Source organism: Sphaeramia orbicularis, chromosome 7 (genome assembly GCF_902148855.1).
Source record: "Sphaeramia orbicularis chromosome 7, fSphaOr1.1, whole genome shotgun sequence".
Taxonomy (NCBI): Eukaryota; Metazoa; Chordata; class Actinopteri; order Kurtiformes; family Apogonidae; genus Sphaeramia; species Sphaeramia orbicularis.
This window is the reverse complement of record NC_043963.1, coordinates 35894277-35965864: the sequence shown is the minus strand read 5'-3', so window position 1 is coordinate 35965864 and position 71588 is coordinate 35894277. Positions and strand designations below refer to the sequence as shown.

The 71588-nt window shown below is 38.5% G+C and overlaps 4 protein-coding genes across 14 annotated transcripts; 3 read left to right on the top strand and 1 right to left on the bottom strand.

Annotated features, from left to right (window-relative positions):
- Positions 1-17261: 17261 nt before the first annotated feature.
- Positions 17262-20568, top strand: LOC115422931 (uncharacterized). Its single transcript, XM_030139564.1, has 4 exons — positions 17262-17618; positions 18784-18939; positions 19178-19270; positions 20168-20568. The coding sequence occupies exons 1-4, from the start codon at positions 17274-17276 to the stop codon at positions 20483-20485; spliced, it is 912 nt and encodes a 303-aa protein (XP_029995424.1). The 5' UTR covers positions 17262-17273; the 3' UTR covers positions 20486-20568.
- Positions 20569-28022: 7454 nt separating this feature from the next.
- Positions 28023-30279, top strand: tac3a (tachykinin precursor 3a). 4 transcript variants are annotated; one of them, XM_030139400.1, is made up of 7 exons: positions 28023-28262; positions 28659-28774; positions 28863-28959; positions 29155-29184; positions 29280-29333; positions 29469-29535; positions 29870-30279. In XM_030139400.1, exons 2-7 carry the CDS (start codon positions 28673-28675, stop codon positions 29886-29888), a joined length of 369 nt encoding a protein of 122 aa, XP_029995260.1. In that variant the 5' UTR covers positions 28023-28262; positions 28659-28672; the 3' UTR covers positions 29889-30279. The 4 variants fall into 4 exon arrangements, with proteins under 4 accessions (XP_029995260.1, XP_029995259.1, XP_029995258.1 ...); XM_030139399.1 differs by having other exon boundaries at positions 28030-28256; positions 28654-28774; positions 28860-28959; XM_030139398.1 differs by having other exon boundaries at positions 28030-28260; positions 28655-28774; positions 28860-28959.
- An 869-nt stretch (positions 30280-31148) lies between these two features.
- c1galt1la (core 1 synthase, glycoprotein-N-acetylgalactosamine 3-beta-galactosyltransferase 1, like a) lies at positions 31149-41000 on the bottom strand. Of its 5 annotated transcripts, none has more exons than XM_030139392.1 (4): positions 40759-41000; positions 39369-39629; positions 35073-35737; positions 31149-32135 (listed from the first exon to the last, which is right to left on the bottom strand). In XM_030139392.1, the coding sequence occupies exons 2-4, from the start codon at positions 39580-39582 to the stop codon at positions 31779-31781; spliced, it is 1236 nt and encodes a 411-aa protein (XP_029995252.1). In that variant the 5' UTR covers positions 39583-39629; positions 40759-41000; the 3' UTR covers positions 31149-31778. The 5 variants fall into 5 exon arrangements, with proteins under 5 accessions (XP_029995252.1, XP_029995253.1, XP_029995256.1 ...); XM_030139393.1 differs by having other exon boundaries at positions 39369-39626; XM_030139396.1 differs by having other exon boundaries at positions 39369-39618.
- A 15455-nt stretch (positions 41001-56455) lies between these two features.
- b4galnt1a (beta-1,4-N-acetyl-galactosaminyl transferase 1a) lies at positions 56456-69883 on the top strand. 4 transcript variants are annotated; one of them, XM_030137936.1, is made up of 12 exons: positions 56456-56574; positions 56658-56780; positions 60655-60866; positions 60968-61150; positions 62428-62534; positions 62663-62700; positions 62791-62971; positions 64379-64471; positions 64574-64761; positions 64832-64972; positions 67991-68228; positions 68347-69883. In XM_030137936.1, exons 3-12 carry the CDS (start codon positions 60655-60657, stop codon positions 68556-68558), a joined length of 1593 nt encoding a protein of 530 aa, XP_029993796.1. In that variant the 5' UTR covers positions 56456-56574; positions 56658-56780; the 3' UTR covers positions 68559-69883. The 4 variants fall into 4 exon arrangements, with proteins under 4 accessions (XP_029993796.1, XP_029993799.1, XP_029993798.1 ...); XM_030137939.1 differs by having other exon boundaries at positions 56469-56574; positions 56718-56780; XM_030137938.1 differs by having other exon boundaries at positions 56469-56574; positions 56708-56780.
- The last annotated feature ends 1705 nt before the right edge of the window (positions 69884-71588 follow it).

Genomic DNA, 71588 nt, shown 5'->3' with positions numbered 1-71588 from the left:
AAAGACCAAGACCACGGTCTGTGGAAAAGGTAGCTATTTGTCAAAAACGTTCAATCGCTTTTGAACTACTAATTGTGCCCATATTCTTTAAAAAGTGGAGTTTCTGAGATTTTCAGTGGTGCTCCATTGGTCTTCTTTTATTTAAAGGCTCCATAGTGACATTGTGCAGCACTGAGTCACCATAATGTCTTAACTCCAGTCAATAAATGGCTGTAACTTCAATAGGAAAGCTGAGAGGTGGATGAAAAATCATTTAGAAAACATGTAGATGTTGCCGCCAAACTAAATAAATCACAGTGCAAAGTCTTTTATTCCCTCTGCTGTTAGGCTCTTAAACACAGACCCATTTGAGATGAAATGGACAATTTTTAGGGGATTTGTTTATTGGATTTTGGTTAGGTGATTTTATTTAGTGAATTTGATTATTGATTATTATTGATTGATGATGTCATGGGCCCGTCTGTTTCTTGTTTCCTTTACTGATGGTTGCTGTATACATGTGAGAAAGCTGCAAATGAATTACCCATTTGGGATGAATAAAGTTGTCTGAACTGAAATGAATTCAACTTTCTAAATAACTAAACAACTTCCCTTCCCTTCCCTTTTTTAACAAATGAATACACTAGTACACCTCAGGTACCATGAGAAGGGTTAACTTTCAGAACAGATGAAACCAAACGTTGGTAAATGGACAAGATGGATGAAAAATAGACAGAACAGCAAAAGGAACCATTTCAACAAATAAATAATAAATTGTAGTCAATTTGATGGTAAAAATATTTAATGTTTTTACTCAGGAAATGAAGTAATTACATTTGTTCTGTGTAATTCTTTGTTATTCTTGTAACTCAGGTTGCCACAGAGGAAAACACGTCACCAACAAATTGTAGCAAATTTGGTGGAAAAACGTTGAATGTTCACTGGTTTTTCTCTTGAAATGAAATGATAACAGACAGACAGACATGCTGAGTGCTATATCCTTCTACATTATTTCATATGGTGACAAAAAATAAGGTAGTAAATAACCGGATTTTAAGCCCTAAAGTCTTTTGTGATGCAACTAACTGACATTAAAGTCGGCCCAAAAGCTTCCAACAGAGCAGGTAGGATGAAGGACAGAAACAGCCAGACAAAAAAAAAACAACAAAAAACCTCAACCTGAGGCAGTTTGACTAAAATGCAAAGTAAGACTGAAACACCTTTGCCAGACAGACAGGATGTCAGAGAATTAATGTCAAATGTGAACTAAAGACACTGATGGAACACATCTTTAACATTAGACTGGAAGCTGGGTAACAATGGAAAAAATGTAGAAAAGGTAAAAAAACAAAAAAAAAGAAGGGGCTAAACCTCTGATAAATTAAGCCTTTTGTTGTCTCATTATTTGATTTAATATCATTAAATGTTTACACTGAAAGACGGTTCATTCTCTTTGTAACAACAGTTAATAGATAAGACATTAGGAGGAAGTTGACTTTCTCACACTCTTGGCGTTGCCTCCCTACAGCTGATCTACTACGGTACTGTCTACTGTACAGCGCCTTGATGATGCGATTACCCAAAAGGCACAGTGAGTCACAGATGTCCTCCCAAGATTGTTCTATTTAAATCTCCTGCAATACATGCAATGTAAACCCTGGAGCATGTCAGGAAATGGTGGCGATGAAAACAATGGCGAGGCGTTCGAGGTGATGGGGGAAACTGTGACACATTTGTTTGATGGTCAGACACTGGATGCAAAGTGAAAGATAGGGTGCCACTTTTAATTAGATGATGGGCCACTGACGGAGGAAACAAATAATGTTGTCATTCAACAGGATCCTGTTGTGACAGCTACTCGCTAATTATCTTTCTGTCCTCTGACGCCTCGTTCTCTCCTAGTCCCAGGTTTTATCTCACTTTCACACTCCAGTGAAATCAAATATCAAATACCATGGTTTTAAAATGGAAGCCCAAAAAATGTACATATAAAGCTGAAAGATCAGCATAAAGCATGTATAAAAAAAGAGATGAAGGAGAGAAGCCCAGGGTTTTATTTGTTTTATTTGAGTCATTTCCTCACGTCATTTTCCTTATTGTAGTTTTAACAGGACTAGCAGTTTTATAATCAAATATAAACAGAGAGTCAAGTTTATTACAATTATAAAAAGATACAAAAGTCATTACTGTGCCTTTGTGGATGTCGTCATTATATTTGTCTCCTGTGCTTTCTTTCCATTTTGCTCTGCCCACACATGTTTTTCCAGTGGATCTGCTCAGACTGAAGCTTGACAGACCTTAATCAACAGACTTTTTTTTTTTTTTTAAGTACAATGTTGTCTTGAAGCTGCCATTATTTCTGATGCCTATTCCATTCATTGTTGGTGTCTTGAACTCCTGCATATATACTGGCTCTTGCAGGTTTAGGTTTGGCTGGTCTTAAATTAAATAAAATGGGCTTAAGAGTAAGTGTACAGCATGTACACACAGCATGCATTATTTCTTTATTTCTTTTGTTTATTTGATTAAAACCCAAAAAGTATGCTGCAAAAGTCACAGAATAGGGAAGATTATGGAAAAGTCTGTTGTCACAGAGAAGTGTTTTAGATTCCCACTCTGAACACGATGAGATGAAGATGATACAAGAACTGAATTTGCTTCCATCATTTGACTAAGATTTTTTTGTCGTTATATTTACTGGCATAAACAAATGATCCTGATTATGACCTTTCTTCTAAATAGCACTCTTGACTTATGTTCAGAATTGTACCTCCTGCATTTTTACTGTTATTTTATTTTATTTTATTTCACAAGAGGTCTGTGTTTCTTTTTTTTTGGAAGGTGTGGCATGTGGATACTGACTTTTTCATTTCCCACTCTTCGATTCATTATCCAACAGCTTTCAAACACTTTTCCACCAATTACCCAATGACAGCTTTGCATCATGTTTAGACTGATCATCACTATTTCCTTCATGACTCTGGTAAGTCAGTAATGTCACATGTTTATCTGTTTGCACAGTTAAAGGCAGTGAATCCATTACTGTGCTCCAACCTTCTTTTGTTCTATGAAAATAAAGTCCATTGAGATTTTGCACATCTGGTTAAAACACGTTCCTTATAGAAGATTATATGTTAATTTTTGTCAGTGGTAGCAGCTAATTACTGTAACAAATATTCCTTCAATAAAATGAATGTTTTAAGAATAATGTACCATTTATTCAGAGCAGTTCATCAAATTCACAATTGAAAGTCCAGCTGCCTTTGCCTTATATTTCTACATATTATCATAATAAAATCACTGGACATTCACACTACCATCATTACAGGCAGGACATGGCATTGTCTGATAAAAATCTCATTATACAGTCGTGCTTGATTTATAATGAATTATGATCCATGTAATTATCTGATAGCGAGCTTTAACGAGTTTATAATGTGCTCCACATGCTCACAATAGACTTTAAGTGTTCTCCTCTGTGGATCTTATCAGTTTTTGTCTTTTATCACGTTGCTGCTGACATCCTTGGGTTCAGGCAGTCACTGCTACAGTAAGTGAAGTGGAATAAAGGTAGAGCTCATCCATCTGCTGCGTCAATGACAACCCTCGGTTAGGACGAACCTAAAACACAATCCATAATTTTACATGGACTGAGCAATTTGCCTTCATGTCTAGAGTGACAGACATGGTGCCAGCTGTGTTTACCAGGACACTGTGTGTTATGAACGTAATCACTTTACCAGCCCCTGCCTGCCTGTTATGGATGGCACTTGTCATTTACAGAGTAGAGCCCAGGGCTATCAGTCATCTCTATGTGAGAGTGTGTATTTTTCTGTGTGTGAGTGCAGGGTTGGCGGGGCTTTTATCAGTCTATCTGTGTGTTTGTGGCTCCACGGAAGATAGAACAGGAAAATCTCCTCACACATAAGCACTGACCAGAAAAATTAAACAGACAAGCACATTTGAACTATGATTAGCTGACTTATATTCAAACCTAAAAAACGTCACTTTCACGCAGATTAAATCTCGGGATGGGAATGGGAATGCATGAGTCACAAATCATCACTTTTTGCTGCACAGAATTAAAACTACAGGGAACAAGCAACATAATGACAAAACTTAGTGAAAATTCATCTAACTGTCATTTGTTTGTGGAACCAAATCCAGCTGCAATAAGTTCAGTGGAAAAAACCATGACCACAAGGCACCGGAATTAGCATCTTTGTCATAAAGTCAAACCAATACATAACATATTATTATTATTATTATTATTATTATTATTATTATCATTATTATTATTTTATTTTATTTTATTTTATTTTTTTACTAGCTCGCTGCCCCGTGGGGAACCATGGGTAATATTAATACCGATATCTAGGAACTGAAGTTAGTAAATGCGTCATTCCTGTTTTTAACTTCCTTTCCTGTCATGCAGCGGGGTACTGCACTTCCAGTCAACTGAGCAACATGATTGTAAGGCTATTGTATTCCAAAATGACTAATATCTCCCAAAATATTGGTCCTATCAATTTGCTGAGGTATATAATGTGGAGATGAGACTATTCCTCAACTGTAGGTAAATTGGCCAGTTAAAAATGTCTACATTTCTCAGAACTGTGCAGATACACACATAGAGATGCTCTGAGATCTTTCAGGATAATGATATAGATTATTATTATACTTTGCTTGTTGGAAATATGGCACAAAAATAAAGTTGTATTTGTATGTGTGTACATTTGGTAAACTTCTGTATAGTCAACAGTACAGTTAGTGCCTAATTTTGTTTCTATTTTATGGATGCTACAGGGTTCTATATTGCTGCCATTATTATATATTAATGAGCAAAAACTGGGCCCAGGGGTGCTAACAGTATAAATGGTGGAAACACCTTTGGGGTCATACCAAACCAGTGTCACAACAGGGAGATTCAGCATTTTACATTTCATTTTGTTATTGTGTTACACTTAAGTTTGTATGGTTTAATTTCTTTTTTTGTGGAAAGACTAACGGTTCTATTATTTCATTGGCCGTTATTTAATGTGAGTGTAAATGCATGTATACTGTATATAATTAGTGGATGAATGAACCATAATGTCACACATTTGTTTGACTGTTTTGAAGCCAGTAGTTTGCAAATTGACGATCATCATTTTGGCTTTTTGGAGCCAGAAGGGACAACTGAAGATGAACTGATTTATACAACACAAAAGAATTTTATTTAGGGACTATATTAGAACAAAAATAGCTAGTTGACTGACTCAGATCTGTAAACTTTATGAAGCATTGCTTGACAAAGTAATTTTACAGTGATGTTAGTCAAGTCTATTACCCACAACTACAGTCGACCTGTCTGTCAAGAGAAAAACATGTAACAGATAAAAATATACTCGAAAGTCCAACTTGGAAGTCCAACATGCTAATTATAACCTGACATGCAGCCACCCAAGCCTTCTATTTGCCCTAAGATCTAATTAATGGAGAATTAATTTCAGTATGGAACACTGGATCACTTATGAAAGGTTCCAAATAAAACATATGAGACTGGAATGTGTCCTGGATTAATAATTATTGATTTTGTATTTTAGGGACAATTTCAGTGTAAGTGTATTGGAGTCAGTGTATTTTTGGAGCCAGCTCCAGTGGCCATCAGCAGTATTACAACTTAAAGACAATTCCATTTTTGGACAGGTGGTTCTTTTGCTTTCCCCTTTTGTGTTGGACTGGATTGACCATCCTGGTAGTTTCTTAAGTTACTTGTATCAGCCTCAGTTTAGTTCTGTTCCTTTGACCCTTATTATGAGTTCAGAACTTTTTTTTTTTTTTGCTTTTAAAAATCCCTTGAGTCCTCATGCTGTCCAGCTTGGTCCATTACATTTATTTGGAACCGTTTCAAAGCACTTGACCTTTCACAAAGTGCTTTAAAAGGTAAAAGCAACAAACAGGAACCCTGAGAATAATAATAATAAAAAAAAACCTATATATATATATATATATATATATATATATAATGCCAACAACACCATCAATAAAACAACACAGAGAATAAACTAGAATAGTAAAACTCAGTAATAAAACATGAGAATAAAAAATAAACCAATAAACTTAATGGCACAGGTAGAAGATCGCAGAAAGGCTGGTGATTTCAGAACAGACTTAAATGAAGTTACTTAGTCATCTTTGTCTGCTCAGTAAAGTTTTGGGATCCCCCAGCCAGAAACATAACTTGGAGGCCAAACCCTAAATCCTGGTAGCTGCATTTTGGATTAATTGTCAACAGATCAGAAAAGGGAACTGAGGTGAAAAAATAACAGCATAGTTGACGTGTACTTTAGTCGTTGGTGTATGCTGTTGCTTTTCCTCCAGGAGTAACCCAGTTCTTCTGATCTGTCAGAAATGATCAATAACTGACCCCTCATACCATGAAAGCAATAACAACTGTTTCTTCAAGGTAATGGCACCAGCAAATTAGGTGAGTGCTCCATGAATAATGTGTTTCATTGACTTGGTCTCTTGTGAAAAGAGACAAGTGGAGCACAGAAATGCCAGCGGTCATTCATAGCTAAGTTTTTTATTGTTTCTGAAATTACCCTTATGCAGGTGTCACCTTTGGTCCAGTTTTTGGCATCATGGCAATTTACAACAAAGTCAAAGAAATGTATATTTGGAAATACACAACGGGAATCAGCCCACTCTGGATAGTGTAACCTCAAAGCTCTTAAACCTTTTATATCAAACACAGGCAGATATTGACCATGTTAAAACAAAAAAAGGGGAGCTAATGTAAGCCCCTGAGGAAATGAATGAGGCGATTGCCTTGATTCTGGTCCAGAGTTTAGATCAATGTGTCCTATAGTATTTCTAGGACTGTCATGGGAAATTTAACATAAGATCCCCTGGGTCTTTGTCACATTCCAGCTGAATAAAACATGTACTTGTGTGGGGTTTGTGTGTTCAAAGTGTCAGCATGTTGCTATTATTGCATGTATAAAGGTATAGTATGCTCACCAGAGATACATATAAAAACAAAGGAGAGAAAGAAATCACACTATGTAAAGTGACAAATAATAAAATACCCAATATCAAATGATGGAGTTCAATTAGTTAGCCAATATTGCAACAGCAAATAGTAACATGACAATTTCTGTCTAGTTGCTGTGTTTCCCACTTCCATCTTTTGATTTCATAATTTCCCCTGACACAATTTTATGAGCCGGCCAAATTAAATAAGCTGCAAGATGAGGTCGAGTTGGGAGCAGACAGTCAGTCTAATATCCAGGTGTGATGGAAGCTCAATTGTAGTATTGCCCGTGCTCCTTCACATCACCTTAATGAGCAATAAACCTTCAGCTACACAGCGTTGTCATCCACCCTGTAGGGCCAGGTTTAACATGTTGTATTTGAGCACGTTGAACACCCCTGATTCAACAGAATTTTAATTATGGACAACGGTATGCTATCAGAAAGGCTGAAAATCTAAGTTTTATGTATTTTGATTGACATGCTTCGTAATAGGTCTCATGTTTGAGCATGAGCAGAAATATGATGGGTTTAAAAGGCTACAGCCAAAGCAAAACAGGGTGTTGGAGTTGGGCTCAGATATAATGAGATTTTCAAGCAGTTCAAACAGAAATTATTCTAATTTCCTCATGTGCTGCTTACTGATTATCCAGCCATCACAATAAGAAATGTTGGCGTTATTATTCTGTCAGCAAGTAAATGCATCCCTTTCCTTTTGCTGCTTTGAATGCTGTGTGATGTCTTTGTCCTCCTGTTTAAAGAATAAATGGCTCCAATGGTATACAGCAGTTTACAGGGAACACAAATATACAACCTGGAAATTAAAGCTAAAAAACATAATGATCATGTTTTTCTCTTACTGGTTAGTTTAAGCAAACATGATCAAACTAAAGAGGGAGGATTCCAAACATGATGATTCCAGGCCTCTGACAGCTTCACCTGTGCAGCTCTTGGAGTCCAACACAAATTTCCCTAAGGGGATAATAAAGTGTATCGTATCGTATCATATTTCTCCACAGTAAATGATGGGACACACTTGAGTTAATAGATGTTCATCTGATGGGAGAGTTTTACTTGGGGCGACAAGATGATGCAGTGGTTAGCACTGTTGGAGGGGAGAGTTCTGTGTGAAGTTCACCTGTTGGTAGCTGGGATCGACTTCAGCATCCCTGTGACCCTCTCGACGAATAAGCAGTTTGGTTATGAATGAATGAAGGAGAGTGGAGTCAGATGGAAGGTTCGGTTCCCTTGACAAACAGCTGTTTTGTGTAACTGGTTGGTTTCATAATAAGTAGATGACCTCCCTGATCTTTTGCATTCTATCCATAGACTTGCAGATAATGACATCACCTCATAACATCTAAAACCAATAACAAAAAAATGAGACAAATAACAACTTGGCAGGGTCCATTTAGCAAAACACACAGTTTTATGCATCTTTTCTTCAATTAAACCATTAAAACCAAAGTAAAAAAAAAAAAAAAGTAGACACAGTCACTGAGCAGATCAGGAGTCTTAATCCACGCAGCTGAACCACAAGACTCATAAATATTAGGAAAATGTTTGAGAACTGATACCTTTGGTTTACAGGGGTTTAAATTTGAGCTAATTACCCACACATTATAGCCATTACTTTGAAAGGTTGGAACTATACTCCAGTGTACAGGGTGGGGAAGCAAAATTTACAATATTTTGAGGCAGGGATTGAAAGACAGTGTATGACCAATTAGTTTATTGAAAGTCATGAGAATTTATTTGCCACAAGAAAATTTACAAAATAGAAAATGTTTTTATTCTATGTGTCCTCCTTCTTTCTCAATAACTGCCTTCACACGCTTCCTGAAACTTGCGCAAGTGTTCCTCAAATATTCAGGTGACAACTTCTCCCATTCTTCTTTAATAGTATCTTCCAGACTTTCTCGTAATAGTTTTGCTCATAGTCATTCTCTTCTTTTCATTATAAACAGTCTTTATGGACACTCCAACTATTTTTGAAATCTCCTTTGGTGTGACGAGTGCATTCAGCAAATCACACACTCTTTGACGTTTGCTTTCCTGATTACTCATATGGGCAAAAGTTTCTGAAAAGGTATGGATAATAGTGTTAGGTATGATTATGACATCAATATATGTTTGGTTTCAAAACAATTGACGTAGTGCCTGCTGAGAAAAAACAACTAAATGTTCATTGTAAATTTTGCTTCCCCACCCTGTAATTCTTAGTTTAACTAATTGTTTTCTTTGAAGCTTGTGTTTTTTTGCCACTATTTCAAAGACAAAAAGGACTTAAAACAATGTGGATGGTCTCACTGTTCATGAAAACACAAAGGCTAACCTGCGGCTAATTTGCTTAAGTGTCGTATCACTGCCAAATATACTTCCAATATTTACAACAGTGGGTCTTGTGGTACAGGGGGTTTCTTAGCCATAATGTGAGAGGTTAGTTAAATTTTTGGTGAGTTTGATTATTTATGGTTTTGACCGACATAAAAAATTAGTGTTTGGTTCATGTTTCAGATTGTAGAGCTGCAGTAAATGGACTATACCTGCATCAATACCTCAAACTGTAATTTGTCTCACAAGCTAAATAGTGTCTTTGTGTTTCACAAGGGCATAAGCACCATCAAATTTAAAATTCTGTATTCAGCTAAGTTATTTTCAATGTAAAGAAAACTTCCAGTCTATTACATTTTAGCTTTCCCAGAGTCATTTTGTCTGTCCATTCTGTCATGTCTGGGGTTTTACAGAGTGTCCATTAAACTGAATTAAATCTAGCTCCTGTAACATTTCCAAATGATCCTGAAGGCTGTGTGGAGACCAACTATTTTCCTCAGTGCTCCTGAAATGTTGTGCCAAATGAGTACACAAATGAAGATGCAATAAAATGTGGATAAAGGTTCCTCCACTTCCAGCGTTTATTGTCATTCATTTATCCATCTTGTAAAGGTTTCATGATGCCTAATAATGTCTGATGCTTAATAAATTTCCCACTCATGTCTCTTAAATGCTTTCCCAAGCTGGATAATATCCACGTCTGCTTCAATATTATAGCCAAGTTGTCTTTGCTAAGTGCTCTCACAGTTTCTACTTACATCACCAATTAGATTATTAGATTTCTGAGATAACACGTAAAACACTCATGTTACTACTAATGAAGTGCCACAAGTCAACATATACTTTTTAACTACCTTCTTTTCTGTAAATATTTTCCTACAAATTACTAATCGTGTGTTTGCCTTTCTGTGTCCAGTGTATCTTCCTTTTGCTGATTTTTACTTCAGGGTTAAACCAGTCAGGGGCACAAAGTTGTTTGTAAAGAGTATTTTCAACAACTTATGAATGTTATCAGAAGAAATGTTGGAATGGGGCACAACCGACTTTGACGTTAAGTTCTCTGATGGCCAAGACAACACATCAATTGGGTGTAAAGGTATGGATCTCCTCAATATTTACACAGTCAAAGTTCTTATCAAAATCACCTTCTATTGGAAAAATTTGCTTCTTCTAAAGAAAGGCTATACAGCCAGACATCAGCATTCCTGAACCTCCTGTGCTTCTAGGTGTGCACGTCTTACTCATTTTAATCCTTGGCCTTTTTACCTTCCTACATAGAGGCCTTTACCTCATCATCCTGGTGAAAACATTCTGCAGTAGAAATATTGGTGTATTAAACAACCCTGTTGAAATTCATGCTGAGTGTTTCTGTATGTGGGTGCTTCTATGAAACTGGGTTTATTTTAGTACCTGGTACTTTGCCAGCTTTTTAGACCCAATAATAAAAGACAAATTTAGACATATTTCCCCCCAGGATGTACTTAATGATGACCTCAGATAAATGCAAAAAAAGTATACTCTTCCAATGAGCCATTCCAAAATTAATGAATTTTTTAAAAAATATTGGGGCCAACAATAGGACCAACACTGCCACATGAAAAACTACCTAGGTGTCAGTGCATTTTATCTTGAAAACATTGCTTATAATGGTCTTATATTCCGCTACAAATTAAGAAACTGTGTTACATTTGACTATCCCATTGGCATTTCTAATCCAGACATGCAGGTTTTTTCATGAATTGGCAGTTTCATCCCAGGTTTCGTGTGTAACCCATTGTGTCCACTTGTGTTACATGTGGAACCTGCCCATTTAAACACATAAATCGTGAGCAATTTTGCAACAGCGGTCATTTTTGTGAAACACTCTGCTTTGCAAATTTACTTTGATTCCCAAAATGTACCTGTGAGAGAATAAAAAGATATTTAAAAAACATTGTAGCGTATAATTTTCGTGGCCTTTTTACCGTGTTGCATCTGGATTTTAGTATAAAAATTATATAAAAATGATATAAAAATATGTTTTATCTAAAAATATTTTCTTTTTTATCTCAGTAAATATTTTTTTTACACACCCATGTTTGAGATAAGATGCTAACCTTTTGAAAGGAAACAAAAATTTTAAAGCCAATTTCATTTTATGGCAGCTTTAAAAACAAATACCTAGGGTTGAAAACACAACTCAAGATTCTGATTATGTCTGATTTGTCAACAAGATGTGCACAGTGTAACAGACACTGAATGAGTCATTGGAATGATTTGGATGATAATGTCTCGTCGTATCACCAGCAAAAGAGTATTCTTATGTCATGATGAGTAACAATTGCCAATACTGTTACACGAAAGAGAAGATTCAAGAGCCTAAACAGCAACAGAGTGTCTTATTTTCTCCTGCAGGCTTCAGTGCCAAACACTGTCGAAGAGAGAAGATTAAAGGGGACAAAACCCTTCTGACAAGCAGAGAGCAGAAAAACACTGGCTGGAGCACTTTGGAAAACACTGAAATATATGAATGTGCCTTCGTTGCGCACCATTTCACATAAGCAACATGTTCTAATGCAAATGGACTTTCAAAGCGCATCAGCATCCATGCCAGTCTTTAGGAAACAGGCTTCAAATTAACATTTAGATGGAAGTGACATTTCAGGACCTTGCAAGTCAGGGATCAGGGAGGAGTGGGCGAAATAAAAAACTGAAGCCATCAAAGACATTTTGCATGCCCCGAGGAGAAGTATAAAGTGGACTCTCAGTTAAATTCTCCATTAGATTAAGCTCCATTAACTCAATTATTGACAGGTATGTCTCATGATTTACTGCGGAGGAGCTTGGAATCATCTAGATCTGATTATTTTAAGTCTGTGCGTTGCCACAAGCAACACTGAACAGCAGGGAGGGACACCGGGCGTGTGAAAGAAAGTGTTTTGCTGTTACTGTTCACACATAACATAATCCCCCATGGACTTACTGGTCACAGAGTCAAAGCTGCATAAAAATATAACCAAGAATGAGGACCCTGTGATTTTTACACACATCTTACTCTCGGACTTTCACTCTTTTTTTTTTCCCACTGTCACACATTGGAGTTTCTGTCTCCTTCTGGTTGTTCATTCTTTCATAACATCTCTCCTCTGTCTATAAGAGCTGTAGCGTCACTGTCCCCCACTCCACTCTGGGGGTGAACTTACTTTATCTTGTCCCTCTCAGGCCATGAAAGCCTGTGCACATGGTTGATTGGCAGCTCCATTAGAGGAAGACAAGAGGGATAACGCTGTGACTGTACTCCAGGCTCTGGCCACTTCTTTCCTCTTATGGATACAAAGCAAAAGAATAAATCCTTATTTTGGACCTCACCCCTCCAAAAAAAAAAAAAAAAAAACACTCTTTAAGGACTTGTGTGGTCAACTATGTATGTGAGTTTCTTCAGTCTCAGCCACGCAAGACACTCGAATAATTGAAGAGTGTCAGTTCGGCCGGCGGTGGTTTTCGGTTTTGATCGAGAGGCGTGAGACTGGAATGAAATTTCAAACACCAAAAGTGGTCTTTATTCATATCATGCAGAGACCCCGAAGGATACACCGACACCGGCTAATTAATAAGAGGAACCAGCAGTCATTTATACTGAAAACACTGAGTCTAAATGAGGCCATACTCATATGAAGCCATCAATATGCACATAACTCCATCACCCTTTCACAAATAACACAACAAGAATAAATATTTACACAAATGCAAGTTCTTATAAATACATAGATAACACAAACACTCCATATAATGAGGAAAATCAGTATTGTTTCTGGATATACTGTTGCCCCTGGTATCATGGATCATAGAGCTCTTAAATAGCTGATTTTTTGGGTTTCACCCTTTTGCATCCAAAATATCCAAGAAGAAGTGAGCTGAGTCTTTCGTTAATACTGAGAATCATTTATGGCAGTGGTTCCCAACCTTTTTTGGCTTGTGACCCCATTTTAACATCACAAATTTCTGGTGACCCCAGACATTTAAAACAGAGACTTTTTTTTTTTTTTTTGCTAAAATTAATTTGGTTTTGATCATGTAATAGTTTGCTATACTTTGTTGCAAATAAACGTTAATTTTAGATGACAATTAGTCTATATAATATATATTATTATGGACAGAGGCAGAAAAAACAGGTTGAGATTACTGCACAAAGTGAATTTTTTTTTAATACTGAACAAATAATAACTCTATGAATTATGAAAGACATGCAGCATCTTAAACCGACCACAATGAACATTTGAAAGCTAAACAGTACCACAGTGCTTCAGTTTCAGCTTCACAGTTTGTCATGTCTTTTATGGATTGTGATTGTCTCTCTCAACTCACCATACATTTTTTTTATTAGTAAGTTTTTGTTGTTTTTTTTTATTTTTATTTTTATCAATAACTACACTAAAAAAAAAAAAAAAAAAGAAATATGACTGTTGTTGGCTATAAAACATAGTATTATGTTATAATTACTCAAAAACCATGAGTTTTTTCTATATTAACTTGAGTTAGTTGTGTTGTTTGAAAGAAAAAATAATGCAATGCAATGCAATGTCAGGTTTGCTTGGTGGTGTTAGTTACTCCAACTCAATTCTGTCATGTAAAAATGACTTAAAACCGAAAGCGCTTCATTAACAGAGTAGTTTGTCCCTTTGAAGACACTGTACATCCCGCCATTATCCTGTCTGTGGTACATGGACATGTTGGCTACGTCATGGATAAATCTGCAACCACCCTCAAAGTAAAGGTAAGTAAGATTTTTGCTACTACTTCTTCTTAATGTAAATAGGGTTTAGTAGAGTTGTTCCGATACTGACAAAGAGTCCGGTATCGATATTTTCGAGCTGTTAGCTCCCTTAGCGCGGTTAGCTCCTTTTGCGCGGCTACAGTCTAAAGGGGCGGTTCGTTTATGAGCAGCACTACAAATAACCTGTGTACTATTCCCAGATAGGTGACAGACTTTTACAGGTATGTTGGAAATGGATGTAATATTACAGTTTTTGAGTGGAAGCAGTTCACACTTAATTAGGTTCAGGTGGAGTCCGGGTGCTCTGGAAAAGATTGAAATTCTTTCTTTTGCTGGATTCCTCCATGTTTTACGAAGAGTTTAACCTTAACCAGGCTTTACATCAATAATACTCACACTACTTTTATGCAGGTGTAGTACATACACTCTTCAGGTAATATTAAAAGAATCCATGGGTGTTTTAGGCAAAATGCAGTTTTTCTGACTAACCCAAACTTACACAAGAAGTTTAGATACCATTTTATATTATGAAGTATTATTTGTCTTAGTTTGTGATGACTTAGCCTAGATTGTAAAGATATCATGACACCTGTTGTGACCTGTAGTGTTGCCTGTTCTATTTTACACTAATATTCTCACTCTTTCAGAGTAAGAGTCGAATGTGATGATGCAATGTCTACACCAGCAAAGCTTCGGATTCTCCTAGGAGAAGATAACTGTGTGAAGCTAACTTTGCCTTCTGGAATACCGGACTCTGTGGACAGTCTTAAATCAGAGATTCAAAAACAGTGTGGAATTGAAGGAGAGTTCAGACTGCAGTACATGGACAATGACTTTGACCAGTTTATGAACCTGACTTCAACAGCAGATATCTAAGACAAAGGAACAGTAAAAGTGATTATACCAAGTAAACTGTCAACACAGGCACCCAGCCATACTCCAGATACACCTTTTCATGGGGTGGATGATTCCTCTGCAGACACTGATATACTTTCATCCTCTGAGTCAACCACCCCAACTTCAACCACATCCCCAACCTCGTCACTAAGATGTCAAGGCTGGCCATGCAGCTTCCCTGTTCCTCCATGCTCCTACGAAGTAGAGATGCAGCTGTCAAAGGCGAACCAGGAATTCCTTGCTGAAGGTAAGCGGCTGAACCCAAGTTTTAAAGTCAGGTCAGACATTTTGCAGGCCTTGGCTTCTGAAATAATGAAGTACACAACAGGATACCCTACCTCCTGTAATGATCGCCTTTCTCTGTAATGTCTCTTTAAGAGCTCTTGGTTTCTATTATGACGCTACGCTAACGTGAGTACGTAACCTGGACAGTTCGAGGCCAGACCAGAGTTTCTGTCGTTACCTTTTTTGCGGCTATTCATCAGTTTGGACTCTTAATACATTTATTTCATGTTTTTCTTCAACCAAACTGTGCTTGTGCGACATGTGAAGAATGTCTGAGCTTCCCTGCAAACATTAAATGTGCAGTATGACGGTGAAGAGCTGTTTCCAGTCTTATTTCTAACTTTTCTGACCCGTGGAAGCCTCCCTGGCCGCTACAAATGGCGCCCGAACCGTGTCTGTATTCCTGGCAACTCTGGATGAAAAAGTTTGTTCAGTGAGTTATCCTTCCTCTACCCTGTGTTGCTGCTTTTAGTTGGACTTTGGATGTTTCGCCGGACTTCTGAGAGAGGGACGGACCGTTTGCCAGCCCAGCTCCCCATCAGAGCACTGGAGAGTCCCCTGCTTTTCTTCTTTATGGCAGAGACCTCAACACTCCTTTGGATTTGTGGATTCAGCCGGATGCTGTTTGCGCTCCAGAGTCTATGGACAACTACAAGTCTGAGTTGACCTCTACATTAAAGGCTGCCTATGACCATGTGCGGGAAGCCATGGCCTCCAGTCATGACACTCAGAAAAAGCACTATGACAAGAAACGTCGCCATGCTACATTCAAGGTCGGTGACCTTGTGAGGCTAAAGTCTTATCCAAGATCTAGCGCAGCTGCTGGCTTTGCTGCTAAGCTGGCACCAGTGTTCAAGGGCCCGTATAGGGTTGTTCAAGTTTTTGTCGGATTTGGACTATCGACTGGTGGACGTCTTTTCAGAGGAAGATGTCGGTGTGCATCACGTCAGCAACTTGCTTCCGTTCAAAACGTGGGACAATGGTGCTGAAGCTCCACGCACTATTCCACACTGTGTGACGGATGTTGACCCAACCACCACTGAGCCGGGGGAGGCTGAAGACTTGAAGGAGTATGGGTTTGATTTCCTCTTCGGTGACCCTGATAATTCCCCTGGGGATTCAGTGACTTTGCCTTTTGAAAATTCACACCCAGTACCTCACTCTCACACCCCACACTACTTCCTTCACCCTAGACACAAGCCTTAAGTCGTTTAGGGTTGGTGGGTCTTTAGCTAGACCTACTCTTTTGTTGTCCAAGGCCTCAGGGTCTAGTTTTTCTATTTGTTCAGAGAAAAAAAAAAGTTGGTATATGATAACGTACCAGGGTGTTCTGATTCCTGAAGGTTATGTGTTCGCCTTATTGTTTAATCACAGTTTTTGTGATGTTCATTTGTTATTCATGTTATTCTCTGTGAGAAGAGAAAAAAAAGGGGATAGACTGTCTATGCATAGTAACCTGTAGGATGTGATGTATTTGGTGTACATGTCATTTTCTTGTTAATCTGATGCTTGTCTACAGTGTGACAGAGGAAATGGACATTTTCATTTTGTGGCCCGAGGACGTCCCATGTTTTAAGGGGGGGGGTATGTAATGATCGCCTTTCTCTGTAATGTCTCTTTAAGAGCTCTTGGTTTCTATTATGACGCTACGCTAACGTGAGTACGTAACCTGGACAGTTCGAGGCCAGACCAGAGTTTCTGTCGTTACCTTTTTTGCGGCTATTCATCAGTTTGGACTCTTAATACATTTATTTCATGTTTTTCTTCAACCAAACTGTGCTTGTGCGACATGTGAAGAATGTCTGAGCTTCCCTGCAAACATTAAATGTGCAGTATGACGGTGAAGAGCTGTTTCCAGTCTTATTTCTAACTTTTCTGACCCATGGAGGCCTCCCTGGCCGCTACACTCCGCACAATCAGATGATGTTACAGAAGCTTTGATCATAAAACATCTATGTTTAAAGGAACAGGGCTCAACTACGGTTGGAGAATCAGCTTGAAATATAAAATGGGCAACTACTGCACTAAGCTTAGGAGTTTGGGATGCCAAGAAATGAGCATTAACTCCATGAAAATCAGAAAGCCTGCTAACTCCTCAAGTCCTAATCAAGTGAAGAAACCCAGGAGAGCTGAAGTCAATTTCTGCCCCCATTACCCAGCTGGAGAAGACAAAGAAAGTCTTGAGAAGGAGCGAGTGAAACTGCTGTCTGAGGTCAAGAGAAGGAACAACCATCAGGTGATAAAAGAGAAAATGGAGAAAACCTTTGCTCATCAGCAGTATGAGGTGGTTCAAGACATGCCCTTCATCGCAGAATTTAAAAGTAGATGGCCAGCTCTTTTTATGGAACATGAGGCAAGTGAATTTACAGGTCATTTGTAAATTGTCTTTGCTTCATGTACTGAATAGACCTATGCGATATAGCTTAAAACTGACATCACAATTTTAGAACAAACTGCAATATTTGATATTCATCCAATTTGCTTTTCCTCCTAAACCCTTGAAAATATTAATTTCATATTATCGACATCATTATTTACTGAATCATCAGGCAAAAATCATTTGCTCTAAAGTAAGAAATTACATATTTGGTCTGTTAGGAAATGGCAGGTGTGTATTCAAGTAATGGATAAACTAAAATAAAATGAAACTATTAATAGTCCAATTACCTACAATAGTCTTAGTGTGCATGTAAATGTTATATAGGTCTCATGTCAAGTAAACTGTGGTAGGTAATTGTTGACGGGTCAAATTCTACAGCTTCCATTTTGTAACAAGATAGGTCTGTGTGTGGGTTTTCTTTTCAAATCCTTGTTCATTTGTCACTAATCAGGAGAGCATATGAGACCAAATGTCCTTACCGAAGCTTCAGAGGCAAAATATTTACACAGTTGTACATGTATACCTGGAAGCTGCCCAGACTGTGGTTTTACATACATACATACATACATATTTATTGATTGATTGATTGATTGATTGATTGATTGATTGATTGATTAATTTTTTGCACATTATAGATTACTTCTTCATCCCTAGAGCCCCTGCCTGAGGGGACAGGACCATCTAATGCAGAGGTGTCAAACTCAGATCCTCGAGGGCCGGTATCCTGCATGTTTTAGATGTTTCCCTCTTCCATCACTCCTGGAAGCCATTACATTGTTGTCAGGCTTCTGCAGAGCATGATGATGAGCTGATCATTAATTGAACCAGGTGTGGCTGGAAGAGGGAAATATCTAAAACATGTAGGATACCGACCCTCGAGGACCAGAGTTTGACACCTGTGATCTACAACCCTAACCCAAATCTAGAGTTTTAGAGATCCTTGAAGTATCATCACAACAGTAATATTTTGGCCAGTTGGTCAAAAATATTTTGACATTTGATTTTGTACTTATTTCCTAGATCTGACTAAACTTCAAAGCTAGATTATGCATAAAGTACCTTAACCCGTTTCATTGTTAGCTGTGTGTTAACCTTCTTTTGTACTTTGTGTTTTTGTCTTCTTGAAACACATACCTAGGTAAGTGCAGAGTTCACGTGGATTACCACCATCCCGCTGATCCCAAAGTTTATGTCACAGCTGGACCAGTACTCTGACAAGTTGGCCGGAGTGCTCTGTAAGAAAGGAGGAGCAGCAGGGCGCAAAATCAAAAACATTATGGCTGTCATTGACCAGGTTGGTGTGTAATTACTTGCATACTAATAGATACCTCAGTTGCTGTGGATACTTTGCATAATGAATCTGTAGTTAACTGCACCTTTAGTTAACTGTGATTTTATGAATGTGTGAGTGACCTCCGCATGAAGACTGCATGAAGATCAACTGATGTGTCAGGGATCACTTTCTGGAACTCTTTCATCTTCTAAATGTCACAAACTTTTTTATACAGTGTATTTCCTGTTGTGTTTTGCAGGACGACTCCATTGAAACAAGGAGAGCTTGCAGCCTCCAAGCACTAGCTTTGTATCTTAATGATGACCCTGAAGAGCTAGTGAAGGAATACGGAGTAAGTGTTATCAGTTGTTTTAAAGTGATATTTTCATTCAACATTGAATAGTGCTAAATATGCTCCCATCAGTGTGTCAAATTTTGTAATTGACTCACCAAGATTCAATGCCTCTGAAGGAGAGGTGTTGAGTTTTACCCCCACATTCACTTTCATTGTGCCTACAAATATCGCAGAATATATGATTTGAACACATTTGACAAACTTATCAAATACCAGTTGTTTGTTAGATTATTTTTCTCCCTTGAGAGGGTCTTTACATTTTCTCACAAAAAGGTGTTATTTTTTAAAATGTATTTTTATTAGCTTACCGGCCAACAGGCCATAAGCTATTGTCGTTATGCGGCATCCGGCGGCGGCATCTATCGTCGTTGTCTGTCATCGTCTGTTACAAAAATTTCAATCATCTTCTTCTCCGAAACTACAATTCAGATTGACTTCAAGCTTGGTATTCACCTTCTTTATGATGATGTCAACAAAAGTTAGTGAAATTATTTGGATCCGGATCTGATTCTGGATTTGGTGCGACTTCAAAAAATTTCCCCATTATAAGAGATAGGAAGTGGATTGAATCAGTAAGTATCAATGATATCAAGTTGGAATTTGAATTTTTTACAGATCTGATTGGAATATGACCAAAACATGGACTATTTCTGTAATATAATAAATACACATAACTGGGTGATAATAAATGGCATCTGGATACATTTCCCAAAGCTTTTAATTTGGCCGATAAGATACAGGGCCATTGGTCCTATTTTTATTCAACTGACTTCACTTACTAGTGTAGTCAGTTATTGAGGTGCATATTAAAATGGTGCAAGTTTCATGTGATTTATGTGCTTTTAGTGGGAGGGTATTTATTAAATTATCTTGTCCCTTTTTGTCTGTTTTTAGAGTGAGGACCCTGATGGAACCCAGAGAGATTTGGATCAGATGCTCATCCGCATCTATGGGATTAAAAATCCAGGTGCAGGTGTTGATCAGCTTCCAGAAGATGTTGGCATCATAGTTGAAGGTGTGCAGGTGCTTCATGGACTCAAAGATGTCACCACTGCTTGTGCCTTACTGTTTGGGATCATCTACGACCTGAACCTGAGCTATCCAACTAACCTAAGGTACACTTTTGAATTCATTCAAAAGATCCTGATGAAACTTGATACACACAGGCTTTCGACCAAAATCCAAGTACTCAGAAACAAACTGCTGGAATGAATACATGAAGCTATTACAGTATTGTGATCTGGAGACTATTCAGTGTGCTGAAATGGTGTTGTTATCCTGTTTACTGGAGCTGTAGTTTTGACTGTCCGTTAACATTTTTTTGTAATTTCTTACTGTTATTGTTGTACCTGAAAGGTAGGTATATGTTTCAAATTGAACTCTAAAGCAGTGGTATCAAACTACTGACCTGGGACTAAATGCTGCTTGTTGACATTTTTGTAGAGTCCTCTGTTAAGATTTTGTGAATTTGGCCCACAGACATAGGATCGTTTAAGTTTTCTTCTTGTCATGATTTTTCTCATTATGTCAGATTGTGAGTACAGCCGTTTCAGTTGTTATAAGCTGCCTCTCATTGTAGCCACTGTCAGCCTTACTGGGTAAATGATTATGGCAACCTCATGATGCTAAAGCTTGTGACCTTTGCCCAAGAGGCATAGCCCTTGTCATGCCTGGAGCTAAGAGTTTAAAAAAATGTTTGAATTTATTGGCAAAATGTGAACTAAAAGTAAAAAAAAAATTCTTGTGGCACTTAACTTTTTAATGTTATGTTAAAATGTAGTTAAGGGTACTCTTTAAATCTCAGTGGTACTACAGTACTAGCATTTAGATTTTTCTCTTTAGTTTGAAGAACTAAGTAATTCCATGGGAAGCTAATGAAGATACAAAAACAAATTATTAAATATGTCATGTTTATGTGAAACATTTTTCTGCTTTCCAGTGTTTTGTATAACAGGCTGTTTTGCATGATTAATAAAAGTGCTATTTTGAGAAAAGTTGTGATTTTCCCCCTGTGTTAACATTTTTTTGTCTATATTTAACATCATTTTAAGTGGACAAACTAAATTCAATTAAGACTAACTTAACCACGTCAAGTTACTCTTTCTCAAAAACCCTGTATTGCTTTAATGTATATCCAGCTTGTTTGCTGAACTTAACCATATCACATAAATTTAATGTAGGCTTCATACATAAAAAGAAAGTAACCCAATTAAGTTTAAGTCACTTAAGTCACTGTTGTACAATATACTTCAATCTATTGAGTAAATTCTATGAAAACTGGTTTATTAACATATACTTAACAAAGTTATGTGGAACCACTTGAAACAGCTTTTTTAAGTAAATCCAACATATCTTTTTTTTTGAGTGTAGAAATTTCAGGCAACCCCACGTGGGGTCCCAACCCCAAGGTTGAAAAACACTGATTTATGGTGAAACTATAGCAAGAAATAGACTCAACAACTACAACTAACTGCACTTTTGTTAGTAAAGTTGGAATACAATATCTGTACCTTTTCTAATGAAATGATTGTGTTACACAGCACTTCTGTTCCAGGAATATTTCGCCTTTCTTCCGGAACAATGTCTGTGTAAATAAAATGGTGGGATTATTTTGTTCCACCATTATCGTGGCTTTGTAACGTCTCTGGAGGTAGTAACAGAGCTGTGATAAAGGTGGAATCATGATTCTGGAACGCTGTGTAAAAGGAACACCTCTCGTTCCGCAACCAAGCTGGGACGTTTTGATGATGTATTGCCTGCGCGACCCCCGCACCACAGGGATTTAAATATGAGTGCGGGCCATGTACAGTAAACAAACACACCAACGCTACCAGAAAGTCTAACTGGGGAGATGCCGAGATCTGCAAGCTGTTGTCACTTCAGGCGCTGAACTCTATCCATGCTAACATTTGTGGAACAGGGAAACACTCTGGAGAGAGACTCTGGAGAGGTTAGCAACACCGCTATGCCTGGGGTATTTCCGACGTGAAAGTGATACGTCACACTATACACTGTGTTGTGTCACCGCCCCTTTGATTCTGGAACGCAGGTCTGCTGTGTAAAAGTCCAGCCTGTCTCACCTCTGTTACTCCTTTGGCTTGGCTGTGGAAATCGATCAGTGGTGGACAGAGCCGTCGGGATGACATAGGCAAGGTAGGCAGCTGCCTAGGGCCCCCTCACTGAAGAGGGCCTCCAATGGCCGCATGGTCATTTATCTGTACAACTAATTAAAAACCATCCATTGTAAACAAACCACCACAGTGAGGCAGCGCTAACCCTCTCCTGTACTGTTTTGGGACTGGGGCCCCCCAGACTAGAGGGATTCCCCCTATGCAATGACAAACACTATGAGGGTCATATAGAAATGTCTGCCCTCGCGCACCCCCCATCACACCCCCCACTTGCTGTCAGTGGAGGAAGAAACGGTCTGTCCACACTGAGCACGGCGGCGCGAGCGTTTAAAAACAATATTAATGATGAAGTGCTCCTACCCTTCAGGGTTTGCAAAAAGACAAAAAACGAAAGAAGAAGAGGAAAAACGCCAACGACACAGCTGTAAATATTAAGTAAACCATTGTTTTCTCCAAATAGGCCACAACTGTGTGATATGTTTGAAAGTGTGCGAACAAAAGCCCTCACATCAGTGACCAAACACACAGATAGATGTTAGCATGAGAGGGAGAGAATTCAGTTCAAGAACTAATCATATACACACAACACAACTGTGTTCTGTTGAAGAATTTAAGGAGAGAAGAAACACAACTTCTCGATCACCTTTTTCTACTGTTGGACAGCGTTCCAAAACTTCTTTGGAGTTAAATAATTTGGATGTGGAGGACCGAAGTACGACAGCATTAACAGTATTTAGTCCTGAAAAGCCAAAGCTAAGCCTACTGAAGTGTTTTCACTTACTCTGGACGGTTGTCTGCCTCCTGCTGCGGTCACCCACACAACTTTATTCCAAACTAAATCGTCTGGTCCTATGAATCCCATCCAGTTTGGACAAATAATCCATCCACTTCAATGGGCATTTTCGGTTAGCTAGCAATTTCCGTTGGTGATCTGTCCATCCCATTAGGAGAAAAATGTCCCTTTTCCATTGCGTTTGTCCGTCTCATCCATACGTATGTTCCTTGTGTGTCAGCTGGTTTAGACACAGAAGAGGACTAGAGTAGGACTGCAGCAAAAGTTTGTATTTTTAGTCCAACATTTGTTCAGTCCCTCACATCAGCTCTGTGCCCTCACTGCGTTTTTTCTTCATGTTCAAGGCAAGGACAAGTAAACAATACATGAGGCGTTCAGGAACAATTAGAATAATTAGGAAATTACAACACTTTTCAAAATCGTCAAATATTCAGAATATTCAAATACAACATCAAAAAAATGAATGGCGGTGTCTGTGAACCATGTCTGTGAACCATGTAATTACAATCCTACATTTTAAACTCTTTAATTATCTATATTTCCCACACTTGCCCACAACACATCACAACACTTTGCACCATGTGCTCAGGTAGTTTTGCCGATGAGGTCTGACATTTTAGTGCATTATAGGAAGTTAAGTTCTTCTCCTGCAAAGTTACTATCAAATCCTCTGCACTTTAATCATATACTTCTAGAATAAGGACAAAGGTAAGCCTACTCACCAAATGCCTTTTTTTTTTCTTTTTTAGGCACTTTGCTTAAATTTCTGTCAGTGACAATTGTTGATAGTGACCATTTGTGTCATTCCCATCAACAATGCCTAATTGAAGACACTGTGTCCTTTAATACACTCTGGTGGATACTCTGTGTTGCGTAATACAGAGTAATTCATGACTCATTAAATGCACCAGAAAACAGGAAATTGCATCTGGATTTTATTTTTCTTCTTCGGTGATTCGACCACCACATCTTCACGTATTAGGGGCCTCACTTTACTTTCTTGCCTAGGGCCCCCAGATATCTTGAAACGGCCCTGGTGGTGGAAAAAAGGTGGGATCACCATTTCGCCTTTTTTCCGGGATCTCTGTGTAAAAGTGGCTTATGTGTTTTATTCTTAATAGATAAAGTGTAACTGGGACTCAGTATGTAATCAATGTACCTGATCAAAGGTGATTACTGATGTACATAAATAGGAATTAGAAGAGGAATGTGTCTGAAAACAATATTACTCCAAACTTATGGTCAACAGTGTAAGATTCAACATTGTAAATTATGGTGCTGTGCAAAAGGCCACCACATGACACAATGGGGGTTGTAATGAACATGCATTTTTGTTTGTGAGTCTCTTTATTAAGACATAACATGATAATGAAGGGAATATGTGCACAACATGTAAACACTAAATAAATGAAAACTAAATGGCTTATACAGGTAATAATCAGTATTTGACGTGACCTCCATTTTTGAATTTAGTACATCTTAAATTCTCAAGTCAACTGTCTGAAAGTTTTCTTAAATAATTTGGTAATATATCAAACTAAGCATCATGCTCAACACCTATGGGGTTTTTCTTGACACTGTCTTATACTTTTTGCTGTCCAGATGATTCCATATAACTTCTATAATATACAAATTTGTTTTCTAAATTGATTTATTTTTAATGCTGTTTAGTTGTATTTCTTCCAGTTGACATACTGATGCAGATGCTGAGTAATCCTTATGTGTAGTCATTAGAACTTTTGCTAAAAGAACAAAACTAATGGTAGCCTAAGACTTTTGCACAGTACTGTAAGTTTCCAATCCTCAGCCTCTCAATAACCCTCTGCTTTCAACAAACAAAAATGCTGAGAATTGTTTATATCAATAAAATAAAGAATACTTCAGCTCCTACGTAACTATATAACTATCTCAGTAATCATTACACATTGACCATATAAGGTAATGGTCTTCCTGGTCTCCATTACAAAGAGTAATGAGGTAATCATGCCCTAATGTCATAATGTTTCATCCTAGTCCATTTTTATCATGTACACAGATGTATAAAACCCAAAACTTAATGTTTGAATCATGGTCATTAAAAAAGTCTGAACGCTCTAACCCATAAAGACCCAAACAGCCACTGGTGACCAAAAGCATCGACTGATCTAAAATGTTTAACAACTTCTGTTCCATTAATCTTGTCAAGACATGTAAATAATTAATGTAACACATATCAATTAAGAAAAGTTAAATATTCAGAAAAAAAATATTTTGGACCTTCCACAAAAGTAGCACTGGGTCTTTATTGGTTAATGATCACTTTACAGAGGCTCCACAGGAAAGTTGTCTGTGTCTGTTCACTGTCTAATTCTCTGTTTGTACTGGAAAAAATAAATCAGTAGGAAAAATGCATAATTTAACAACACTGAAGCTGAGTAGAGGTGACGTACAAGCACAAATATGACACCAATGATCAGACAGATGTTTGCATGTTCTAGTAAGTTTAGTCTTAGTCTTAGTTTAGTCTTAACCCATAAAGACCCAGTGCTACTTTTATGGCAGTTCCTAAGTTAATTTTTCTCTCTATTTAACCTTTCTTAAATGATTTCTCACCATTTATCATAATAATATCCTTTCTATTTAGCATTTTGTTAGTGAACATCAGGTATTTTGTAATATGAAATTTACTGATCGTGTACTTTAATCATCACGCTGAGATTACATTTGAGGGTATTATACCAAAAACATAGACAACTGAAGAAAAACAGACTTTTTTCGTAAACTCAACGTAAACCAAGTATTGCCATCCAGTGTCATTGATCCAACTCTATTGGTTTTACTGGTGAATCAAATGGGTCATGTCTGATGACCATGAAAAGATGAACATTAGATTTTTAGATCAGCAGATGGTTTTGGTCAGCAGTGGATATTTGGGTCTTTATGGGTTATTTCCCCTTTAATATCATCTAAATATTAAACAGGATTGGTGCAGTCTGCAAGTTGCTACCTGAGAAACGACAGCATAAAATTGACTTTTGTTACTGAGCTAACCATGAACATCGCGCTGACCTGTTGAGTCAAGTGACTGTCCATTCTCTTCCGTAGTTGTCTGCAGCTCTGAAGGGTGCTCATAGTGACGTGTCAAGGCCAGTGCTCATTTTGAAACAGGATCAGCGAATGAATGACACTGAAATGCAACGCAACAGACACACAGTTTGAGAATTCACAGGGCACGTGACTACCTCTGATGTAAGACATTGATTTAGGCCTGCAGCTCATCTGACCAAATGCTTTTGTGCCTCTGGGTCGGGGATACGTTTCCCCTGCCATGGCACAAAGTGGATAAACAGCCCCTGGCACTCTTTTCTCGTACGTCTGTTAGTCGCAGTACAGGATTGCTTTGATTACCAAAGAACAGAAAAAACATTCATCAATAATGTAAAGTGCAATTAATGACTTCCCCACTTCAGTCAGATCTCCCATCCCGAACCCCTGCTCTGCTGCAGTCTGTGCACCCAACTACCATGCTACTATACAGGAACCAGACAAATATGGAAATGGGAAGTCATTACTAAAACATAGCACATTTAACCTTTGGTGAAATAATTATTTGTACTCTTGCCTGGTGCTTTGTTGTTGGTGTCATATCCTTTCCTATGAGCCCTCTGTCTTCAACACCTGACATCAGTAGTAGTTCTCCCTCCTGTTTAATAGCTATGATCTCAAACTTAGCTTTACTAAAATATTAATACATTATGCATTCTGCCGGTGTGCACAAACACCAACAGAAATGTAACTGCTTGTATAATTGCTAGAAAAATGATAGGTTTGTTAGGGTTGTTATAAACTTCTGTTTATGCAAGACAAATTGAGTTAAGAGATAGACTTTTTTGGATACATGAATCTTTTTAACAGGTGGTGGCGGTAAGTGTGGTAAGTGTTATATGCTCTGGTTACAGTACCAGAACAAATACACATCGTCAGTCGTGTGGTGCAATATTGGAGTTAAAGCAAAAAAAAAAAAAATCATGACACAGTCAGTGTTTGTATAATTTACATGACAGACATTTAGTCTCACAACCTGTCACAGCAGTTTAAGTGGGAATTTAGCACCCCTGAAAACAATTTCAAGTGACCCTCTGTATCACGTGCGTCATTATGAAGATGTGTCTGTCTAAACAACCAGTCCAAGTATCAACATGACAATTCAGTCAGCAGTGTGGAGACTGCACTGGGATCTCAGCTAAAATGAGCCGTGTCATCTGTATTTCAAAAACACATCCACATCTTAAGCTGTGCTCTTAAAACTATAAACCACTTTAATTTGTTGAATTCATTGGTTGTAAATGAGGCTGTTATTCCATTAACCATTCAAAACATTTCAGCAGAACATAAACTAATGTTTATTTTATTTCACATTTTATGCTTGAAAGGATATTGGGCAGTCAATTACAAAGACACAGCTGTGTGGACTATTTATGACATATATCACCATTTTCTTTTGTGCCATGCAGATGCAGCTGCTATCTGTTTAATGACTTCCTAAAAAGATTAGTGTCTGGACAGGGACTATGTCAACTGGTCAATGGAGTGACAAGGCACTTGAAAAAAAGATATGGGCAAAAACTTCTGCACTGAGCAAATAAGTCCAGATTTTAACCAACAGTGGATTAAGATTTAATAAGTGATTCTTTTTTCTGTATTTGCATCAAAGCATCAAAGTCCAGAAATGAGCTGAGTCTATGAGTTTATCGTTTTGACGTGATCAAGACTTTTTTTTTTTTTTCCCCCTCGCTGTTTTGTGATGTTGTTTGGGGTTGTGGTGAGAGGACAACAGCCCTCAGCATCACTCTGAGCATCAATGAGTAGACTACGTAGCACAGCGTAATGTAAGACCTTATTCTCCACCTACGCTTCAGTTGCTGATTGGCATTACGCAGGTATCCAGCTATTATTTATTGCCCCAAAGTGTGGACGCCTCATTTATCCTGACCGGATTTCACTGGCAGTTCAGGCGGCACTCAGCATCAGGACGCACACTGCTGGCTCTTGCCAAATCACCTGTCAGACATTTGAAAAAACACAGGTAATGATTTTTAAGATTCTTTAAGAAAAATCCTTACAGGTTTTGTGTTATTTTAACCAAATGTTTGCTTTTTTTTTTTTAAAGAGGAAGTTCTGATTTTTGCGACGGTTTTATGGAGAGGGTTCACAAAAGATCTGCGTAAAAACACCAGGGATTCTGTTTTTTTTTTTTTTGTTTTGTTTTGTTTTGTTTTTTAATGTGTGGTTTTCCTGTATAAAAAAAAAATGAACAGTTTTTCTCAATCAGATTAAAATGATCTTGACGCCTAACATTTCCTCTGTTATTTTATTCTCCTTTACGCACAAAATGGACAGAGGATTGTGCGTAAAAGCGCCCGTCGGTGCCTTATGAAGATCTTTAATCTCTAATGAAATACGCGTACACTCTATCGTACAGGTGGTGTTAAGAAAATGAGGAGAAGTGTGTTGCTGGTGACTCTATTCCTGGTGGTGAAACTTCGATCCAGCCAGTCCAGATGTGAGGATCCGGGATCGCGCAGATCAAGTTCGGATGTAGGTTCTTTGCTGCGTAAAGACTAAATTCATTTTATACCAGTCTATAAAATGAAACTAATGCATTTTCTTTTCGTCCTTGCAGCAGAATTTAGGCTTGGATAACCTCAAACGGAATATCCTGAAGAGGTATAGCGATTTGGATTATGACAGCTTTGTGGGTCTGATGGGCAGAAGAAGCGCCGGTGAGTCTTTTTTCCACTGATAGACACACCCCACAGAGTATATTTAGATAAGATAATAAGAATTAAAGCTTTACGTGTTAAAATAAAAACATGGATACAATTAAGAACAAACGGCAAATGACTTTTTTTTTTTGGTTCTTTCTGATTTTATATCATTTGATTTTTTTTATTTTTTTTTTATTTTTTAATTAATAGATGAAAATGAAGTACAACCACCGCAAAAAAGTAAGATCAAGATTTAATATAATGCATAATATGTTCACTTTCTTCCTATTCTTTGATCATTAAATACATTTTCTCGTCCTCTATCTCTACTTTAGGGGAAATGCACGACATTTTTGTTGGGCTTATGGGAAGGAGAAACTCAGAGCCTGGTGAGTGAATCATTTCACCAGACTGGAGTATCACTATAGCCTTGTTTTTTTGCATTGATATTCATATTTTCTCACTTTTTCATAATTTTGCCAATATATCTTCATGGGACTATCATGTTGAATCTACTCTCACAGATAATGGTTCTTGGAGAAGAGAGTATCCAGAGAGGAGAGGGATTTTTCTCAACAAATGCAGGCTGAGGTAAATGTTTCTTTTCATTTCTTTGGCGAATAATACATCAGAAAATGTTCACAATCCTCAAAATAAGTACTCAACCTAGCAGATAAACCTGTAAAGAAAAAAAAAAAAAACATGTGTTGTGTTCAAGGTTATTAGTCTGAACTGCACTGCTGACTCAAGTAGACGTGTGCTTTATATTATCTGTGAATGCCTCCCACAAGTTATCTTCACTTCTCTGAAAAGATATGTTAGTTGGCCTCCTTTGAGTAGTTTGAGCTCATTTCATACATATAAATGCACTCGTAGAGGAGTAATACTGGCTGTGAACATGTATAATGTGTGTGTTTTGTTGCAGGTTTCTTCAGGGTCTGTAGACAGTGTGGAGCAACTCTCCCATTTAACAGCAATGACTGAAGATCCCAGAAAACACAATGAACTAAATGACCAATGGAAACTGCTAAATAAATGTGATTAACATTGTAAAGCTACCAGCTGGCTAATGACAGTGAATATAAACAGTACAGATTGTATTTATTCTAACTGATGGCAAAGCTTAATTAGAAGTTACAGCTGATAAAATTCTGTTTCTTTATCATGTTCAAATCACAAAATAAACATATTTTTTGTATACATAATTTATTCATTCAGAATGTGTATGCTTTTTCCTGAGCCCTTAAAACTTCACTTCTAGTGCAGGCAGTACTGTTCAGTCTCACCTGTTGCAGTGTGCATTGTTGAGTTACATAAAATCACTTGACAAGAGGATTCATTGAGTTCTGTATTATACTGCGTTGATCAGAAGTGTCAATGTTATCAAACAGCAACTTTTCAAGTACGTACTTCTACATAAGAGTATCTCAATATCGCTCAAAAGGTAAAACAAAAATGACATTTTTCACAGTTGGTGTTTTTGTAAGAGTGTGTGTTTCAAGGCCTATTGTGCATGTAAGTGTGAAGGAGAGGTTTATAATGGAAAAGGTAAAAAAAAAAAAAGAATTTTCACATTCCAGTTATTTTTTAGTCACCAAAAAAGTAATATTTATGCCATAAAAGAATCGATGAGCACCAGATTACAAATACACATATTAGAAAAGTAAAGTGGCTCTAAAGAAAAGCAGCCAAATGGACAGGTCATGCAAATTTGCATTTCAAAACTAAATGATCAAAACATCTGTTGAATTACTGGATCAGGTGACGAACTTGTGCGACTCCTTCTGCATCACTCAAACACACCTCTATGACTGCACACCATCAAAATCAAACACTGATTATGTTAAACCTAAAAGAGCTAGAAATCAAGTCGGCAGTGCCATTAAGAGCTGGCACTGAATCATATGCAAATTCATACCACTCATACTCAGAGAAATGACTTTGATTGGATTAAGGAAACGCTGCCAGAATAAATAATAATTATTTTTTTAAAATCATAGCTATGTAAATACTGTGCTGGGCTGCATGTGGCCTTGACATGTCAGGCTTTAGTCTGCAGCCCTGTTACCACTCAGCACGGCATCTGCACCTTCTGGTACGATGCATCTGCCACCTGGCTGTCTTCATCTGGAATGACACATAGAACTGCATTCTGCATAAACCTACATCACCGAGATGATGCTTTCCCTCTCCTTACCTGGTTATTTTTTTGTAAACATTGTACAAAATCATTGCCATTTCTTCATTTACTTTTTTTCCTAATTGCTTCTGTGCACAATATATTCTTTTCCTAGATTCCTCCTAAACATATCCACTTAATCGATAAAAAAATGCTTAATTTTACATGTCTTAAACATCTCTGGAAATTAAAATAAAATCCTGTTACACAGTTGTGGTCAATTGTTTACATGTTCATTTAGCCCAGCTACTCTATTCTATGATGTGGAATTTCAGAATAACAAGAGAGACAATTTTTCTGATTCAGTCTTTATTTTATGTTCACATTGTTAGAGGATCAAAAGTTAACAGACACTAAGTTGACTAAGTTGTGTCTTTAAACAGCTTGGAGGCTTCTTTAAATAGCTGTCAAGATTTTAGACTGGATAACTGACACAAAAATTGTCAGTTGGGGAATTCTGTGGCTGTAATTTTTGGGCCTCCATTAAGACCAAGTGTCTTTTTGTGCAGCATCATGGTATGATTTAAAAAAAAAAAAAAAAAAGAAAGAAAAAAAGAAATTAGCCAAAACCTCAGAAAGATTTTAGATTTCCTTTGTCTGCTTTCTCCGTGGGAGTATAAGACAAAAATCCCAATAAAAAAAAAAAAAAAAAGGATCAGCGCTGCGGTTTTTGTATGACTGCTGTTGTGTTCTCCATGTGACGTAGATTTGGATCATTCGTTAGCGTCCCCTCTTTTTCTGGCCTTGTCTTTGCTTTGGTTTGGTTTCCGGTGAAGGAGAAGGCTGCAGTCATGTGACTCCTTCCCTCCGTCACCTCCTGAAGTGCCTTGAGTCCTGCCGTCACAGCTGTGTGTGAGAGTGGGCTGAGGCTGAAACCCTTGCGTAGCGGAGGTCGGTACCGTGGCCTGTAACCGTAAGCTCTGAGGTGGTAGGTGTAATACTCCAGTGTGTACATCAGCTCTGCTTCCACATAATGAAAAGATACTGCCAGGTCAGAGCAGCACTGGGGACCCTGAGGAAAACAGCAACAATTAGCATGGAAAACACACACACACACACACGCATATGGATACAAGTTAGAGCAAGCTGAACATATTACAGTTACACTATAATCCACTCAACAGACTATGTGTTGTATTTTGGCTTCAATAACTATCCAGAAAACCACTTCATAATGAATTATTATTGTTATTATTATTAGTAGTAGTAGTATTAGTATTGTTATATCCTCCTGAGACCCAGTAAGGAAACATTTTTGCCATTTTACATTAAATAATTGCCTTAATAGGAAACAGCATGATGCAACAGTTTTTTCAGATATATATATTTTTTTAATTATATAATGTCCCTTTCTGTGGACTTTTTCTTTTTTTTATATATATATATAAAGCTGTGAAACTCTTGTCCACTACAAAGGACAAAAATGCATTGCTGGGTCTCAGAAGGATATATTATTATATTATATTATTATTATTACTCACAACACATGAACCTTGTTTTCCTTAATCTTATCTGTATATATCCTTGTTTGTTGTACATATTTCTCCTCTGTAGTATAAAGTTAGCTTTTGTATAATTCAGTAGTTTTAGTAGTAGTTTAGTAGTATATGTACTTTTAGTATTTTATCTCGTAGCTTTTTGCCCATGCCTACGTTTATCAGTATTTTGTGTGATATTTTTAGAGTGTTTTTGCTGGTAAAATGATTTTCATAGTTCCTGTGATAGTGACAATAAAGTTCTATTCTATTCCTATTCTATTCTATTCTATTCTATTCTATTCTATTCTATTCTAATGCCACAAGTGACCATTTGTAACCAACCCATGAAAAAAATCTATTATAGAACAAATATTGCTTAACAGCTTAAGTTGGTCATTAATCATTGCAAAGTAGTTTTCTTTTAGTTCAAGAAAATTAAAAGAAAGCTCAAAAAAACAAAACAAAAAAAAACATTATATTAACCTTCACTTGCTACCTACAGCCTCAATTACCTCAAAAATAACCCAAGTCGATGCAGGTAATATTTAAAAAATCTCCTCTGTATAAAGATGATCCACTTTATGCTTCACAAATGTGCTTCTTCCATTAGCAGCGTTTTTATCAACATGCTGTCATACGATGACACCTCGTAACCAACAAACTTCAAACAAAAAAGCAAGCATAATTAATCCGACATATAGGCTAGATTTGTTTCTTGTTTACCTCTCAAAGGAGGACAAAGCAGCTACATCCACTGTCACTGCCAGACACTATCAATAATGGACCCGCCTCATTTTAATTGCAAAATACTATAAATTAGTTGCATCATCAACAACAAATTGACCAATTTTCTCTTTGTTGACGGGGCATTGTCTCTGCTGCAATCATCTACTTTGACATGTATTCATTTCTATTTTAATACACTATTTTTTCATGGGTCAGGTACAGAATTCAAATGGGCCAGAATATTCATTTATTTTGGCATTATCCCTGTGATGAAGTATTTACACAGATCAATAGCTCCATGTAAGTAGAATTAATTAAACAATGTATTTCACAGTTTATGACATTTGCTCACTTTGTTCCTATTTAAGCCAAACAAGTACATAATACTCTTACTTTGTGTACACATCCACACCAATGATATTAAAGGATTATGTCCTCCTGACCTGACTCGTCCTCTGTACTAAAGCTAAGACACGCATAGACACAAAACAGTGCAGACTTTTCTCAGACTTTTTTCTGTAGACATCTTGTTTCTTTCCGGTGTCATCTTTTTTTCCTTTGTTACTTTGAGCAGAGGTGTGATGACAGATTCATTAGATTTCTATTAACAAGCCATTTGTATATGTTTATATATAAGGCAATACTTGGCCTCTTGCCTGTCTACGTTTGTACAGTAATTGAGAAGAGGAATTCTGATACTTTTTCTCTCTGTTTAAATGGTCACAGACTGCTTTCTGTTCTATTCGCCCATACAGAAATGGGTCAAAGGGCTTTTGTTTACTCTGCACCCTCTGCATGGAATCAGCTACAGAAAGACTGGAAACTGAGTTAATTTCTTTGAGTGCTTTTAAGTCCAAACTGAGAGTTCTGGAAGCTGACTCCATAACTGGCACTTCCTTTTCTACTTGTAAATGTTATTTTTACCAAGTATTTATTGTCGAATGTGTCTGTTATGTGTGTTTTACCTGTGTAATCTTGTAACTGTGTGTTGTATTTGTTGCTGCCTATCTTGGCCAGGACTCCCTTGTAAAAGAGGTTCTTAATCTCAATGGGATATTTCCTGGTTAAATAAAGGTTAAATAAAATAAAATAAAACAAGTGGTGCCAGGCACAACAAACCCCGCCCTTCGCATGTATTGTAGCATCGATCCAGCTGATGTCATCATGTCTATGCATGTGGTGATGTCAGCATATCAGTTGCCTCTATATATGTGCCAAGTTTGAGGTAATTTGAAACAAAACTGATGTTTTTATAGACATTTCAAATTTTGCCCATTATAAGTAAATGAGGAAAAAAAAAATTAAGAAATTCATTAAAAAATTTAACTTTGACCTACTTTTCCCAAAATATAACCACATCTATTCTGGGTCACTGGAAATCTATACACCCAATTTGGTATGAATTCAACCAATAGTTTTGCTCCAACAGACATGTAAAATTTCACCCATTATAAGTAAATGGGGAAAAAAAGGATTTTAAAAATTCATAAAAATTTTTAACTTTGATCAGATCTATTCTGGGTCACAGACAATCTATAAACCCAATATGGTATGAATTCAACCAATAGTTTTTCTGCTAGAATGTTAACAAACAAACAAACAAACCAAACCAAAAACAATAGCCCTTGCCTCCCTTCTGGGGGGCGGGGTAATGAAATAGATTTCTACTAGTAAATCAAAGCATAATTTCACAGCAACAAAATAGGAGACTACCGCACTCATGAAACAGATATTTATAGACTTGCCTCAACAATCGGGTAGTAACAATAACTCCAGTACCAGAAGCTCTTGGAGAACTTGCCGGTTAAATGGTGTTCCGGCACAAATGGGTGAAATGTTTCTCGCTGCAAAGTGTCTCTAGAGTCCCCAGCCAGGACCCCCATCTTCTCTAAACACTGCCCCAGAGCCAGGTCCTCTACTGGGGTGGTGTGTGTGCAAACTTTGGTCCGAAATCCTTCCACAAATCTTCTGAGGGCTTCTTTACTGAGCACATATCCAGCCCCTCCGCTCATGTAACCTTGTTTGGTGTAAGGCTTGAAGCGTTTGCCATAGTAGATGGGCTCCTCAGGGGTGTGGTTGGACAGGATCCAGCGCAGGTTGTCAACTATTACATAAGTGTCATCATCTGCCTTCAGGAACCAGTCTGCGTCCTTGCTGTGGTGCTCATAGACATAATGAAAGGCTCGGATGGTCTTCCAGTACAGCTGGTCACGGCCCTCTTTAGTGCCCAGGCCCACAGTGGGAAAGTCTGGATCCTCCACAGAGCTCATAAACACCACCATGTTGCAGTGTTGAGTCCACGTGGCCCTGACGTGTTGGGCTCTGCTCTGCAGGTTATACGGCCCTGTCATCACCCAGCACAGCACCCGCACCTTCTGGTACAATGCATCTGCCACCAGGCTGTCTTCACCTGCAACAACACAGTGAGGATTCACTGACAAGCTGCATTTCACTCTTTTTACCTGGTTAATCTAAAACCTTTCATACAACCGTAGAATTTGTTATTTTTCTTTTTACCATCATCTCAACTCCTACTCACTTCAGTTTATGTATCCTCTGGAAATTAAAAGAAAATTCAATGTTTTATATTATATTACAGTTGAGGTCAGAAGTTTAAATCCACCCTGAATACATGCATTAAAGCTCAGGTTTCTACAACTCAATATAACTTCTATTAGTCTATTAGTCCAGATACTTGATTCAAAGCTCATGCAACTTGATGAGCCTTCTCACATGAACCCATTTTGTCTGTTTTTTCACTGTTGCAAAGAATTAATTAAAAGTAAGTAGAGCAAAGGTACAGTAATAAGAAACAAGTATGTGGCACTCTGATACAAGAACAAAACTAATTTATTATTTATTATTAGAATTTTTTTAACAGTCTTTTTTTACTGTCCTTGAAGAACACCTCATTCTTTTATGTACATCCACATTTTGTGTTTTTGACCAAGTAAAGCATCTGCAACTATTTATTATTTAAGGTAATCTGAGGATTAAGGTCAATGCTTAAAGACGTGTCATTACTCTTAGTTACCTGTAGAAGATTGGAAAAGGGCACACACAACTGCTGAGGGTTTATCTTACACCTGAGGACCTCAGTAAATTTAACATTCATTCATGGTATTTGGAAACATTTAAGAATTAAGGAATTTGGCAGGAAGTTAGAATAGCAGTGCAGGAAATTCTGTCGATTAATAGTAACATGAAACCTAAATTGTTTGTCTTTGGTATTTATCCAGAGAGACAAGCTATAATATGTAGAGCACAGACACGTGTCTCTAACAAGAGTAAAGTAATTTCCTCAACGTGCAAAGATACAGGTCGACCAAAAATCAACATGTCCCTAAATAAAATGTTTTTGTTTCTGTTCTTACATTTGAAAAAATTCCATGTACACTTAAGGACAAACAAGACAAATTTAAAAGCATTTGGGGCCCATTTATAAATTACCTAAGGGACCAAAATATATCACATAAACTGGATGAGTCTGAGAAGGAGATTGTTTTCTTTTATTGCTGTACTAAAATCAGATTCCTTATATATAACCTTTGTAGATGAACAGATGAATCCTAAAGTACAAGCCTGTATCTTCTGACATTTCAATGGTGTATAAGCAGCAAAAAAATTATGTCTGAATAACCATAGGTAAACTAAAAAGATGAAGAAAAAAGATGGTTAATCCGTTTACAGCTAATAAAAGGATGACAGACAGACAGACAGACAGACAGACAGACAGACAGACAGACAGACAGACAGATAGATAGATAGATAGATAGATAGATAGATAGATAGATAGATAGATAGATAGATAGATAGATAGATAGATAGATAGATACTTTATTAATCCCAAGGGAAATTCAAGAATTCAGTGACTTTGCATACAGCACAAGAAGACAAAAAACAGACAGACCAAAACAGGTGGGTTAGTAACCAGGTTGACATTAAAGGTGCAGGAGACTTTTGAGACCAATTTTTCATCAGATCTGTAAAACCTCAGTCATAGCCTCAGTATCATGAATCTGTTAGTCTTTCTGTGATTACTCACCTGAATCTCTTGCATTACAGTGAACAATTTTGAAGTGCCATCAGGTGAGTAATCACAGAAAGACTTACAGATTCATGATACTTAGGCTATGACTGAGGTTTTACAGATTTGATGAAAAATTTGTAAACAAAAGTCTCCTGCACCTTTGGAGTGAAAATGAACCATCTCTTTTGTCTGTCTCTGTATATATTGAAGATTTTTATACTGAAAATGTTACTCCTAAGTGTATTTACACCTGACAACCTCATCTGTAGGTAAAACAGTGAAAGTTCCTGTGAGTCTAATTGTCCTGATTGAAATGCAACACGCACATGCAGTTTACTGAAACCAATTTAGAAAATAGTGCAGCTACAATAGGAAGGGAATATATTAATGGAATTTTAGTGAGAGATGACAGGGTGGTTGGGATACATTTTATGGAATATTACCCACTAACAGGTTGATTTGACAGTGGGAAGACAAATATTTGCGCTTCAGTGAGACAGTGCATGATTACATAAAAACTCCTGCTCTGCTGCTGTAATGAACTCAACATAGACAGGGCTTTAGATTACCTTAATTTGGGCACATCAGATGCTGGAATCGGCGGAGGGGGTGGGTGCGGGATTAGATTTTTCAACAGTAATTCCTGTTTTCTCAGACTATTTCAGATATATTCAAGAGTATGAAGGCATGGATTCCACAAGTCTAATTTCCAGAAGTATTGATCAGCATATGGCCAGCTGATTTTAATTCCAAAATCACAGGACTGCATGCAGGCAGATAATTCATATGTCATATGTTTCACTGCGTTTGTTATGTGAGCGGCCTGAACTTATAGGTCGCCCACGAAGCATGGTTGTTGAGAGAAAACCTTTGGCGTACAACGTACGAGTCAATCTCCAAGCTCTCATCACCTCTCATTGGCCGAAACGGGTGATTTAGACCAATCAAACGGCGCAAATATGTCATACCTGCTGCCAGACAATAGTCTGGTCTTGTCTGTCTTTTATGTTTTGTGTGTCACTTCCTGTTTTATTTTGTTAAGTTTTCCCTCATGTGTCTTGTCTGTCGTCTTTACTTCCTGTTCCCCGCTCATCCTGACCTCTGTCCTGATTACCTGTCTCCGCCCTAATTTGCTTCACCTGTGTCTAGTTGTCTTCCCTCCCTTTTGTGTATTTAAACCCTGTCTTTTCCCCTTGTCAGTCGCCAGTTTGTAACTCCAGTAGTTCAGACCAGCGTTTTGACCTCGTTTGTTCGCCTGTTTTTTGACCTGTTTTGGATTCCTCGGTTTTTCGTCTTCTGCCTGATCCCTGTCGGTTTTTGTCTGCCTCATCTGATCTGGTTTTGACCTTCTCGCCCTGACTACCGGTACGTGAGTTTGCCTAGTCCTTATGTCCTGTTGCTCGATTGTTAGCCTGCCTGTGTATGACCTGTTTCCGTCCCTGACCTCCCTTTGCTTTTCCCCAGTCGGGGAAAAGACTCCTAACACCGCTCGGGGAGACGGGCTGCTGCCCTCGATCCGGAGGACGAATCAGAGGAGGAAATCCCCAACCATTATCCTCAAGATTCTGTCACTCATTATATTTTTTCACCTGTGTGTGAACAATAAACCTTTTGGAACTAACTTTTGTTGTCGGAGTTCTGCATTTGGATTCTGTGTTTGTGCTAACGTTATCACAAAATATGACTTCTGCGGGAAGCATGAATACTTGTGCTTTCCTGTTCGGTACATATGTGTTGTTGTTGTTGTCAATGTTTTCTCTGTCGTTATGAACAAGCCTTGTATATTATAACCGATGTGTTTTACGGGAGGAAAAAAGCAGGGGCGAGTGAGTCAATACTTTCGTTTACACTCTGCTCTGGCCTTTTTTTTATTTTTAATTTGGGGACATTTAATTTGGGCACACCGTTAGTCGGCCCAGCCAAGGTGTAATCTAAAGGCCTGATAGAGTTGACATGTAATTCTATAATGTATCCACTGTAAAAGAGTTTCACACAAAACTGAATGAAGTACCTGCATGATGAGGGTGAAGCAGGTTGATGAGAGCAGCTCCATCTTTCCTCCAGTTGGTCGGTTTGTCCACATTCGTGTCTGAGGCTCTTTCCTGAGCCTCTGACAGTATAGAAAAGCTCCTCTCAAACCACACCTGGCGCAGGAAAAAGTAGATGCTGCAGGCCCCCACCAAGAAGCCCAGGGAGAAGGCCCATCTGGATATGGGCCCCTTCATGGTGACACGGTCCCCAGTACTGAGATGCTCCAGTTACAATATGCCTACTGTTAAACACAACATGGATGATATTATAGACAATAAAACATGATATTCATGCCTCATTTTAGAATACTGTTCTATATTTCTTAATAAAAATATCTATTGAAGCTGACAATACATAAATGCAATTATTCAAAATACAATTTTGCTGGGACTTCAATACCTTCAATATGTATTTTACAAACTGTCATGTCAGGCAATACAAGGCATACTAGTTGCAAACAGTGTCACATTCTCTTTCATGAAGTGCATCTTAAAGAAATATGCAATGCTGTACACAAATATATTGAAGTAACTTGTCAAACAGTATCGCCCCCTGAAATCCTCCCTGCACTTTTCTGCATAAATGTAACAGGAAAATACCCTAAACATCATTTACACAGAATAACCTTAACATAGACCTGTCTCCAGGCTGCACATTAGTTTAGTGAAATAATGGCTGTAACAGTGAGTTCATTTTTCTAAAACAGAGACTCAACATGTCCCTAAGTAAAATGTTTTTGTGATGATTTGTGCCACAAATAACTGTCTACAGGATTTGTTTGTGTGTGTGTGTGTGTGTGTGTGTGTGTGTGTGTGTGTGTGCCATTACTAAAACATGTCTCCTCCTTTTGATAATCTAACAAACAACAGAGAATAGAGAGAGAATAGAGAATACAATAGAGTGCAGGATTTTTCATGTCATATGCTTGAGATTGTAGGAGAAGCTCACTTTAGAGATTTTCACCCTTGACTAGGTGTCACTATGTTCCTGCCAAAATCCAGTTTCCACTTGGCTTTGTGTGTCCTCAGCCCCCATGGATGAGGTTAAAGACCTCAGATCTGAGACAGACGTTAACGATTAACACGACGAGAGCTGTTGTCTGCAAAAAACACTTTCTTTGTCGCGATTCCCATTCATAATACTCACGAAAAAAAAAAGGGGAGCGACAATGAATCCACTGAGGGGAACTGAACACCAGAGACACATGACAGCGGGTACTGTGACAGCCAAACAAGGCCATGTGTAATTCAACCTCATGTCTGGAAAAATCTGTTGAATTGCGATAAACATCTGCCACACTGTATGCACATTTCAAGTCGTAAAAAAATATTGCATGTTACCAGATCGGTCCTGAAATGTGTGTTATTTACCTTAGCTGGGGGGGTCAGTCATTTGTGAACACGCTATGCTTGCAACTCCTTAAGCGAAAATCATCCCAGTTAGAAAAACACAACGCGGTTACACACCTGTCAGTCATATCGTCACATGTTGGTCACATTCTGTCGATGCATTTTAAGGATCGTCTGATTTTTTTTTGCGTCGCTAAATAAGATGATTAGTGAGAGGAAATCTACTGCACGGATTTACATTCTTCAGCATCACGGACTAAGCTCTGAAAAGGCGCCCTCTGATTGGCTGTCCGCCCGTGACGTAATGCGGAAGCCGATTTTTACGTCTCCGAAGTTGAATTAATGTCAACAGTTTAGAGGAAAAAAATGCATTTATGATGGAATTAATTAAAAAATAATGATGATCAGCTCAGTGAAGATACTCAATGATAATAAAAAGCAAACAATGTTGAAAGGTTTGAGTTTTATCAGGACGATACAGAAACACAGTCTTACAGAATTGTAGTTTAAAGAGTTATTCATTATTTTGTAAAATTTACCATTGGATTTTACTGGCACTACTTTGTCGTGAAATTTGTACCTGAATAAGACAAAAAATAAATAAATAAATTAAAGAAGAAGAAGAAGCTCTGTTCTGTAGACTTTGACCAATAGGTGTCACTCCTTTAAAGCATAAAAGTCATTCCCATCCTTCCCACACATTCTTATTAAGAAAGAACCATGCTTTCTATTACATCCATATATATACTGTATTTATGTGTGAAGAGGGAGGTCTGTGCAGTTTCTTCACCAAAAGTCAAAATAAAGACAAACCAAGTAACAACCCACAAAACTTTTAGAGCCACTCATGACTTGAAATACAACTGACTATGCACCACTAGTGCACAAATGGAAGCAGGGACCTTGTAGTCCACAGAAAATTTTAGAAATTAACAGTATTTAGAGGTATTTGCAGTGAGGGTGGAGTAGAAGACGGAATTTAGCTCCTTTAATGAGCTATTACTAACTATCTGGTCAAAAAAACAAATAATGTTAATATGTTTTGTAAAGGGGTCTTTAATGCATATTTGTCAGGTAATGCAACGCCAACTACATCCTGACATAAAATATGAAAGTAAAAAGAAACCATTTTAAACGTTAAAAAAGACAAAAACATTATTAACAGTTGAGTGATTAATATTATGTAATAATAGCTCAGTATCAAGTTTAAATGCCAGGTGGAGCATTTAAAGAATGATGTGTCGAACACTATGGCAAGTTATTTATTATTTATTTATTTATTTATTTGAATTACAATTCTCTCTACAATTACATTTCAAATAACACAACATCATGTTCTGTTATCCAAGAGGGATGAGCACCTGGGCCCGTATTCCTAAAGATTCTGGGAATCCTCTCAGAGAGCTCCTAACTTAACCTAAAAATTCCTAGCAAAGACTCTTAGCTTAGGAGTGATTCCAGGGCTCGTATTCCTAAAGATTCTTAGTGCAAAGAGTTGCTCCTAGTGGCCAAACTCTAAGAAAATTCTTAGAATCATGATGTTCTGTTAGAATTTCCCCTAATAATGAAGAGTAGATCCTAGTAAAGAAAAAAGCTCTTCCTAAAGAATCCTAGCCCTCAAGAGAGCTCCTAAGGTGAGATCTGTTAAGAGCAGGGAAGAGGACTTTTAAGCAGCTTAGGAGTTCCCTAAGCAGAGGACAAAATGGCTGACGGAAGAGGCAGGAGGGATATTCTCCAAACACTGGATAACAGTGAATTAATTAAACGCTACAGACTGGATTGTGCAGAATCATGTTTGTGGTTGATCTCATCAGAGATGCACTTACTTCTCCAAGCCAACACCACAATGCAAAACCACCCGAAATGAAAGTCATCACAACACTGAGGTATTTGGCAACAGGGCAAATGCAACAGTGCAGCAGTGATGACTTGGTTCTGTCACAACCCTCCATCAGCAGGGTGATCAACCAAACACTAACAGCATTGTCACAACCTCATATTGTGAGACAATTTGTTTAATTTCCACTGGATGCCCACACTTTACAAGCTCACAAAAGGGCATTTACGGACATCGCAGGATTCCCCGATGATAGGATTTATTTCTTTATGATGAATCAGGATACGGATACTTCTTTAATCTTCCACTGATTAATATATATTCATTCATATCTGGGAGAACACACCAGCCATGCATACAGAGAAAGTGTCTCTCAACTTCAGTTCTTTGTTCTCTTGCCTTATACAGTTCTCTTGCTTTTTCTCCACAGTAGCTTGGGATCCTACAAGCCCAAAATATCTGGAACTCATTTCCATACCTTAACTCACATTCTTTGTGTAATGTGTACCTTTTCCATAAGACCTCTAGAGGACATCTGTACACATTACACCCAGGTGCATCCTTACACCTGGTGTTGTGGGTGTAATCGATGAGACACATGTCAGAATAACTGCACAATCAGAAGATGAAGCTGTCTTCGTGAACAGGAAGAGATTTCACAGCATCAATGTTCTGCTTATTTTCAATGCTGATTATAAGATTTTGGACATTGTTGCTAAATGGCCAGGCTCAACACGTGATGCCAGAATGTTCTCTGAGAGTGGCCTCAGTTAGCTTTTCGAGGGACATTATGTGCCAGCCAATTGCCACTTGTTAGGGGACAGTTGCTACCCATGCAATCCATGGCTCCTAACGCCTTACCTCCAGCCACGCCAAGGGCCACAACTAAACAACAACGGATAACCCAAACAATATAGAATTATGCATGTAAATAAAATGTAAACAGTATGTTGGAGTATCCTAGTAGATTAAATATTTCCCTAAAATAATATACATTTTGATTATGTCTGTATTAACTTACAGGGCCCAAGACAACAAGGGCAGTAGTGGAGTGTGGCATTGGCCAACTGAAGAGGCGTTTTCATGTTCTCCACGGAGAGGTGCGGCTAACCCCTGATAAAGCCTGCAAAGTTATCATAGCTTGTGCAATACTATACAACATTTGCATGACTGGACAGATTACAGAACCTCTTGAGGGTGATGGTGATGAAAACAGCGATTATAATGATGGTGAAGAAAATATTCATATTCCACAGGGGAACTTGACCAAAAATGGACTGGCTTACAGAGCCTACTTTACAATTTTACATTTCAGGCAAGTTACAATATATGTAATTTGAAAACTTGTGACTGCATAGAACTAATATACCCCATAGTTTCACTACACATCACCTACAATAGTTAAATACACAACACATATTACTCACGATGACACAATATCTATTTGTCATTAGATTTATATTTTAGGAGCTCAATTTTCAGTCGATAGTACTCCTGTAGGCATAGAACTTTTTTCTGCAGTCTGAAGACATCCACTGTCAACTTGTGGCCCTTGGCGTGGCTGGAGGTAAGGCGTTAGGACCCATGGATTGCATGGGTAGCCATTGTCCCCTAACAAGTGGCAATTGGCTGGCACATAACGTCCCTCAAAAAGCTGTCTGAAGCCACTCTCAGAGAGCATTCTGGCATCATATGTTGAGCCTGGCCATTTAGCAACAATGTCCAAAATCTTATGGTTGAACATTGAAGGTCACATCTGAGCAGTTAATCCAGAGGTGGTCAGAGGTAGTTCGGTGTGTCTCTGTGGACATATTGTTTGCACATATATTTTCAGATGTGCAAACCATATTCTCACTGTTGCCATTGCTTCAAGCTGTTCTCATGTCATTGTTGAGACATCAGCTTTCACGCCCTTATCCAAGGCAGTCATAAAGACTTTGAAATGTCATTTAACTGGAACATCCATAACAAAAATATATGATGAAGAATTATGAGATGCATAATAATACTGTTCCATAATGTTCAGTACTTTGTGCCATTTATGTTTTCCAGCACAAGCCATTTTATCAATCATACTCCGTGATGAAAGTAAAGTCACACGCATGTGTAAACACATGTAGTACTTCGGTCTACAATCTACTGAATATATTGCATTTTATCATATCAGTAAATGTGGGGCAACATCATGCTTTAATTTTGCATATAAATGTATCACAGAATGTACAAATGAAGCTGTAGACAGACTGTAAAAAAAACTTTTTTTAGTAAAATAGTGTTAGTTTTGTGTTTATAAAACCACAGTTTTAGAATTAGCATCAAAAGACACATAAAGTATTAAAGGAGAAAAGTGTAAAATGCTACCTACTAATAAGCAAATAAAATTCAATAAATAGAGTGGAGTAAAAATTATAATGTTTGATTCTGAGATGAGTGGAGTAGAACGATACACAAGTTTGGAAATGTCTAGCTACACTACTAATACTTTGTTTGGAGTAGTTTTACTTCAATAATAAATCTTCAGTACAGTATTAATCACAAAGTCTAATATCATTTAAAAAAGAAAATAAAAATGGTAGCACATGTCAAATTTCCAAGTCAAGTCAGATATTACTTCTTTATTTAGCAAACATCATACATATATGTTTCATCATAGAGCCATCATCAGAGCATCTACTGAAGGGTGATGTGAGCCAGATAAAGAGGAGAAATGTGTATTCAGCTGATTCCAAAACAAACTAAATGTAAGTGTGTCAATCTGTGCACTAGTCCTGTGTTGAACTCTTCCACTGTAGAATGACAGTGAGATACTGAAATCAGCATCTAATTCATCAGTTCCAGTCGGTGGTTAGTAACAGGAAACTGAATTTACTGTGCTTAGCGATGGATTCTTCCTTCTTTAAACCTGTTACTGCAGTAAAAGTGCATTTGAGATGAAACCTTTATGCTGTCTGTAATCCACTTCTGTACCTTTCTTCGTGAAAAGGGGAGATTTCAGTCCAGTCTTTTTTTCTCTCTACATTTAGTTGACATTACACCAGGTCTATATGTGAACAACAAATCCTCTTTTTGTGTCATATGTTTATGAAACTTACTATTTTCTTAGTATTTCTCTGTAAGACAAAGAACATATTAAACAATGTCATTACAAACAATACTCAGACATGTAAAGGACATGTGAACATGGGAACATTTGCATCACATGGAGGATCAGTGAAATGTAGTTTAGCTGTTAGTGCAGGGGTGTCCAAACTTTTTTTAAAGAGGGCCAGATCTGATAATGTGGAGATTGCCAGGGGCCAGTGGTCCCTTCGGACGTTTTTTAAACAGTAAAAATTACATATAAATGTGCTGTTCTACAATAATTTTATTTTCATTGTCACAATATAATTTTTTAAAATGGCAATGTAACCAAATCTACGCCACTCAGGTGTGAACAAATTAAAAAAAAAAAAAAAAAAAAACATTTCTGCCTTCCTTTCACATCTGGAGTCAGATAACATAGAACAAACTGTATGGAGTATCTTAAACTTCCAAAAAATTGATAAAAATCTTAACCCCACATTCATTTTAAACATGACTTATATGAGTAATCATTACTCATATATTACTCAGTAATGTAAAGTCTGTTAACGTTTAAGATGAAAACATATGACTCTTACTCTTGTCTTTCACAAAATCATTCAGAAAGTAATATTTGTATCATATCTACAAGTACATAATACCAGCAATTATAGGCAACTAACCTGGCAACTTGGTAGCCTGCCTTGGTGGTGAATTCACTGAACTCCCAGGTTCACATGAAGAGTCACTGTTGTGAGTTTAAAGCAGCTTGAATTTGCTTCACTTTTTCAGAACGCTCACTCCCTGCTAGCTTGTCGTATGCGTTAGCATGTTTTGTCTGCTAGTGTGTCTTTACATTGAATTCCTTAAACAAGGCAACAAACTCTTGACAAATTAGGCAAACACAATCACCTCGATTTTCAGTGAAAAAAAATTGTAAATTCCCAACTCTCCTGGAAGCGGCGGCCCTCACTGTCAACTTTCCTTTTTTTTTATTTACAGGCGCCATGGTTAGAAATTAGCGAAAAGGGTTCACGGCAAAGTCATAGAGCCAGATAGAGTTAAAGTGGTGCTGCCACCGTGAGGTGAAAGGAGAAACTGCATTTTGAAACTTTCATGATTCATGTACTCGGTTCAACAGTCCAAGCGGGCCATAAAGACTACATTATAAAACCCAAGCTGTGGGCCGTATAAAATCTGACCGCAGGCCGTGATTGGCCCCCGGGCCGGACTTTGGACATGCCTGTGTTAGTGTATTTAGTTCAGTGGTTCTTAACCTGGGTTCGATCGAACCCTAGGGGTTCGGTGAGTCAGTCTCAGGGGTTCAGCGGAGGTCAAGACACACACTCAACTCATTAGTCTATTCCACTCGTCTGACGATGAATTATTTGAGTATTTTCCACATCGTTGTTATGACTTTTGCTACTTCCTGTTAACCACGGAGGCAGCCATGTGTAGCGTTTGTTTACATTTTTCGGTCACCGCACTAGTCAGTTACAATCATGTGAAGACCAACGCACCATCGCGGATGGAGAAATCGTATTACACTAAAGCCGTCAGTCACACTGATTTGCAGTAAATATTCATTATTATTGTAGCCTGACGGAAATTAGGTGATGGGTGTGTGTTAAAATGTTAAAAATGATAAATAGCATAAATACAATAAGTTCATTATTGGAATACATAAGGTTAAAAATTAAAACCATTTCAGTGTGGTAGTATTAAAAAAGGTCATGTCTTTGTGAAAAGGTATGTAATTTGATGTGGGTTCATGCACTGTATTCGTTTTGTTCTTTGAACACAGTGATGTTAATGCACGGTTCATTTTGTGCACCAGTAAAACATATACCTGTGTCTTGAATTTGAAAAAAAATCGTATTTTATTTTTTAATAAAGAAGGGTTCGGTGAATGCGCATATGAAACTGGTGGGGTTCAGTACCTCCAACAAGGTTAAGAACCACTGATTTAGTTTGTAAGTGCAAGTTAGTATCCTCTTACCCTGAAAAGCTACAATCAGTCTCTAAACAAAAACACCATGCCTTTCAAACATTGTATTGTCATATCTTGAGAGCTATGCCAGGTAACATGATAGGATTGTCAACATAGAATGGTAAATGTTCAGGTACATTAAACAGTGGCCATGTTGACTTAAGTTCTGTGGAAACCACACCCTGATTTAACTGAATTCAGTTTAAATGTTGACTCAGTGAATGGTGTGTTTGCTTCCTTTATTTGATGAAATGAAGTGAATACATGAACGTCTAGCCCTCATATTGTGTTTGAGTCAAATTTAACCGGTTTTCAACTTTAGGTATGTAAAAAATATTATTTTCTTTGCTGTTATTGGAGCAAGGACTTACAGTATCCTCAGAAATGAGAAGAAAATTCCCAATCATATAAATGATATGAAAAAGTCCCTCAGTCATTGGTTAACCAGAGACTTAACAATATTTGGTAGGGTTCTTCTTTCAAAAGCTGAAGGAATCTCCAAACTAATTTATCCTTGTCATTTTTTTTATGTTTCTCCCCATAATATTAGTAAAGCCAATTGAATAATATTTCATTTCTTGTGGAGAAATAAAACCTATTACATTAAAAAAAATCTCAACTTGTTAGAGACTACGATGAAGGTGGGATTAAAACTATTGATTTTGAATCAATAGTAGGTGTGTTTAGAATTAAATAGCTTAAACAGTTTTTGTCACAACCAAGTTCAATGTGGTTCCATATCCCCCAAAGTTTGTTTGATAAATGGGGTGGCCTTGAATTTCTTTTAAAGTGTGATTTTGAAATAAACAAGATCCCTCTTAAGTTGCCAAAGTTCCATAGACAAATTCTCCAATACCGGAAAATTGCATTTACACATAATTTTGCCCCTCATACAGCAACACTTTAGAACACAGGTGTCAAACATGCAGCCCAGGGGCCAAATCCGGCTTGCCAAAGGCTCCAATCCAGCCCACGGGATGAATTTGTGAAATGCAAAAATTACACTAAAGATATTAATAATCAATGGTATCAAAATAAATAACTCCCCCTTGAACTGCCACCTTATCGTGGTGGGGAAGTTTGAGTGCCCAAATGATCCCAGGAGCTATGTTGTCGGGGGCTTTATGCCCCTGGTAGGGTCTCCCAAGGCAAACAGGTCCTGGGTGACGGGCCAGACTAAGAGCAGTTCAGAAGCCCCTATGAATAAATACCAACAGAAGAACGTGACGTCGCCCGGTATGGCGCAGCCGGGGCCCCACCCTGGAGCCAGGCCTGGGGTTGGGGCTCGAATGCGAGCGCCTGGTGGTCGGGCCTATGGCCACGGGGTCCAGCCGGGCCCAGCCCGAAGGAGCGACGTGGGCCCGCCCTCCGGTGGACTCACCACCCACCGAGGGAATCATAGGGGCCGGGTGCATTGTGGATTGGGTGACAGTCGACGGCAGGGAGCCCGACAGCCCGATCCCCGGACACAGAGTCTAGCTCTTGGGACATGGAATGTCACTTCACTGGGGGGGACGGAGTCAGAGCTTGTGAGGGAGGTTGAGAGATACCATCTAGATATAGTTGGGCTCACCTCCACACACAGCTTGGGCTCTGGAACCCAACCCCTCGAAAGGGGCTGGACTCTCCACTTCTCTGGCATTGTCCGTGGTGAGAGGTGGCGGGATGGTGTGGGCTTGCTCATAGCCCCTCAGCTCAGCCGCCATGTGTTGGAGTTCACCCCGGTGAACGAGAGGGTCATGTCCCTACACCTTCGGGTCGGGGACAGGTGCCTCACTGTTGTTTCGCCCTACGGGCCAAACAGCAGTGCAGTGTACCCGGCCTTCTTGGAGTCCCTGGGAGGGGTGCTGGATGGTGCTCCGACTGGGGACTCCATTGTTCTCCTGGGTGACTTCAATGCCCACGTGGGCAACGACAGTGAGACCTGGAAGGGGGTGATGGGGAGGAACGGCCTCCCTGATCTGAACCCGAGTGGTGTTCTGTTATTGGACTTCTGTGCTAGTCACAGTTTGTCCATAACAAACACCATGTTCGAACACAGGGATGTCCATAAGTGCACTTGGCACCAGGACACCCTAGGCCGGAGGTCGATGATTGACTTCATTGTCGTATCATCAGACCTCCGGCCACGACACTCGGGTGAAGAGAGGGGCAGAGCTGTCAACCGATCACCACCTGGTGGTGAGTTGGATCCGCTGACGAAGGAGGAAACCGGACCGACTCGGCAGGCCCAAACGTGTTGTGAGGGTCTGTTGGGAACGTCTGGCAGAGCCCGATGTCAGTGCAGTCTTCAACTCCCACCTCTGGGAGAGCTTCTCCCAGATCCCGGGGGAGGCTGGGGACATTGAGTCCGAGTGGACCATGTTCTCCACCTCCATTGTCGAAGCGGCTGCTCGGAGCTGTGGTCGCAAGGTCTCCGGTGCCTGTCGTGGCGGCAATCCCCGAACCCGGTGGTGGACCCCGGAAGTAAGGGATGCCGTCAAGCTGAAGAAGGAGTCTTATCGGGCCTTGTTGGCCCGTGGGACTCCCGAGGCAGCTGATGGGTACCGGAAGGCCAAGCGTGCTGCAGCTCGGGTGGTTGTGGAGGCAAAAACTCGGGTCTGGGTGGAGTTTGGGGAGGCCATGGAGGAGGACTATCGGTTGGCCTCAAGGAAATTCTGGCAAACCATCCGGCACCTCAGGAGGGGAAAGCAGTGTGCCACCAACACTGTTTACAGTGGAAGTGGGGAGCTCCTGACCTCGACTGGGGATGTTGTCGGATGGTGGATGGAATACTTGGAGGATCTCCTCAATCCCACTGCCACGTCTTCCATAGAAGAAGCAGAGGCTGAGGTCTCAGAGGTGGACTCGTCCATCACCCAAGCTGAAGTCACCGACGTGGTTGGAAAGCTCCTCGGTGGCAGGGCACCGGGGGTGGATGAGATTCGCCCTGAGTACCTTAAGTCTCTGGATGTGCAGGGACTGTCTTGGTTGACACGTCTCTGTAACATCGCGTGGCGGCGGGGACAGTACCTCTGGATTGGCAGACCGGGGTGGTGGTTCCCCTTTTTTAAGAAGGGGGACCAGAGGATGTGCTCCAACTATAGGGGGATCACACTCCTCAGCCTCCCGGGAAAAGTCTATTCCAGGGTACTGGAGAGGAGGATCCAACCGATAGTTGAACCTCGGATCCAGGAGGAACAATGCGGTTTTCGTCCCGGTCGTGGAACGCTGGACCAGCTCTATACTCTCCATCGGGTGCTCGATGGTTCATGGGAGTTCACCCAACCAGTCCACATGTGTTTTGTGGATCTGGAGAAGGCGTTCGACTGTGTCCCTCGTGGTATCCTGTGGGGGGTGCTTCGGGAGTATGGGGTCCAGGGCCCTTTGCCAAGGGCGGTCCGGTCCTTGTATGACTGAAGCAGGAGCCTGGTTTGCATTGCCAGCAGTAAGTCAGACTTGTTCCAGGTGCATGTTGGACTCTGGCAGGGCTGCCCTTTGTCACCGGTTCTGTTCATAATTTTTATGGACAGAATTTCTAGGCACAGCCAAGGGCCGGAGGGGGTCTGGTTTGGGGACCACAGGATTTTGTCTCTGTTTTTTGCAGATGACATTGTCCTGTTGGCCTCATCGAACCTGGACCTTCAGCGTGCACTGGGGCGGTTTGCAGCCGAGTGTGAAGCGAGCGGGATGAGGATCAGCACCTCCAAATCCGAGGCCATGGTTCTCGACCGGAAAAAGGTGGTTTTCCCTCTCTGGGTCGGTGGGGAGTCTTTGCCCCAAGTGGAGGAGTTTAAGTATCTCAGGGTCTTGTTCACGAGTGACGGAAGGATGGAGCGTGAGATTGACAGACGGATCGGTGCAGCGTCTGCAGTGATGCAGTCACTGTACCGGTTGGTTGTAGTAAAGAAGGAGCTGAGCCGAGAGGCAAAGCCCTCGATTTACTGATCAATCTACGTTCCTACCCTCACCTATGGTCATGAGCTTTGGGTCATGACGGAAAGGACAAGATCCCGGATACAAGCGGTCGAAATGAGTTTCCTCTGCAGGATGGTTGGGTGCACCCTTAGGGATAGGGTGAGGAGCTCGGTCACCAGGGAGGAGCTCAGAGTAGAGCCGCTGCTCCTCCACGTCGAGAGGGGCCAGCTGAGGTGGCTCGGGCATCTGTTTCGGATGCCTCCTGGACGCCTCCCTGGGGAGGTGTTCCGGGCATGTCCCACCGGGAGGAGACCTTGGGGAAGACCCAGGACACGTTGGAGAGACTATGTCTCTCGGCTGGCCTGGGAACGCCTCGGGGTCCCCCCGGAAGAGCTGGAGGAGGTGTCTGGGGAGAGGGAAGTCTGGGCATCTCTGCTTAGACTGTTACCCCCGCGACCCGGCCCCAGATAAGCGGAAGATAATGGATGGATGGATGGTATCAAAAAAATTTATTTCAGGTTCCACATACAGACACATACAGTACAATTAGATTTCAAGTGGGTCAGACCAGTAAAATATTACCATTATAACCTATACATAATAACAACCCCAAATTCTCTCTTTGTGTTTTTTTGGTGTAAAAAAGTAAAATTACATCAAAGTGTTTACATTACTAAACTATACTTTTACAAAAAACATGAATAACCTGAACAAATATGAACAAACGGAAATGTCTTAAGAAAAGTAAATGCAATTTTACCAATATTCTGCCTGTTACTAAATGTTTTGCGTGATTGTAACGCACATGTGTAAATGATAAACTGAGGCAGAATACTGTTAAAATTGCACTTGTTTTTCTTAAGACAATTCAAGTTGTTCATGTTATTCAGATTTTTAAGGAAACTTTATAGATGTAAACCTGATCATAATATAATTTTACTTTTTTCGCTGGTATTATTTTACTGGTCCGGCCCACTTGAGATCAAATTGGGGTGAATGTGGCCGATGAACTAAAATGAGTTTGTCACCCCTGCTTTAGAACAATAGGGTGATCATAGTTAATAGGAAATCAATCTTTAAGAAGAAAGTGCTTCATTTGTGACTAATTTTAGATCATAATTGTGAATTTTTTGACTATGTAGATTTTATAGCAAAATATGATGATTCGTAATATCTTAAGTTACTACAGTATTGAGCCTTCCCTTCCAACACTTATGATTGATGGTATAAATTTAAAGGATAAGAAATGTAATAATAAGGTAACTGGTACTGCCCTGAAATCTAAAATATTTACAGATTTTAGCAGACAATTACAGGTTCCTGAATCCCTGTCCCAGTCCACTATGATAAAGGCTAATTCAAATTTTATTAAATGTCCTATTTCTCCAAAGGTAAAAGAAACTCGCTTCAAAATCATCCATAATATTTACCCAGTTGTGGAATTTCTAAAAAAAAAAAAAAAAAGTTTTAAATTTGAAGTAGACGCTTGCTCCTTCTGTGTCAAACTTCAAAAAACTAATTCTCATAAACCAGCCAAAAAATTACATGGTGAAATTAAGCAACATTTGTTGTTTTGAGCTTTTTTAAATTTTGCTGATATTGGTTTTTATATTATATTTGTTTTACAGCTCCCTTTTTTGTTCTGTTTTATTTCCTTCATTTGTTGACTTGTGATTGATTTTGTGTTTCTTTACATGCTCCTTTTTGAATCCGTTTCCTGTCATTATTGAAATGTCCTCTGTAAGAGTTTGTATATTGTATTGTATGCTTTAAATTCCCCACCAAAAAAAGTCACAGAGAAGTGGAAACATGGCATACGGAACTGTAGTGCAATGGAATGAATTTGAGTCAGCGGCACAGTGCGGCAGACAAGGAAGGAGCAAAAACGTGGTATGGAATTTGTTTAACCATTCTCTCCAAGATCAAGCGCCATGGAATGGATTTTACTGTCAGCACACTGAAAATTACGGAGCCCGTGTGGTGACGTGAAAAAAAAAACAAAGTATTTGGCCACGATTTAATTAAGTGTGCACACGAGATAACAAAACATGTGCAGGTTTTTGGAAATTGTGCACTCAATATCATAGGAAATTGTGGGTACAATTTATTTAAACGTGGTCACGATTAACATAACATGCGCACGTTATTGAAAATTGTGCTCAGGATATACCAGAAAATCACAAGTACAATTTATAAAACATACACACATTATATTCAGTCGGGTGCTGTACACTGTAAGCCCAGACCTTGTTTTTACTAAAATGCTTTAATTGCAGTGTACTTAAATGATTTACGTTGTATTACATTACTATAAAATGTTAAGCATATTCTATTAATTTGTAGACATAGTTGAAAGTATGAAAAAGTTTAAGTTGAATGGATTTAAATCACTAAGTTTTAGTCATGACCACATCTTTTTGTCTCCACTGACTTGTGAAGGGCCACCATTATAACTTGTATATATAGGCAGTTGCATCTTTTGCTCCAAATCAGAAACTGAGCTGCAGTTGAGATTTAATGTCATGAGGCCCTTTTCCACCCCAGGAACTTTTTCAGGAAGTTTGAACATTAAACTGAACTTTGAAAAACTCTGGTGTGTTTGCACCGAAAATTGCCCCGGTTAATAACTTTCCCTTGGCCCCAAACTTTCCCTGAAGAAGTTCCTGGTAGGGAGGTAGTACTTTTCAGATTAGCCGGAATTCTTAGGGGAGAACGCTGACCGTTGGACTACACTCACAGCATTTCCGTATTCTGTTCACCCGCCACAATTTAATTCATTCTTTATTTCATTTCCACAAGCTTTGTATTTTGATAATTCGGAAAACTGACTTAAAAAGAAGCTACGGCAAGTGGACGGACGACGAGGTCCAGGCTCTTTTGAGCATTTTTGCGGAGGAGGAAATTCAGACGGACTTTGAATCGCAGACATGAAACGAGTGTGGTTCGAGTAAAAGCTGTCGCAGCCAAATGTAAGACACAAGCCTAAAGAAATACGAGAAAAGCCAAAGAAAGATGTGCAGGATTAAAGAAACTAAAGGACCACAACGGTTGCAGTGGATCTGACTGTCGAACAAACCAATGGTCTGTATATCACAGAAACATTCACTGTTTAGTTCGGTCATTCCATGCTGTAACAGTAGTCAGCGACACATCAGCTGTTTAGTCAAAAGTCGGGTTAAACTAATGCTAATGCTAATGCTTACTGGTCAACAGTCTAACCCTAACCTAAATCAGAGAATTGGATGTATTTGTGTTGTCGCCGTGAGCAGGACACTGATTTATTCTTTATGTTTAGTGATTTCCACCTGAAATGGACCGGACGTACTCGCCTCTTTTTCCGAATCTGCGTCTCCTTTGCGCGCTCCTCCATTGTCTCCTGCTGTTTACAATGGCCCGGCCAGACATTTCACATGTCACATCATAGTACTAGGAATCTGTCATCATGTGTTCTGTTATTCATTTTTGCTGTAACTGTCTGAGAGACAGTGTGGTAATTAGAGAGTAGCGTGTTATGTGTTAACAATATTAAGTGTTAAATTCATGATTTTATTTGTTTAAAAATTATTTCTAGTTTGTGCTTTAAAAATGAGATATTGCCTCATGTACCTTTTGAAAAAGAATATCCATTCTATTCTAGAGTTTGTTACATAAAAGTCATTAAAGGGTCATGACAAGAGGATTCTGGGAAGAGCGCATGAAGAGATGCAGAGCAGTTACGGACTTTGTTTTGAAGAAAAAACGGGACTCTCCATTTGGTTTATGGCGCTAACGTTGTCACAGTGTTTTTCTGGATTTTTGTGTTGGAGTTTGTCTGATGTCGAGTTAAAATAAATCTTCATAAAAATATCAGTATGAAACATGGCTGATTATTAAACCATTGCAGCTACATTTGCATTATTATTACTTTTCAGGTAGGAAAATGAAAAAGGGAGCAGGACCATGGAGTTCCAGACCGGCTTTCCTGGACCAGCTGGTCTAGACCCTGGTCCAGAAGCCCGAACCTTTCACACATGTTTATTTCCTTTTTAATCTCAAGGCACCTTGTTTTTTTTTTTTTTTGTTTTTTTTGGGTTTTTTTGCACCTTTTGTTTTGTTTCAATTTTTAATAATAAAAAAATTACCTAATATTGTCTGTTCTTTTACAAGGCATCAAAAGATAAGTAGAATAAAAGTACTTTTATAAGTAATATGCAGTGGAATTAAATGCAAGCATTTAAGTAAATCTGTTTGACTTTAGGGTTGAACCTGGACTATATCTATAAAACAATAGAAATGAAAAAGAACCATCCATCACACTGAAAGTTAGATGTGATTGAGGTTAAGGAATGAGGAGTTGAAAATACATATTCTACCATTTTCAAACAGAAATTATTATTATTATTATTATTATTATTATTATTATTATTATTATTATTATTATTAGTGATAGTTAACAAGACAATGTGGACAGAAAAACAACAACACATTAACAAAAGGAAACTCAAACAAATAAACAAAAATAGAAATTAATGATATGTAATGACGATTAACTTCATTTAAAATGTATTCCAGATGGATGAAGTGATTCAACAACCAGCAAAATGTTAAACCCAAACTGTCCACTTAAATTACTGTGTCATTTTATTGTGCTAGAGCTTAGTTTGTGAATGTACATAAACTGTACTGCAGTTTGTTTTACTGCTCCCTCATACATCATCAGCCTGATTTGAACCCTGAATTTGTGGTGCGATGGAAACGAAATTACCAGGAATTCTTTTACCCAAATAAGTTCCTAGTAAATAAATTCCTGGGATTTTTGGTAGAAAAGGGCCTATGGTCTGTGAATATGGAGGCTCCTCTCCCCTTGCGGGCGGAGCTACTGAGCAAGAAATAATTAGAATGTCCCTCCTCCAGTAAAAGCTTGTTTCCCACTATTTGCGTGTTAGTACTTTGTAGACGGTCCCTAAGCGGTCCAGCTGGAGAAAACAGTTGATTTTTGATATAAAGAAATGCGGGTCGTTTCGTGTGAAATGATGTTGTAGTATTTTTCCAGCACAACCAAGATCACAACAAGGTAACATATGTGCATTGTGCTCCTTTGGTTTGTTCGCTATTGACGGTTAAAGTCTGAATGTGCCAGTCTGCTGCCAACTTTAGGTTCATGAGTTCCAAAGGCTGACACCCAAACAAACTGACCCCCATGTGAGGTTTTAACAGGAAAAACAACACTGAGCTGAATTTGGAGGAGCGGCAAGCATCTACAGCACGGAACCAGCAACAGTAAGAAATGCATCAATGATCTGTTGTCTGTCTTGTTTTGTGCGCAGATGGTCATATTTGTCCTCAGCCTTTAGTTTATGTCTGTCTGGTAAATTCAACAGATTCCGTCAAGTCTCCAGTTAATGGATGAGTTTCCATCAGTGTTAAGATGCGCCATAAAGAAGCCTGTGTTTGGGCCTATTTTAACTGCTTATGCTTTATAACTTTTTCCCATTCAGATGCGTTTTATTTTTTTTTTCCTCCTCAAATATCAACATGTTCTTTCTAAATCAGAATAATGTACCAATTGACTGAGCTTTTTAAATTGATGTTGCTTTTAATGTCATCAAATTTGATATAACCGTAACATTTGAGGCTGTCTTTAACCCTTTCATGCACGAATTATGATAACAATCAAAATTTTTTCCTGAGTGTTTTTATTCGTCTTTAGACATGAAAAAAAAATGTGTTTGAAAAATTTCTACTGAAAAATAAATGTAGAAAAAAATTAAATAAAAATAATTTTAAAAAAATAATAATAAAATAAAAAATACTTAAAAAAAATAACAATGAAAAAAAAATTATTATGAACCTATTTTTCATGAAGTTGCAAAAATGTCCACTCAGCTGGACACCACACGTTTAATTTTTGACGCATAGAAACATGTATTTACTGATAAATTGTGTGAAAACTATGGGGGGGTGGGGGGCTTGTGATTTTTGGGGTTTATGCTCAGGAGAGATCTACATAATGTTACCAATTCATGTCAGAAAAGATATGTAGTGTCTTAAAACTTTAATAAAGATATGTGTAAAAAAAATAAAAAAAACAACGAAAAGAACAACAAAATCCATGAATATACAAGAGAACAGCTGTAGAATAGCTGTCCACTGTAGTGACCAGTATACATGAAAGGGTTAAACGGAATTAGGACTTCAAACAGAGGAAATTGTTGTAAAATACTAGGTGTTCATATGTGCTCTCCAGTGGACACACATCACAATGCCTTAAAAAAGTTGACGAATCAACATCTTACCTTCACAGATAGATATGGCTCCTTAAAAACTACTTATATCAATAGTGTAACATGAAATGTTTATAAATATTCAGTTTGAAGGATATATTACATTTTTCTTCAGACCATTATGAATAGATGTTTGCAGATTTTATTATTTTTGCAGATCTAAACTTTGTATGTGCTTTGGTATTGTGCCTCGGATTCCTTTATCATTTCAAATCACCAGTCATAATGTTAAAACTTTGCTTAATGTTTTAACTCAAATGCTGTAATTTTGTACAAGCATTTGACAAAATATTTCACATTTTAAGTATTTTTAAGAATTCAAAAAGTAGTTAGAGTCAAGTGTTGAGAGCATTGGGGAGATTGGATTGGAGGTAAAGGTGAAAGTGTGGGCAGAGTAGAATGGGTGAAGTGTCAACCCAGATAGCAAAATCATTATGGCTTAAATCTGGCCCAAAGGTGAAAATATGGGTGGAGTGGAATGGGTGAAGTGTCAGCCTAGATAGCAAAATCATTAGGACTTAAATCTGGCCCAAAACTGGCATGCCATTTTGACAAATTTCTGGGCAGATGTATGAAAATGGCTAAATATGGGCAGATGTATGAAAATGGCTAAATGGCTCAAAATAGGCAAGCCAAAATCCAACCAGAAGAAAGCCAAAATTCACCTAAAAGTAACTGTGGACATCCAAAATATAGCCATAATTGTCCCAGAAAAGCCCCAAATCCCCATAATCCAGCCAAAAAGTAGCCAAAACTGACCCAAAAGGAGGCCAAAATTCACCCAAAATTTGTGTTGATCATGCTTTTGAAATGAAGTGGAGTTTTCTTCTGGGTAGAAATTCCCGCTCTTTGCGCAGTGTTTTGGCTTTACAAGAAATATGCCAAAACACATCCATATATGGAATAAGATGTTGCCGCTCTTTAGTCAGTCTTCTGGCTTGCCATAAACATGCCATACCATCCCTATACTTGATCCCGCTCTTTGCCCAGTCTTTTGGTTAACCAGACATATACCATAACTCAGCCATATATTGCTGGTGCCTCCATATCTATTATGGATAACATTAATCATTTTATTGTTGAGTCAAAAGGTTTTCATAATGCCAAAAGAAAGCCAAAAATGCCAAATGTGTGCCATAATATTGCCAAAATATTTGCTATCTGGGAGGAGTGATGTGTGATAAAAGTGCATCTGCAAGAGTTAAAAGAAAGGTGTACAAGATGTTGCACAGATTAGAGATGTACTGACAAAAAGACAGAACGCAGAGCTGAAGATGTTGAGATGATCTTTCAGAGTGACGAGGATGAACAAGATTAGGAATGAACACATCAGAGGGACAGCTCAGGTTAGACACTTTGGAGACAAAGTGAAAGAGGACAGACTGAGATGGTTTGGACAAGTGCAGAGGAGGGATAGTGAATATATCGGTAGAGGGATGATGAAGGTGGAGCTACCAGGCAGGAGGTAAAGACGAGGTTCATGGATGTGGTGAAGGAGAACATGCAGGTATTAGTAGGAAAGAAGAAGGTGCAGGAGACAGGGACAGATGGAAGCAGATGATTTCCTGTGATGATTTTTTTTTTTTTTAAATTTGCACATACAAATATAAAATAAGACAAATACATGTACATATCTCTCTTGGTAGAGAGAAGGGTACGAAAATGTGCAGGTGAGGTCAGAAACCCGAAAGGTTTATAGAATGACCTCACCTTGACCTAGCTATATTTTAAACAAAATAAAAGAATGTCATTTGCATACCTTCCATGAAGTAGAGGGATAAATAAAAATGACATAAAAGTAAGAAATGATGGCTATATATCTATAAACATAATTTCTTTCAATAACATAAAGAGTATAAAAGAAATGAATAATAATGATAAAGCAATAATAGTAGTTGTAATAGAAATACTAAATACATAGATCAATAAATGAATAGATAGATGGGAAAAAGTGACATTCCGAAGGGAAAAGAACCCTAATACAGCTAAATTAAGTTCAAATAACGCACCAAAAAGAGAAATCAAAACAAAACATGTGGCACTTAGGAAAATCAAATTGAACAGTCAAACCAGTTTTTTTCTGTTCTGTTACTTTTAACAACAGTCTCTTTTTGAATATAGCCATGGAGGAAGGATTGTTGGCTAGGTTGTGGTTCAAAGGAAGCAGCCAGAAGTAGCAGTAGCAGTAGCAGTAGTAGTAGTAGTAGTTGTTGTTGTTATTGTTGTTGTTATAGTAGTAGTAGTTGTAGTAGCAGCAGTAGTAGTAGTAGTAGTAGTAGTAGTAGTAGTTGTAGTTGTAGTAGTAGTAGTAGTTGTTGTACTTGTAGTAGTAGTAGTTGTAGTAGTAGCAGTAGTAGTAGTAGTAGTAGTTGTTGTTGTAGTTGTGGTAGTAGTAGTAGTTGTTGTTGTAGTAGTTGTAGTAGTAGTAGTAGTAGTAGTAGTAGTAGTTGTAGTTGTAGTAGTAGTAGTAGTTGTTGTTGTACTTGTAGTAGTAGTAGTTGTAGTAGTAGTTGTTGTAGTAGTAGTAGTTGTAGTTGTAGTAGTAGTAGTAGCAGTAGTAGTAGTTGTTGTAGTGGTAGTAGTTGTAGTAGTAGTAGTAGTAGTAGTAGTAGTAGTTGTTGTTGTTGTTGTAGTTGTAGTAGTAGTTGTAGTAGAAGTAGTTGTAATTGTAGTAGTAGTAGTTGCAGTAGTAGTAGCCGTAGTAGTAGTAGTAGTAGTAGTTGTACTTGTAGTAGTAGTAGTAGTAATAGCAGTAGCAGTAGTAGTAGGGATTTCACATAAAAATTCAAGATGTCCTGTAGTACCGTATATATTTTGCAGTATGCATCATTATTTGTTAACCCTATAAAACCTGTTGTGACACATTCTAGATGCGTGCACGATATAAAAAGGTTGTGGGACTTATTTTAGTCAGTGGACTCGCTGTAACTCTGTTCCACACATGGAGCCATTCAACCAGCTCAGAAGTTGACATACAGCCCAGACTGGGGACACCACTGAAGGAGCTTCTACAAAGGATACATCGAGATAACATCAGTGACAGTCAGGTTGATGGCTACCACATAAAGGAGGATGTGGCATGGTGTGTGGTTATTTAGACTAACGGTCATATTGTAGTCCAAATTCTCGTTTTCATCTAAATCAACTTCCTCACTGCCACTGCCTTTGTTTCTTCTGACACAGCCGTTTGGGACAAAATGCATGTGTATGTGTGGCTGATAAGGAAACCTTTCACCTCCCCATGTCTGACTGGTTTTTCCCTCGTGTATGGGCTCACAACCTGGACCTCACATTCTTACAGTCCCATCCTGATCCTGAAGGTGTGAAGAGCCACAGAGCTCAGGAGTACAACAGCTTTAAGAAGAGGTAACGTACACATTTAATGATTTCAAGCTGCAGTGCACCAGCTTTATGTGGTTTAGTAGATGGTGTATGAAAATAAAGTTCTTCAAGCTTATTTTAACCCATAAAAACCAAGTGCGACTTTTGTGGCAGTTCCCAAATGATTTTTTCCTCTATATTTAACCTTTCTTAAGTGATTTATTACCATTTGTAATAATATCATCCTTTTTATTTTCCATTTTTTCAGTCTAAAACATGTATTTTCCATCAGAATCAGATCACTTTATTTTCATTCAGCAAAATTACATCCGAGATGCACGGCAGAACGAAATTATGATACAGGGTCAACACTAAAAAAACACCTGAGATAAAATAAGTTATAAAATACTGATAAGGTAGTGTCATAAATAAATAAATCTAAAACCGAGAGAATAATAAATATGTACTACATTGCACACATAACTAAAAGGTTTTTCCACAATTTCGAGGTAGTTTCATACTTACAGACACTTACTTAAAAGACGGATGGCAGTAGGAAAGAAACTGTTTCTAAACCTATCAGTTTTACATTTCAGGCTGCAGTACCTTCTGCCTGAGGGTAGAGGGGAAAACAGTCCACAGGCAGGGTGAGTGGGGTCTCTGGCAATCTGTAGTGCCCTCGCTAGGCAACGCTGTTCTGCCAAGTCCCTTACAAGAGGCAGCGACACCCCAGTGATCCTCTCAGCAGCCCTCACTACTCTCTTCAGTGCCTTCCAGTCAGAGGCACTGCTGCTCTCATGCCACAGATATACCATGCCACTATATTTAATTCACTGATCATATAGATCACAGATCATATAGATGTTCATAAAAGCGCAGAGTAAACTGTAACTGTACAAGTAACTGACTTTTTCAGTAAAGTATATCATTAACTGAACATAAACCAAGTGTGTCCATCCACTGTCATTTATTAAACTCCATGGGTTTTACTGGTGAATCAGTGTTGTAGAAGATGATGGTGTTTCCACACTCACTACAGAGCCTCTGGACGTCCAAATGGGTCATATCTGATGACCATGAGAAGATAACAAACTGTATTTTACACCAATTAGTGGATTAGTGGATCAACAGGTATTAAATATTTTATATCAGTAGACGGTTTTGTTCGTTAGTGGTTGTTTGGGTCTTTATGGGTTAATAGGGAACCGTTTGCTTCCTCTATAATAATAATAGAGGGAACTGCTAAGTTAGTTCTCATCAGAAATATGACTCCTGGATGTAAATAACCAGTGCCCTAATGTGTGGTTGTGTTATATTTAAAGGTCTTACAGTCCAGCAGATGTGCTTATTGTAGCTGAAGCCAACAGTCCTCTTCAGTACCCAACCCAAGGTGTAGAGGTGCGACCCCTCAAAACGATCATCATCCCCGGTAGTGGCATGTCCAACATGACACAACACATATATGGATACATGCAACACTATTTTGATTAAAATGCTTAAACATATTGTATCACAACATACTTCCATGTTGATATGACTGTAGTAATTGCTCTGTAGGCTTGGGTCTTAAAGGAGCTACGGCATCCAAATATACGGTAATTTTTGAAATTTCATGTTACATTGTAGAAATATACACATTTTTTTTTCTCTGTGAATATTAAACTTTTGTCTTAAAATGATTGTAGGTATACTTGACAGCGTCACTTGGGACTTTTGATGTTGCAGCCACTGTAGACAAAGTCTCAATTGAAGGAGAAGGACAAAAGCACATTGTACTGTCAAGTCCTCTTCTTTCAGCTCTGAACAGGCAGCTGCAGTTTGTCACCTACACAAACACTGTGTTTCATCCCAAGACAGCAGATACAGGTACCAATATCACACATGTATGATCTTATGGTTAGGATTTTGAGATGCCTGATTGTAATACTTACATTTTTTGGGGAAAAAGCTACTGAATTAATTGTGAGAATATACTAAATGATTAGTAGTTTCATAGGTGTAGGATATTTGTCAGGGCATCCTTAACTTTTTGCCAAAACAAAACAAACAAACAAACAAACAAACAAACAAATAAATAAATAAATAAATAACTATTATCAGAGTACAGTGCCTGTGAAGAAGAAACCAGCATTTTCATAAGGTTCTATGAAGTCATTACACTAAAGAAACATGGAAAATTAGAGCTTAAAATGGATAGCCCAACTAGTCTTTTGCCACAGCAGATGTTATAATACTTATATTTGGCCAAACGGATATTACTGTGGGTTTCGCATGGCACCTACCAAGTGTTTACATAATTATATATATTGCTGTTGACTTTACAAGGTCTGGTGTAAAACTGTACATGGAACAGGAAAGATTACATTTTTGCAAGATATCAGAGAATCAAAAGAGTGATTCCCTATGGTTCACCAGAAACTGAGAAACTAATGCCTCTTATTTCCAGTTGTATTGCTCTTATTATTATCCCACTTACTGCTCATCAGGTGGCTGTAGCTCAGTTGGTAGAGTGGGTCATCCAATGACCAAAGGGTTGGCAGTTCGAATGTCGAAGTGTCCTTGAACCCTAAATTGCTCCCTGTAGGGCCTGGCAGTGCCTTGCATAGCAGCAGCCACCCACTGGTGTATGAGTGTGTGTGTGAAGGGGCGAATGTGAGACTTTGTAAAGCGCTTTGTAGAAAATGCACTATATAAGTGCAGTCCATGTACCATTTATTGTTGGGTCTCTTGTCTCAACATAAGCATTTGAGTCACAAATGACAGGCGGAGTATTCACAAGCAAGGACCATAACCTCAAATTGGATGACACATTTTGGTTTATTTACAGTAATACAAAATGAATGTTCATGGTAATGGTCTGTACGAGGAGTCGACCGGGAGGCTGCAGGTTGAGGAAGGTGTTTTGATGGTGAACACCCTCGGTACTGTAAAGAGAGGGAGACAGACAGGAAAGGCAGGGTGGGGTGGGGCATGGACGTGAGAACAGAAACGGGTGAAGGACAGGTGGGTGTTTGTAGGTATATTTAGGACGTTAGAGATTACTTGGTGATAGAAAGTCTGGCAGAATATTTGTTTATCATCCTGTCAGTCACAAAAAATATTTGCATAGAACAATGTGGTCAGTAACAGTCTGACAGAAAATTCCACTGAAAGGACAAGTCACAGAGAATCGTAGAAGTAATACAAGGGCACTATAAATAATAAACAGTATGAAGTGTGTATATTCCACCACAATGAATATCCAGTATTATTGCTTTATAATCTCTCTTGCAGTTCAATTTGCAACTGAAGGATACCAGTCATTTTTCATCATTAAAGTCGGGCATAAACCCGTCCCTACACTTTACAACTCTGGATACCAACAAGGTTCGTGACCAGTCATGCAACTGAAATATCGTTATGTATGCACTTTGATATGAAGTTCATTGTTAAAGTCATGTTGTGCATTTCCCTTTTCTCTCCATGTAGAGTACAACATTAGTGCGATTGTTACTATAGCAACCAAAACCTTCCTGCGTTACGACAAACTCAAAGATCTCATCGACAGCATACGGCAATACTATCCCACTGTTACCATAGTGATAGCAGATGATAATGAACACCCTCAACCAGTGACGGGGCCACACATTGAACATTACATCATGCCATTTGGGAAGGTAACAAAGTTTCAGCATCGCTTTGTGTTATGTTATGAAGATTATGATCAGTGACCTTTGACCTATGCAGGGTTGGTTTGCGGGAAGAAACCTGGCAGTGTCTCAGGTCACCACCAAGTACGTGCTCTGGGTGGATGATGATTTTATTTTCTCTACAAACACCAAGCTGGAGAAGATGGTGGACATCTTAGAGAGGACTACTCTGGACTTGGTGAGATGCAAAGACACTAGAATATGCAACATGTCTTGCTGAGCCATTCATTATTATTTCTTTGGGAGAAATTCATTGCCACAGAGATGCCAGACATGCATTTCCATGATGATATGAAATTTAAATTTTTAGGGCCTCTAAATTACTGATAAAGTGCTTTTTTTGCCATGGATTTCTGTTTTTCTATAACTTCATTAACATTGATTATCATAAAATTAGCCTGTTAGTGTTGTATGATTCATGGATGAGGCTGATTTCTCACTAATTCATTTTTTGATACTAGCATGTTTTTTCTTTCGGAGACCAGCTGTATGCATGCTGTTATTGCTACAACCATCAAATTTGCTTCTGATCAAGTCAGATGAAAATCAGGAGCTGGGATGGAGGTGGTTTGGAAAGCACTCGCTGGGAGAGCAGTAAGGGTAATCAGGCGAAAACAACATGTTAAGCCATAGTGAACAATTTAAATAATAATAATAATTAGGATCAGCCAGTTTTAGTACCGTATGACTCCAATGCTGCCTGCATGAAAATGAGATCTGAGAGTAGTGGTAGTGATGTATTATACATCGTCAAACAGTGCACTCAACTACACTATGCTGCAATGTTAGATACGATGCTGCCTTTGAAATTGCAACATGCTAGCAAAACCCCTCTAATATGATACAACATTCTATGTGAAGTAACATCATGTTGCAGTTTCCCATGTAAGCCAGCAAAGTTCTTCTCAGATGAACATTTAGTAACATACCAACAGAATTTTGTTCCAGAGGAAACATAAAACTAAAATGTACCAATGTAGCTTAGTAACAGTGCTCTTCCCATCAGAGATTTAACTCTCAGATAAACGGCAAAGGAACTGTAGTCTACAACCAGAGGACCACATACTGTACTCATGAATCTGGCCTCCTCATACACGTAGCCATAAACAGTAAGTGAATCTATGTCAAACCAGTGTGGGTCATCTGAATTTCATTACAGTTTGAATGAGTGATGAACCTAAATCCTACATGAGTGCTGGAACCCACAGCAGATTAAACCTATGAGCACCAGGTAGAAGAACGGTCAGGTCAACCCATATGACAATGTTCGAATAATCAGTGAGTATTGCAACAGAAAAGAAACACACAGGAGACAACATGACAGGAAGCAAATCCACTACATAAACACATACATTTAAAGTGAACTAATAAACAATAATATATAAACAGAAACAGCAGGATATACATATATTACCGGGATGTCAAATTGAGCAGTTCTTTGCTAAACAGAGTAAAGACAAAGAGCAGAGACATAAATGTCCATATTTAATGATTATAGTTGTTACACCGAAAGGTAATATACAGGAAGGATAACACAACAGCCAAAGAGGCAATTGAAAAGTAATATAGACCAAAAAACTAAACTCTGCCAACACAGGGTGAAATCATAAACAATACCATTTACAGACTGCATGCTGTTGTAATGGCAGTGAAATCCAATGAGGCAACCCCTGACAGCAAAAATATTGGTGTCAGTGATGTACTGGGACCGTGGGCTGAACTTAATTCAGTGTTTGTTCAACCTCGGGGTCGGGACCCCACGTGGGGTCACCTGGAATTCAAATGGGGTCACCTGAAATTTCTAGTAATTGATAAAAAATAAAAAAAAACATTACTAATAAAAAATATGTGGTGAGTTGACAGAGACAATCCCAACACATAAAAGACATGACAAACTGAAGCTGAAGCATTGTGGTACTGTTTGTCTTTCAAATGTTCATTGTGGTCAGTTTCAGATGCTGCGGCTCTTTCATAATTCATAGTTTGAGTTATTGTTTGTTCAGTATTAATTTACAGCCTTGCAAATACAAGAGGGACTGACTGTACATATCCTGACCAAGGAAATTCTCAGTTTGTGCAGTAATCTGAACAGCTTTTCTGCCTCTGTCCATAATGATATACATTATATAGACTAAATGTCAGATAAAATTAACATTTATTTGCAACATACTATAGGAAACTATTACATGATCAAAAACAAATTAATTTGAGCAAAAAAAATGTCTCTGTTTTGAATGTCGGGGGTCGCCAGGAATTTGTGATGTTAAAATGACGTCACAAGCCAGAAAAGGTTGGGAACCACTGGCTTAATAATTTGAAAAGAAGGATGTGTTGAAAACATATCTTTATGCCTCTGTTTGCTTAGTGTTTACCAAGTTAATCATTTCGAAATTGGGCAAGTTGTTTATGGCTCTGTTGAAAATCTATTGCCTCAACATTTCAATAATATTTTTTTTCCTTTAACACTGAAATACAAAAGTATTCAACTCATGGTAGCTGTCTTGAAAGAGCATCCTTTGCTCATACCACTCAGACTCAGTTCAGTGTTCCCAAAATATGGAATAATCTGCCAACTCTTCTTACGGAGCTTCCTCAAATTCAGTGTAAAAAAGCTGTGAAAACTCTGCCCCTGAGTGATTGTAATTTTCCACATGGGATACATTTCTAAGCTTGGTATATTGTGGAATTTTATTTGTTGAAAATGTACTCTTATGCAGCTTGCAATTTCTTTTGTATATTTTTAATTGCAGTTGTAAATAACCTTTGAAATCTGGAGGTTGCCACTTGTTAAGCCCATTGAGGGTTTTTGGTGACCGTCCATAACAATTTTTAACCAACATGTGTACATGTTTTTTACTATGTGAAAATTCAATAAATAGATAAATAACTAGAAGCACTCGGAGAGCGCAGACCTCCGCCAAGGCTGATCAGTGGCCCCCCCCGTGGGCCCCCCCACCCCCGATCACCACCAAAATTTAATCGTTTCTTCCTTATCCCATTTCCAACAAACCCTGAAAATTTCCTCCAAATCTGTCCATAACTTTTTGAGTTATGTTGCACACTAACGGACAGACAAACAAACAAACAAACAAACAAACCCTGGCAAAAACATGACCTCCTTGGCGGAGGTAAAAATATCCACGTTTCACCCAACTGTTCTAGAATTGGATCAACGTTTTCATTGGTTTGGTTTCAGGTTGGTGGTGCAGTGAGAGAGGTGACGGGCTACACTGCAACCTACCGCCATACTATTTCAGTGGAAGACGGAGGAAAAGAGGGTGACTGCTTACATATCAGGAATGGCTACCACCACATCATTAAGGGATTTCCCAGTTGTGTAGTAGCTGATGCTGTCATTAACTTCTTCATGGGGAGGACAGAAAAGGTGCAGCAGGTGGGATTTAACCCCCGCTTGGCACACCGGGGTCATCTAGGTGAGTCTATCCAGAGCCTTTTGCTATTAAACATTTGAACATAGTTAGTGAGGCCTTCTTTCTATACGAGACTGATCCCACTGTTAAAACTGCTTTTATTATTTTCTTGTTCTGACAGAGTTCTTCATAGATGCATTAGGTTCCCTTCACATTGGTTCCTGCAGCAACATCATTGTAAATCATGCATCGAAGATACATTTACCTTGGAGTAAAACAGAATCCCAAAAGAAGTACGAAAAATTCCGCTACTCTCTCTCACCCGACGATAATAAAATTCACACTGAAGTCTTCTACTTTAAAAACAGGTTCAAGTGTATGACAAGTCACTGAGTCCATGCTCTATTTCTCTGTGGGCTCTTGAATACAAGAGCATATATTTGCATTTAGACATTATGGATAAAAGCCATTACTCTGGAGGAAGAAACTCAGATAGAGGACCATGCACGTTTCCTATTCATAAAACTGGATTAGCATCCCGTGCCAGGTCTGTAGCCTGACCTCAAGAGATTTTCCTCTGTGAAAAATAATGTCAATGACATCAATAAACCATGTTCATTAGCAAATTAAGTCTAGCTTCAGTGAACTGTAGACTAGCTCTCAGGTTGAAGAGGCTAAACATTTGTGAGTGGAAAAATGCAAAATCCAAAACGGTATGACATAGAATATGATCTATGGCCTCATGTCTAATAGGTGAGATAGTAGTCGAGTCATTTGCTGCTTACGTGTTTTTGTCATATGTCATGTGGAGGTAAACATGGACTTTGACATACCTTGTGGCATGTATTTCTTTTTACAATGCAACATAAAAGCTTTGTCCTATACTTTACATGAGTTGAGCTTCAGTTAACCCCTGACCTTTAACAAACACTGTAACACTCAGAGACAGTGATAGCTCATCTGCTCTCACGAGTGAAGCTCAACATCATGTTCGGACACTGAATTTGACTTTTTCAGTTTTTCTTTATTTTTTGGGGTAATCTTTATTCTCAATGTCCCTACCAGTGACTTGTGTTTGTCTGTTTTGGTTTCATTGACTTGCTTCATGCAACATGGACCCCCCCCATGTCCATGTGTTCACTCTTGCTATACCCTTTACTCAGCCTAATACTCACACTTTATAATCCAACAGCTATCATTAATATGCTTCCCCCTATTTAAAAAGGACATTTACATGTTGATTTACATGTAGTATAAGTTTAACAATGGACACTGAATTGGGTTTGCACAGTTAATCATACATTAAGCATCATCAAATACATCCACCGTCCAAGCCAAACTGACACACTCTAATATTTCTTTGGACAAACTTTAGCTTTAATCACAGGACACATTCACTGCAATGTTGGTTCAGTAGGCTTATGCAAGGTCACAACATTTATGACCATACAAAGTTGTATTCATTTTTAAACAAGCTCTTTTTTTGGAAATCAGTGAGTCAGACCAATTTATAAAGTCTTCTCCTGCTCATCCCAAAGATTCTCCATGGGGTTCAGGTCTGGACTCTATAGAGGCCAATCCATGTGTGAAAATGATGTCTCATTCTTCCTGAACCAGCTGAGCTCATTTTATGGGCACATAACATTGTTGAACCTAGACCTGACCAAGGTTATTATCGTTAACGAAGACTAACAAAATGACGAAAACTGGAATTGTAAAAACATTTTTATTAACTGAAATAAATAAAAACTATAATTAAAAGAAAAAACATAACTAACTGAAACTGTATTGTGCGCTTACAAAACTAACTAAAACGGATAAAATTATGGAGAAAAGTCCCTTCATTTTCATCTTTTGTCAACGTCAGATTGGTACGAAATCGATTTATTTCCCTCTCGCAATTTTCTGTGCTGTCACCATACGACACTTGACGGTCCGTCACTTGTGGTCACTTGTGGTTTCCAGTCGTCTTCTGGTCCCCACTCTACCTGGAAACATGGAGACTAAAGTTGGGAGAAAGCAGCCGAGTTCTGTCTGGGATTTATTTGAATACAACGGAGAAGAAGAGAAAAGATACGACTAAACTAAAACTAAGCATGTAGAAAAAAATGAAAACTAATAAAAACTACCAAACCTGCTCTAAAAACGAATTAAAACCAACTGAATTAGAGGAAAAAAAAGTCCAAACTAAATAAAACTAAACTGTAATGACAAATCCAAAACTATTTTAACCTTGGACCTGACCAACTGAAGCTACCCCAGCCCATAATACGGTCCTCACAGGCCTGTACTGTAGGCACTAGGCATGATGGGTAATCCCTTCATCCGCCTCTCTTCTTACCCTGATGGACCCATCACTTTAGAAGTAGGGTGAATCTTGACTCTTCAGGCCAAATGACCTTTTCCTTTTGAAACACTGTCTAATCTTTATGCTCTCTACCAAACTGATGGCTGTAAATTCAAGAACCTTAACTGTTTGCTTAGTTAAATCCAGGTTCAGACTTATTTATTGGTTGGACATTGTATTAAGCATTGTTTATTGGGTCAAAAGATGTAGAAATTTAACTTAGCAGCGAAGTCTTTGTTGATTAAAGTGACAGTTTGGAGTTCAGTGGTACAACCTTGCATTTCTCTTTTACACTCTCTGTTGTGCCATCAGTGGTTGCAGAACTGTTGCTAAAGAGTCTTAATAGACATTGACTCTTTATTTTGGTGGAAATCTATGAATAAATATGCAAATAAAAAGTAGGGGAGTCAGGAGAAGTTTCATTGTTTCAGATAAGTTAAGACTTGCTCTATAATACACATAGGTGTCAAAACACATGACACATCATCCAAGATCATGGTGTGTTGAGGGCTTTGATCATCAGACACCCTCCCAAAGGCAACACCAGCAGTGATCAGTCTACCGCTTGTGTTCATGTACCGTAGATCACCCTTTTGATCCACAACTTCCCTGAAACAACACAACAGTTGAAATAAGTGTTTGAGCTTGTAATTGTTAAATCTATAATGTCTTTTACATCCGTTGGCAGATCAGTAATCTTCATTTTTCTTTGCTTTGACAGTTTTAGGGGTTATTTCAGCCAGGATATCACATGTTACATGGGTGGAAAATTAATAAAACCTACTGCACTGATTATACCAATCCCAAACAAAGCCATTGCTCGGTACAAGAAATATGAACAAATGTTCCAGTAACTGAGATAAGAAAAACAAACAAGGAAGTTGGTTTTCATCTAGTGAATGTATCAGTGTTTAAACATGGACAGATTACTAAGTGAATAGAGCTCCTGTTCGAGTTGTTACTATGCTGAGAAGACCATGAACTCTATGCACAGCCCCACTACTTCCTGAATTTCAGGTGCGTCCTTTATTTCCTGTCTTTCATTATTGGACACACTGATTAATTCAGGAGTGTCT

Excerpts from the sequence above, each read along its gene's own strand:
- c1galt1la (XM_030139392.1), bottom strand. The coding sequence starts at position 39,582 with ATGAAGGGGCCCATATCCAGATGGGCCTTCTCCCTGGGCTTCTTGGTG. Across the intron at positions 35,738-39,368 it reads GCTTCACCCTCATCATGCAG|GTGAAGACAGCCTGGTGGCA; the intron begins GTACTTCATTCA and ends GTGTTGTTGCAG. Across the intron at positions 32,136-35,072 it reads GTTACTACCCGATTGTTGAG|GGTCCCCAGTGCTGCTCTGA; the intron begins GCAAGTCTATAA and ends TGTTTTCCTCAG.
- tac3a (XM_030139399.1), top strand. The coding sequence starts at position 28,673 with ATGAGGAGAAGTGTGTTGCTGGTGACTCTATTCCTGGTGGTGAAACTT. Across the intron at positions 29,185-29,279 it reads AGTACAACCACCGCAAAAAA|GGGAAATGCACGACATTTTT; the intron begins GTAAGATCAAGA and ends TCTCTACTTTAG. Across the intron at positions 29,334-29,468 it reads AAGGAGAAACTCAGAGCCTG|ATAATGGTTCTTGGAGAAGA; the intron begins GTGAGTGAATCA and ends CTACTCTCACAG.
- LOC115422931 (XM_030139564.1), top strand. The coding sequence starts at position 17,274 with ATGGGCAACTACTGCACTAAGCTTAGGAGTTTGGGATGCCAAGAAATG. Across the intron at positions 17,619-18,783 it reads CTCTTTTTATGGAACATGAG|GTAAGTGCAGAGTTCACGTG; the intron begins GCAAGTGAATTT and ends ACACATACCTAG. Across the intron at positions 19,271-20,167 it reads AGCTAGTGAAGGAATACGGA|AGTGAGGACCCTGATGGAAC; the intron begins GTAAGTGTTATC and ends GTCTGTTTTTAG.
- b4galnt1a (XM_030137936.1), top strand. The coding sequence starts at position 60,655 with ATGCGTGCACGATATAAAAAGGTTGTGGGACTTATTTTAGTCAGTGGA. Across the intron at positions 61,151-62,427 it reads TACAACAGCTTTAAGAAGAG|GTCTTACAGTCCAGCAGATG; the intron begins GTAACGTACACA and ends TTATATTTAAAG. Across the intron at positions 64,973-67,990 it reads AGAGGACTACTCTGGACTTG|GTTGGTGGTGCAGTGAGAGA; the intron begins GTGAGATGCAAA and ends GTTTGGTTTCAG.